This window comes from Gopherus evgoodei, chromosome 14 (assembly GCF_007399415.2).
Source record: "Gopherus evgoodei ecotype Sinaloan lineage chromosome 14, rGopEvg1_v1.p, whole genome shotgun sequence".
Taxonomy (NCBI): Eukaryota; Metazoa; Chordata; order Testudines; family Testudinidae; genus Gopherus; species Gopherus evgoodei.
In genome coordinates, this window is record NC_044335.1 from 2,917,342 (window position 1) to 2,985,765 (window position 68,424).

At 58.6% G+C, this 68,424-nt stretch overlaps 3 protein-coding genes across 4 annotated transcripts; all 3 read right to left on the minus strand.

Moving 5' to 3' along the window:
- Positions 1-367: 367 nt before the first annotated feature.
- LOC115634977 lies at positions 368-10,447 on the minus strand. Its single transcript, XM_030533122.1, has 5 exons — positions 10,268-10,447; positions 8,161-8,257; positions 4,536-4,697; positions 1,876-2,007; positions 368-889 (listed from the first exon to the last, which is right to left on the minus strand). The coding sequence occupies exons 2-5, from the start codon at positions 8,255-8,257 to the stop codon at positions 753-755; spliced, it is 528 nt and encodes a 175-aa protein (XP_030388982.1). The 5' UTR covers positions 10,268-10,447; the 3' UTR covers positions 368-752.
- A 967-nt stretch (positions 10,448-11,414) lies between these two features.
- LOC115634974 (bactericidal permeability-increasing protein-like) lies at positions 11,415-32,349 on the minus strand. Its single transcript, XM_030533118.1, has 16 exons — positions 32,214-32,349; positions 31,795-31,931; positions 25,581-25,695; positions 22,945-23,073; positions 21,584-21,739; positions 20,156-20,219; positions 19,310-19,370; positions 18,847-18,938; positions 17,957-18,133; positions 17,239-17,298; positions 16,636-16,803; positions 16,327-16,394; positions 15,905-15,947; positions 14,181-14,244; positions 13,986-14,062; positions 11,415-11,638 (listed from the first exon to the last, which is right to left on the minus strand). Exons 2-16 carry the CDS (start codon positions 31,895-31,897, stop codon positions 11,597-11,599), a joined length of 1,419 nt encoding a protein of 472 aa, XP_030388978.1. The 5' UTR covers positions 31,898-31,931; positions 32,214-32,349; the 3' UTR covers positions 11,415-11,596.
- Positions 32,350-50,733: 18,384 nt separating this feature from the next.
- ID1 (inhibitor of DNA binding 1, HLH protein) lies at positions 50,734-52,442 on the minus strand. 2 transcript variants are annotated; one of them, XM_030533227.1, is made up of 2 exons: positions 51,879-52,442; positions 50,734-51,239 (listed from the first exon to the last, which is right to left on the minus strand). In XM_030533227.1, the coding sequence occupies exons 1-2, from the start codon at positions 52,275-52,277 to the stop codon at positions 51,198-51,200; spliced, it is 441 nt and encodes a 146-aa protein (XP_030389087.1). In that variant the 5' UTR covers positions 52,278-52,442; the 3' UTR covers positions 50,734-51,197. The 2 variants fall into 2 exon arrangements, with proteins under 2 accessions (XP_030389087.1, XP_030389085.1); XM_030533225.1 differs by having other exon boundaries at positions 50,734-51,242.
- Positions 52,443-68,424: the final 15,982 nt, after the last annotated feature.

Consider the following 68,424-nt stretch of genomic DNA (forward strand, 5'->3'; position numbering starts at 1 on the left):
CTCCCAGAATTCCATTAAAATGCTCCCATGAGCACACCAGCCCCCGGGTTCCTGCAGTGCCCAGGGCTGGGGTGCCACCCTGGCTGGCTCCTCTCCATAGACGAACACAGGCCTAGATCTCTGCCTCCCAGCAGGTAAGAACTGGTGATCAGGGAAGGGAGAAGAACCGAGTGACTGGAGAGGACAGTAGGCCTGGCCAGGTGATGCTTTAAGGAACTGCGCGAGGACGAAGGGTTCCTCGCTGTACCTTGGGGGACAGGAGTGGATTGCGCAGGGGGAGGCTCTGAGGGGGAAGTTACCAGGAACCCCAGAGCTGAGAACAGTGGGTCTCTCCTCCCCTCCCCTTTGTCAGGTACAAGACAGAAGCTGCACATTGCAGATTTACTGTAGTGTTTTATTCCATGGGAGCAGGGAACGACAGTGCCAAATGCTCATTCACCAGAGACAGGCCGGGCCACAGGACGGATCCCCCAGTGGGCCAGGGAGGGGCAGGGCGGAGACTGGAGCCAGCTCACTGCCCAGGACCAGGCTGCACAGCTGAGCTGGCGCAGGAGAGGGAGAGCTGCGGACAAGGCACGAGGGGTCAGGTGGGGGGGCTCGGGCTGGCAGCCCAGCGAAGGATGGGGGTAGGGGAGCCAGGCAAGAGTGGCTTTGCTCCAGCTGCTCTCCCCCAGAGCGCTGGCCTCTTGCTGCCCGGGAATGGCAGTGTGCAGGCGCTGCCCGCTGCAGATGGGGGGTGGAGGGCGTCCCCTCTACTTCTTCCACTCGTTCTTGTCGTAATCCCACTTGGCGGCGAAGCCCTGAATGGGGTTCACGCGCATGTCCAGCATCCTCTTGACCTGCTGAGCCTTCCACTCGTCCGTCAGGGTGTGCGGCTTCGGGGGGAACACTGGGGACACGGCGAGGGGAGAGCTCAGAGCACCTGCCTGCCTGGATCTCCACCCAACGGGCTGTGGCCACGTTATTCCCCATCTCCCCTCCCTCCGGGGTGTGGGATCAGCCCTGGGCATGGGCGGCTCCTCCCCGCCCAGGCTGGGCCGGGAACGTGGCTGGCTCAGTGGCATTGCGTGGGCACCAGGCCAGCCCAGCACCTGGCCCTGCCCGGCACCCCAGCAAGGCGCACAAGCTGGCTGGGCTCAGGCTTGTCCATGCCCGCGGGCAGCGGGGCGGCCCCAGACCTGCCCTAGGATGTGCCGGCTCCGGCGCCCTCTGCTGGGTGAAGGGTGGCTTACACGGGAGGCTGCTTCTCCAGGAGGGGTTGGGAGGAATATTTGCAGCGGTTTATTTGTCCCTGGTGCCGTTTTAAAGAAGGGGCTTAGAAAACCTTCAGGCTCTTGCAGCCTGCGTGTAGCGGGGGTGAGGCCAGCAGGGCCCAGAGGGGGTTTTCAGGGGATCTGAGGACCAATGCCTCAGCAGGATCTAGGTGTCAGCTCTGTAGAGGGCCTGGGTGGGCAGGGTTAAGAGCAGACCCACTCGAGGGCATGCCCAGATGGATAGAAGTGTACAGCCGTGCTCTGAGCTCTGCTTCGCCAGCTCCTCTGTGCCCAGTGCCAGAAGCCAGGGCCTTGCTCCGCAGCCACTTCCATGCACTGCTAGTTCTTGCCCCAGCCCAGGCCAGAGCACGTGGCCAGCTGCAGGTCCAGGCCTGGATGGCAGCACAGCCAGGTTTCGAATGATGTGTCACAAAGCCCATCTCAGGCTGGGGCAGGAAGTTCTGGGCAGTGGAACATGGGGATGCCCCTAGAATAATAATTGGGGAGGGATTTAAAGGGGGAGCCTCTACAGTGGCAGTAGATTGTCACTACAGCCCCCCAGCTGTGTCCCATTTGCCTTCTCACGTGTTGTCCTACAAGCCTACGGTCCATCTCTCCTTACCATAGACGCGCTGCCACCACACGATTAATCCAGTGAAGCCAAAGAATATGAAGACGCCTCCTAGCACCGTCTTCCATTCGCTGGATGGCCTATTCATCTCTGCGAAGGTCTGATTGAACTTCAGGCGATAGACTAGAGAGAGAGTTGCGAGGCTCAGGCAGCCCAGAGAATCCCAGCCCACTCTGACAGCCAGTCCGCTCCCCCACCCTGGCGACTGCTGGAGAGACCGTGTTAGCACTGAGATTGCAGCCTAGAGGGTGCCTGTCTGTAAAGGGAGCTACAGACAGTTTTGGCAAAGGCTTTGTGGTAGCTGCTAACCTCAGAGCCCCCTCTGCCCCCCTCATCCCATCTGCTGCTCCCACAGGCTATTCCTGTGGCCAAGCCCCCATCCCTTGCACGGCCCATCCCACCTTTCCTCCTGGGAGCTGTCTGGTTTGTCAGGCCTGCTCTGGCAGGACTTGGACAGCAGTTAACAGGCACGTTAGAGACACGGTCCAAGCTTTTAGAGCATGAATCCAGATGGGAAGAGCACTGAAACTGCGGGGACTGGGATACTGTCCCAGGATAATGGCTCTTGTTGCTTGGCAAATGCAGCGATGTCTGCTTTCCAAGTCCATCCGTCCGGGTTGGTTTAACAGTAGAGAAGTGCCTGCGTCCAACACGGTAAGCATGAAGCCCCATGCACAGCAACCTGTTCTGGGGAGCTCTCCTGTCCTGTCAGCACTGGTGCAGCTCCCACGGTGGAGCCAGGGCTCAGGGTCTCTTCATCTCGCACTGTTCTGAGCAGGGCTAAGCACCATGGTGGTGACACTAGTGCTACTGCTGAGGGCAGCAAAGATGAAACTGGCCCAGTGCTGAAAACGGGACTGGTTTTTCTACTGGAGACGCACCCTGGAGAGTCTATGATCGTGTTAGAGAGAGAGACAAACCCATCTGCACCTGGACCGGGGAAACGGTGGCAGAACCATGCTGGCAAGAGGGGGCTGGAGTGGTTGGGTCGTGATCTGGGAGCAGAAGATCTGGGCTCTTGCCACCTACAGACTATCGGACGTTAGGTAAGTCATTTCACCCTAACTGCGGCTGCTCTGCAGTGGCGATGATGCTTCCCAGGGCATTTCTAAGGCACTGATACGCTTGAGAGCACCAAGGCCAGAGTTAAGTTATCGATGGTGAAGGGAAATGGCCGAGGGGAGGGAAGACCCTGGAAGTTGCTTTGCTCAGCTGTAAACAGGACACGGACAGAGTCCAGTTCGTGGTTACCACTGTTACCCAGCCGACGTATCAGCCTTTTGTGGCTATGTGCATTGATCTATTTGGTGGATTCTTGGCCCCCACTTGCAGCCCTTCAGCCACGTGCTGGTTCCTGTGTAGCCGAGGATTCAGGGGCAGCCTGCGTATTTCATGCAGTGGAGCTGGGGTTTAGTTTTCCATGCTCTTGTGTTAAGTTTTGTCCCAGCGTAAAAGGCCAGTGTAATAGTTGTTGCCAGCAGGTTGTCATGTGCACAGAGCTTCCTTGGGCTAGCTCAGGTGCAGGCTGGTGCAATATTTGCCCACTCCCCAGTGATTAGATGCATTGACCTGGAACAGATTTAACTGTTCGGCTGCTGCCTGCTCAGGACAAAGCGCTATCGATACATGGCTGGCTGGCTTTGTCTGGCTCCTCTTGTGATGGAGAATTCTGGGGTGACACAGCATCCTCCCTGGCAGACACTCCAGCTGGGGGAGCAGCGTATTTAAGGCATTACACCAGCTGGTTTACCTGGTATGTCAACTAATGATGGAGCAGAGAATGCAAGTTACAGGGGGGTTGGCAGCAGAAGGGGAGGGAGCTGCTTCCTGGCTCTGACTTTTCAGAGGCTTTTGGGCCTCAGCAACTTAAACACTTGGGCTAAAATTTCCACTGGCACTGGGGTTTCATCACCGCCTGGAGGCCTGGCCCTGTGGGAGCTAAGATGACTTGAGCCTGACCCTGCCAGATGCTGGACGTGCTCTGCTCCAGCTGAAGCCAGCAGGGTTGGGGAGGCTGCAGCTTGCAGGATGGGGCTCCGAGCGAGGGATATTGCCGGGGGGCGGGGGTGGGGAAATCCAACGCTGCATGTGCCAATGCTGATCTCGGCCAACACCAGAAGCCCAGGGCTCCAGGTACGGACCACGAGGGAGCCCAGGGCTGTTTCTCAGCAATCGCACACTCAAAGATAATGGAGGATGCAGAGTTCCCTTCCTTTAAATGAAGTGGACCTACAGGAATGCGGGGCTGGGGAGATCTCTAATGCCATGGCCAGGAGAGGGCTGGTTATGGTTTCTCTGTGTGGTTTAGCTGGTTGGAACATCTCTGAATAGCCCAGCACCTCCGTCCCTCAGCCAGAATGGGGCATGGGGCCTGTAGGACTACATCAGGTTCTCCCACCCCTACTCGATCCTGGTCCCTTGCTGGCTTCCATGGCCCTGGCCCCCCTGGTTCCCTGGGTCCAGCAGCATGGCCTGTCCCACCACCCGCTGGGTCCCAGACACAGGCCTGCTCGGTCGCCAAGCAGGAGCTGGATGCTGCACAGAGAAGATGGGGGGGAGGTAACTGACCAGACCCCCCCCCTCTGGTACCATGACCTCCCCCCTCTCCTGTTCCCACCCCAGCAACAGGGCTTCTGCCCCCTCCTGCTTACGGGCCACTTTCTCCTCGTTGCTCAGCTGCTTCCACGATCCCTTTTCCTTCTCCTTCAGGGCCTTCTGCTCCGCGCCCAGGTCCTTGTGGTAGGGGACATCGGGGAGCGGGTAGCTGCGCTTGTCGCAGTACTGGGGCACCGACATGTCCTCTTGAGTCGCCACTGGGGAGCGGAAGGGCAGAGACTGGCCTCAGCAAAGCCCCAGCCCATCCCTACCGCTGCCCCCCATCCCTCAGTGCCGGAGGAAGGCCGGCCAGCCGGGAGCGTCCATCTGCACAGGGGCTGCACGGTGTCACCTGGGCCCCGGCCCAGGGCTGTACGGGGACCCTGACAAGTCTTATTCCCACGCTCCAGGTGAGCAAGGTCCACACAGCAACCAGTTAACAGGGGCAGGAGCTCAGGGGTTAAGGGGGAAAACAAGCAGCAGTTTGTGGGAAACGGGCACTGGTGCCATCTTGTGGATAAACTGGGAACAGCGCTTTAAAGCTGCTGGGGAGAGCAGGTGAGGGGGTGGCTACAAGGAGTTTAACTTTTTGTCTCTCTCTCATTTTTTCGCTGGTGATTTCAGGAGTACCCAAGGATGGGGGGAGGGGGAGGAGACAATAACAAAACGCAGCAATGGCCTAAGTCCTTTTTGTTTGTTTTCACCATGCAAGTTAGCAGCGATCGGACGACTAACCTAGCGAACATCAGGGTAAGCAGGGTGGGATCTGAAGCTAAAATACAAAAAGAACAAGCTAAGAATTACTTAGACAAGTTAGGTGTCTTCAAGTCAGCAGGACCTGATGAAATGCATCCTAGAATACTCAAGGAATTGGCTGAAGAGATCTCTGAGCCATTAGCAGTTATCACTGAGAACTTGTGGAGGACGGAAGAGCACCCAGAGGACTGGAAAAGGGCATAAAAAGAGGAACAAGGACAACCCAGGGAATTATAGACCAGTCAGTTTAACTTCAGTGCCAGAAAGATAATGGAGCAATCAGTCAATCAATCAATTTGTAAGCACCTAGAAGAAAATAAGGTGACAGTCAATACGTTTTTGTCACGAAGAAATCATGTCAAATCAACCTAATAGCCTTCTGCCAGGTAACAGTCCTTGTGAATAGGAGGCGAGCAGCAGATGTGATATAGTTTGACTTTAGTAAGGCTTTTGATACTGTCTCACATGACCGGCTCATAAACTAACTAGAGAAATACATCCCAGATGAACCTGCTCTAAGGTGGGTGCAAAACTGGTTGGAAAATCCTGGGTGGAGAATAGTTATCAGGGGTTTGCATTCAAGCTGGAAGGACCTATCGAGTGGGGTCCCACAGGGATCTGTTCTGGTTCTGTTCAAAATCTTCATAAATGATTTGGACAATGGCATAAAGAGTATACTTCTAAAGTTTGTGGATGATACCAAGCTGGGAGGGGTTGCAAGCGATTTGTAGAACAGGATTAGAATTCACAATGATCTGGGCAAACTGGAGAAATGGTCAGAAATAAATAGGATGAAATTCAACAAGGGCAAATACAACCTATGATGCTTGAGGAATAAGCAATCGCACAAATACAAAATGGGCAATGACTGCCTAGGAAGGAGCACTGCGGAAAGGGATCTGGGGGGGACAGTGGATCACAAGCTAAATTTGAGTTACCAATGTGATGATTGTTGCAAAACCCATTCTGGGATGTGTTAGCACATGTGTTATAAGCGAGACACAAGAAGTAATTCTTCCACTCTATTCAGCACTGATAAGACCTCAACTGGAGAATTGTGTCCAATTCTGGGCACCGCACTTTGGAAAAGATATGGACAAATTGGGGAAAGAGCAACAAAAACAATTAAAGGAAAACATGGCAGAAGAAGGAAGACTGAACAAATTGTGTTTGCTTAGTCCAGAGAGAGAAGATCGAAGGAGCACATAACAGCAAGTTTCAAGAACATAAAAGATTGTTACAAGGAGGAGGGTGATAAATTGTTCTCCTTAACCACTGAGGACAGGACAAGAAGTAAAGGGCTTGAATTGCAGCAAGAGAGACCTAGATTAGACATCATGAAAACCTTCCTAACTGCCAGGGTGGTTAAACATGGGCACAAATTACCCATGGTGGTTGTGAAATCTCCATCATTGGAGGTTTTAAGAGCAGGTTGGACAAACACCTGTCAGGGATGATCTAGCTAGTATTAGTCCTGCCTCAGTGCAGGGGCCTGGAGTAGATGACCTCTGATTTTCCCTGACTTTGTGGCTAGTGTTAAAGGACGTGTTGGGCGAGTGCTCACAACTTAATTAAATCTTTAACAAAGACTTCCATTCTCCCAAGTGTGAGTTACTCACTGAAGTTAAATATGTGCTTATCCTTTGCTGCAGTCTGACTAAAAATCCAAACCCTGCAGCGTTGCTCAACTTCCATGCTTGGAGTGGCCTCATTTCTCCATATAGGACCTTAATTTCTAATGTCAAAAGGTGCAGAGAGGAGAAGAAGAGGAGTAAAGCCCACTGCCTTCTCAAGCCCCCTTATACATCACAGAGGAGGGCCCAGGCCCAGGTTCCCTTGTCTTTGCTGGTTACCAGTCAGGGCCTTCCCCAGCACTCCACACCCAAGTCTGTTCTATTCGCTAGGGCCCACAGGGGCTCAGCAGAACCAGGACGCTGTGAGAGCCCGGAAGTTAGCAAGTAGCCCCATCCCTACGGGAGAAAGACTCACAAGTAGCTGCAATATCAGCACTTTGGAGCAAGCAAATAGCTGCCGTAGGAGAATTCATCAAGAGCTCCAGCCACTGGGCTGAAATTCTGGCCCCATTGGCATCAGTTGCAAAACCCTCATTGCCTTCAATAGGGCCAGGAATTCAGCCAGGTCCGGTGGGCTGAGCCCTGGGGGAGATCAGCCTCAGACCGGAGCAGGACTGGAGAGAGAATTGTGTCATTCTATGAGCAAAATGTTCAGTGATTCAGGCTACGATTCATCCACGTAGTGTTTGTGCGGAGCTCTGAGGCCTAGAAAAGACAGATGCTGGGTAAGTGCTTGGTTAGAGGCCCCGAGTCCCATGCTGCAGGCCGAAGCAGTTTGCAGGCAGGGGTCAGGAAGGAATCCACTCCCTGTTCTCCAGAGTGTAGGGTTGGCCACTCAGGGTATTATTGGGAATAACTGGGTCTACACTGAAGAACACACCCGCGGTGGCCTGGGTCAGCTGACAGGTTTACAGGGCTCGGGCTGCAGGGCCGTACAAGTGCAGTGCAGATGTTTGGGCTCTGGCTGTGCAGGCACCGTTGGGTCTGCGAGCCCCCTCCGGCCTGAGCTCTGCAATGTCACAGTCCTGCAGGCTGAGCACCTGAGCCAGCCGCGGGGGTTTAAGGGCAGGGGAGGCCTGAGGCCAGGCGTTCTTGCCTCCGACAGGCCAGGAGCCCCGGCTGGAGGCAGGCTGCAGAGTGGGGCGGCCTGTGGTGTGGAGCTCCGCTGTTCCCCAGGCACACGCAATGCTGCTTACGCAGCCTTCCGGAGCCACAGCTCCAGTACCAGTCTCCCTCTGCGGCCTGACCTGGACACCAGAGCCAGTGGGGGCCCCCAAGAGAAAGGCAGGAAGGGAGCCAGTGACCCCCAGGGCTGGCTCGCAGGGGCGTTGGGCAAGCGGAGTGCTCTTACCATGTCCGCTATGGCCATGTGCTGCTCTGATGCTGGCAGCGCCCAGGACTCCTCTCCTGGCCAGGGTGCCCACGCGCAGGGCCGGCAGCGAGAGCATCTGGGGGATCAAAGCATTGGCACTGCTGTCACGTGCGGGGCTGTGCTGTGCCGTCCAAGGGGGCAGAGCGCCACCCAGCTGCACCCCAAGGACCTGCACCGGCTGCCCCCCACCCAGGAGAATCCGGCAGTCTTGCTCGAATCCTTGATCTCCTCACCATCCCCTGCCGGCGCAGCCTTTAGCAGCGAGGGGGGTGTCCCCAGCAGGCAGATGTAGGGCAGGTGCCATCTGATTGGCAGCTGGGTGGGAACCTGGCTGGTCAGTGTCCCCCGGCACCACGTCCCTTCCCCAATGGCAGCTTCTGCTCACAGTGAAAGGCCTTGGGCAGCAGAACCCAGCTGGCCTCAAATCTCTTGGTGCCCCTTGGTGGCAAGGAGGGGAGGGATCATCCCTGGTGCTGCCCGGCCCTACCCAGTACGGAATGCTCCAGAGCGAACGGGGGCAGGATCCTGGCTCAGGTAACTGCTCTGGAAAGAGGCAGGACAGTATCCCGAACCCACATCCAGGGGGCAAGGGCATGAGCAGCAGCCCTGGGAGTTGGCACAGGACTGCGCTGGGCACCTGGATTCTGTTCCTGGCTCTGCCACTGACTCCTTGGGTGATATCGGGCTAGGCACACCCCCCTCTCTGTGCCTCAGTTTCCCCAACTGCAAGACCTGAATGGGGTGTGGGGAGCATTGGCATTTGGGAAGAGCCTGTAGAGGTTTGGATGAAGGCTGCCAGAGCATCCCTGCTCCTGGTCCCTGCAGTGCTAGCGCAGCTTGTCCCAGGCCCAGCCAGCGAGTGGATTTCCAAGCTGGGTGGAAGGGCCGGGTGTGCAGAGCGTTTGTTGCCTTCATTGCAAGCCGCTCCAGGCCATGCCTGACAAGACTCATTTTCCTGTGATTTACTAGGCCGCTCTGCCTGCAGCTTTCTTCCCCACTAGCGCCAGCCTCTGCTCCAGCTCCCGGGACCCAGGAGCGCAGCCGGTGTCCTTGCACCCCGGGTGGGCGAGCAGGAGAGCAGGCTCAGCTGACGTGAGGGGTGCCACCTGGCCAGGTTTTCCCAGGCTTGTCCCTGTGTCGAGGTAGCTGTGCCAGGCAGTCTGCCAGCTGGCTCTGCACCCTGCCAGCTGGCCGCTTGTATGGGCACAGGACGATCCTGGATGTCCTGGTTTTTTTCTACTTCAGAGGTGGCAGCCCTACCTGCCATGGCAGCTCACCCCCACGATGCCAGCCTGGTGCTGGCCAGGCCCGTGGCCCCCATGCTGCAGGACTTGGGCACTCGGGGCTCCTGCCCAGCCACGGGGAGGGCTCCGTGCCCTTCAGCTCGGGTTGTCGCAGCTGACTCTGCCGCCACGCGCTAAATAAGGAGACTGGGACTTGGCAGGGCCCTGTCCTGTCTGACCTCTACCAGCAGGACACAGCTAACCCACGCGGGCAAAGGTACAGGGACGGGGCCGCAGGGATGGGCCAAAAGCCCCCAGCCCTTGGCCAGCATCGGGGACAATGGGGCCCGGGGCTGCTCCCACCCTGGGGGTCACCCAAGTGCACTAGATGCTGATGTTAGAGCCGAAGGAATTCCCCCCCGCCCCCGAAATGCCTGGAGTGTAGGGGGAGCCTGGGAAGCTCCTTTATCCTGTGGAGTTACAGATACGGTCCCTCTCATGCCTTAGGGACTGGCTCCTGTCTCCCCCACCCAGAATCAGCCCCAGGGGCGCATAGGAGGCCAGGTAGGTTTGCAGGCAATTTCCAGCTGAGGCAGTGGGGGTGCAAGCTGTCCGTCGCCCTCTGCAGAGGGCTCAGACATGCAGTTGGGGGCCAGCTTGCTCGCCAAAGTGCAGCTAGAACAGAGTCAGCCGCTCAATGTCCCTACCCTAAACCCCTCCGTTTGTGGCTCAGCCCTGGGCCCAAAAGGCTGTGGATCCTGCAGCCCCCAGCCTGATGCGAGAGGGCAGTGCCAGGTAGCTGGGCCTCCGGCTGCCTCCGTTGGCCCCCTGGCACCGGAGCAGGCAGGGCTGTGCGTACTTACTGCAGGACGAGGCAGGGCGGGCTGCAGCCAGCTGGGAAATGGAGGCAACAGGCGTCCCCGAAGTGCAGCTTGTGCTGGGTTCTGGGCACGGGGCCAGCGCACACACGCCGGCCAGGCCAGCAGAGACTCTTATTCTAGCACAACTCAGCTGCACAGACGTGGGATTGTGGGAGAACATACCACCCTGCAGGGCCCCCCCCCTCCTGCCAGCGCACGGCCTCCAAGGGGGCACCCAGAAATCTCACTGCTCAAGCCCCCAAGCCCCCCCTCCCACCCGAGCCCTCAGGCCTGACCACTTCAGAGGCAGGACTGCATGGGCTGGAATGGATCCCTCCAGCAGGCTGGCAGGGGGCCAGTTCCCAGGCAGACCCCCCCCCCCCCCGAGCTGGAGGCGCCATAAGAGTCCCTGACGCAGCCAGGCTCAGGCAGGGGAGGAAGGGTGGGGGGCGGGAGCTGGAGCCACTGGTCTGCAGCCGCTGGCTCCTGAGCCTGACGCAGGCAGAGACGGTGCCTGTGACCCTATGTGAGGCTTGGGCCCCAGCCCTGAGCACAGCTGCAGGCCAATGCTCCCTTTGGGGTCCCACCTTCCTGCAGCCTTGCCGTCGCCCCAGGGTGCGTGAGAGGGGCCTAGGCCCTGCCTGATGCTGCTGTGCTGTGGGGAGCTGTGCCACGCTCCCTGCTAGCCGTACCCATTGTACCCTCGTCTCCAGGGGATGGGCGGGGCCCCAGAAATCCTGCTGCTGAGGTATAGCAGGGGGTCCTCGTGTTCCTCCCCCACCCCAGCCCCCGGCTCAGTGGCTGAGCTCCCGTCCCGCGCAGGCCCTGACGGAAGGGATGTGCAGCGGGTGGGGCTGGGGAGAAGGGGGTACGAACCGAGAGGCACGACGCTAGGCCCTGGCAGCTGTAGCCAGCCCAGCGGGAGTTAGAGCAGCCCGGGGGCTGCCTCTGTAGGGGCCAACGCTAGAACAGGAAGGTGCAAAGGGGGCTTAAAGCTGTCTCTCCCCCTCCCCTCCAGACAGCAAGGGGCTCAGAGATTCGGGTGAAGGGCTAGGGGGACTGAAAGGTCCTGGGGGGGAGGGGCAGATCTGGAGTGAAGCGGGGACTGCTGGAGGGGAAGGGGCAGAGAGGAGGCTTTAACATGACACGATTGAGGGCATAAAAAAATCAGTTTTACTTAAAGTAACACAAAATCCCCCCTCTGGCCCTGGTTTCCAGGCTGGCTCCAGGGTAGGCAGCAGCAGGATGCAGGGGGCGAGGGGAGCCAGGGGCTGTATGTGTTCTCCTGTAGGGCAGCGGCTCTCGCCGAAGGGGCTACCCAGCCATGGCAGCTCAAGCCTTGTACTGCACATCTGTGGCTACCAACACAAATCCCTGTGAAGACAAAACGGCAGGATGAGAGTCCGGCTGTGTTTAATGACAGCAGCTGGGGGGGGCTGTTTCACAGGTGGCGTAGGAGTGCTGGCCAAATGGGGTGCAGAGTCCCCCAGCAGGAGTTGCTGATGGGGTAGGTGTGAGCGAGCTCCCTGCAGGACCCAAGACCAGGGGCACCATTTAGGGGGGGCAGAGGAACTCTACCCCCCCCCCCCCGGAAGTTTCGTACCTGAAGTCTGCTCACAGCACACATTCTAGCCCCAGATGGAGCTCCTAACTGCCATGTGATGAGTCTGGTGCTGCTCCCAGCTTCTGCCTTTGCGGCAGGGAGTTTGTTTATAAACAGAGGCAGATTGATTAAGATAACAAAAGACTTGTCATTACATTAAATTAAGGATCATTAGATGATCCTGAAAGCTTTGCCAGGCACTCAGGATAAAACATAGGGAAAAAAACGGTAGGAATAAATGGTGAGAATGGAGAGAGGGACACCCACAGCTTGACCACTGCCTGCAGATGTGGTCGCCCCATCTCAAAAAAGATATATTGGATTTGGAAAAGGTTCAGAGAAGAGCAACAGAAACCATTAGGGGTATGGAACAGCTTCCGTCTGAGGAGAGATTAATAAACCTGGGACTTCTCAGTTTGGAAAAGAGATGACTAAGGGGGGATATGATAGAGGTCTATAAAATCATGACTGGTGTGGAGAAATTGAATAAGGAAGTGTTATTTACTCCTCATAACACAAGAACTAGGGGTCACCAAATGACATTAATAGGCTGCAGATTTAAAACAAACAAAGTATTTCTTCACAGTCAACTGGTGGAACTCCTTGCCAGAGGATGTTGTGAAGGCCAAGACTATAAAAGGTTCAAAAAAGAACTAGATAAATTTATGGAGGACAGGTCCATCAATGGCTATGAGCCAGGCAGGGCAGGGATGGTGTCCCTGGCCTCTGTTTGCCAGAAGCTGGGAATGGGCGACAAGGGATGGATCACTTGGTGATTCCCTGTTCTGTTCACTCCCTCTGGGGCACCTGGCACTGGCCACTGTCGGCAGACAGGACACACGGCTAGGTGGACCTTTGGTCTGACCCGGTCTGGCCAGTCTGATGTTCTTATATAGACCCCAGATGTATCTTCCCACTGCTGTAACTGACTAGACCCCACATCCCTCCCAGAGCTGAGATGGAACCCAGGAGTCCTGACAGGGTCTCTCGCCCTGCAGAATTAGTAACAGAGTAAGAATATACATTAAAATTTTAAAGCTAACCAGTGCCCATTAAGTGACTCGCCACAAGATGTCAGAACATGTTGGCATTAGAGGTGAGTGGGGCTAATATTTATTTATTTTTCTTTCTTTTATATAAGTGTGATGGAGTGGGGAGTTTCTTGGGGTTTTTTTGTGTTTTCCAGGGGGTTGCATGCAGGGGGTGGGACTCAGTGTCCCCGGGTGTTACGGGTTTAACAAGGTGAGGGGAGAGGGAGTTTGATGTTACAGAGGACCGGAGAGGGAACTTGGGACCCCAGCCAAGGGCCTGGAGGATGGAGACCCCAGCGACTGGTGACTTGGTGACCCGGAAACCCAGCTCAGGAGTCACAGCCGGATCTGGCCAGTGGGGGACAATGGGCTGCAGGGAGAGGACCCCGGTGACCTGACCAGCCGGTTCCAGACAGAGGAGAGCTGAGAGGGGACTCAGGCCTTCCTGTTTATGACCCTGTTTACCTGGAGAGAAGACAATGGACAGGGGGGGGCTTGGGGCCCATGATATCAGATGCCCAGCTAGGAAGCAGGGCGCGTGCTGGGCTGGAGAGGGGGAGCAGGCAGGCCCAGCCTGGGATGTGCGAGGCTGAGGGAGGCCAGGCCTGAGGCCGGGGAGTTTCCTGGGCTGAGAGTCACTCCAGCCTAGAGAACAGGGGGCATCATACCCTTCAGGGGTGGAGGCCTGGGGGGTCCAGAGCGTGTGGACTCTCTGAGGGGGCTCACGGCGAGAGACAGACATGCTAAGACTCAGAGAGGTGTGGCTCCAGGAGGTGGAGGGGCCTGACCCCGAGAGAAAGTGGCCCCCCGAGAAGGGCTGTTGTACTGAAGGGGCACCCCCCACGGACCGCAGGGGGCGAAGAGTGAGCACGACCTGTGAGTCCGTGACAACAGGAATTAGAAACAGTGCTCCGTCAGGTAATTGCTAAGTTGTCTGCCAAAAAATACAAAACTTTTCAGGTAGCCCCTGGAATTATGGTCAAAGATGCCCCCACCTAGTCTGAAAAGGTACCCTGGCCACAGGCTTGGGGGTTCCCAGTGCAGGCACTGGGTAGGACGTGGAGCCAAGACCATGGCTGAGCCCTACCTGGTTGATTTTGACATGGGGATTCACCAGGCTGAGGTTATAGATGCTGGGCAGGGGGAATCCTTTCTTCAGCTTCTCTGGGGAGACAAAAGAAGCCCTGGTTAGGGGGGAGGACCCAGAGCCCGAGGGCAGCTGGGAGGGGCACTGCTACCCCAAGAGCAGGGACACGGGGTGGGGAAATGCAGCAGAACTCACTGTTCGCCATCGGCAATGCAACCATCCGCAGCGCAAGCTTCAGCAGGGTCTCCAGAGTTTTCACCTGCAGAACACAAGCCAGCTGGTGAGAGCTGGCACGGCGCGGGACAGAGCCTGGCTCCCCTGGGGCCGGCGGCTGTGCACAGCACGGGACAGAGCCTGGCTCCCCAGGGCCAGCAGGGCCGTGCATGGCGCGGGGCAGAGCCTGGCTCCCTGGGGCCGGCGGGGCAGTGCACGGTGCGGGGCAGAGCCTAGCTCCCCCATGCTGGTGGGGCCGTGCACAGTGTGGGGCAGAGCCTGGCTCCCCTGGGGCCGGCAGCCGTGCACGGTGCGGGACAGAGCCTGGCTCCCCGGGGCCGGCGGGGCCATGCATGGCGCGGGGCAGAGCCTGGATCCCCTGGGGCCGGCGGGGCCATGCACAGCGCAGGATAGAGCCTGGCTCCCCCGGGGCCGGCGGGGCCGTGCACGGTGCGGGGCAGAGCCTGGCTCCCTGGGGCTGGCGGGGCAGTGCACGGCGTGGGGCAGAGCCTGGCTCCCCGGGGCGGGCGGGGCAGTGCACGGCGCGAGGCAGAGCCTGGCTCCCCCGGGGCCGGCGGGGCAGTGCACGGCGCGGGGCAGAGCCTGGCTCCCCCAGGGCCGGCGGGGCAGTGCATGGCGCGGGGCAGAGCCTGGCTCCCCCGGGGCCGGCGGGGCAGTGCACGGCGCGGGGCAGAGCCTGGCTCCCTGGGGCCGGCGGGGCAGTGCACGGCGCGGGGCAGAGCCTAACTCCCCCGGGGCCGGCGGGGCAGTGCACGGCGCGGGGCAGAGCCTGGCTCCCCCAGGGCCGGCGGGGCAGTGCACGGCGCGGGGCAGAGCCTGGCTCCCCGGGGCCGGCGGGGCAGGGCACGGCGCGGGGCAGAGCCTGGCTCCCCGGGGCCGGCGGGGCCGTGCACGGCGCAGGGCAGAGCCTGGCTTCCCGGGGCCGGCGGGGCCGTGCACAGCGCGGGGCAGAGCCTGGCTCCCCGGGGCCGGCGGGGCAGTGCATGGTGCGGGGCAGAGCCTGGCTCCCCGGGGCTGGCGGGGCAGTGCACGGCGCGGGACAGAGCCTGGCTCCCCGGGGCTGGCGGGGCAGTGCATGGTGCGGGGCAGAGCCTGGCTCCCTGGGGCTGGCGGGGCAGTGCACGGCGCGGGGCAGAGCCTGGCTTCCCGGGGCCGGCGGGGCCGTGCACGGCGCGGGGCAGAGCCTGGCTCCCCGGGGCCGTCGGGGCAGTGCACGGCGCGGGACAGAGCCTGGCTCCCCCGGGGCCGGCGGGGCAGTCATGGCGCGGGGCAGAGCCTGGCTCCCTGGGGCCGGCGGGGCAGTGCACGGTGCGGGGCAGAGCCTAGCTCCCCCATGCTGGTGGGGCCGTGCACAGCGTGGGGCAGAGCCTGGCTCCCCGGGGCCGGTGGGGCCGTGCACGGCGTGGGGCAGAGCCTGGCTCCTCCGGGGCCGGCGGGGCAGTGCATGGCGCGGGGCAGAGCCTGGCTCCCCCATGCTGGTGGGGCCGTGCACAGCGTGGGGCAGAGCCTGGCTCCCCGAAGCCAGTGGGGCCGTGCACGGCGCAGGATGATCCTCAGGCCAATCTCCCCTTGCGGTTCAGTGGCAGCTTTGGCTGAGGAAGGGCTGCGCACAATGTGCCCCTGGAAATCTCCTCGTCCTACCCTTCCCTGCCGCCCGCCCAGCCCCTGCTGCTGTCACGGCTCACCTGCACCGAGCCGACGTGGGACCACACCACGGACAGGCTGAAGCTGTTGGAGACACAGAGACAAAGGTCAGGGCTGAGCGTGGTCCCAGCTCAGCCAGGCCTGGCCGAGGGGGTGGCAGCTCAGGAGACGCAACGCGGACGGGAGGGCTCTGAGTTCAGTTTCTTGCTGGGTTGCTATTGGTCTTGGGATAAGCGGGGGGGAATTGGGGCTCCCAGCTGGGATGGGACCCCAAGGGCTGAGACATAAGCCCCTGGAGTTGTGGGTATCGGGGTGGGATGTAAATCCCAGAGAGGGGGCAGGGCTGGGCTATAAACTCCAGGGGATAGAACCTCTCGTAGGCGTGGGCTCCTGGCTGGGCCATAACCCCTGTGGTTGGGGGAAGGGGAGGGGAGGGGAGGCTCCAGACAAGCCCCAGACTCACTCAGTCAGAGCCACAGAGCCCCCGACTTTGGCTGAGTCGAGATGCAGCTGCCCCGCCAGGCTGGCATCCTGCCAACAAAGCAAGACGTTTCTTGGATTCTTGTTATCAGCAAGAGCAGCTAAAACATGGCCCTGGAGGCCCCACAATACCGCCCCCCCCCATCCCAGCTCCAGAGCACAGGGCCCCAGCCCTCCCCCAACACTCCAGGTCCCTCAAGCCGGAGAGCTGGGGCCACCGGCCCTGCACCAATACGCCTGGGTCCCTGGGAGAGAGGGATCCAGGATGCCCAGGGCTCTGCCCAGCACTTACCAGGTCCAGCAGGAAGGCTGAGGCCAGAGTGGCGTTTGGCAGGACGACGAAGGCCTCGGCTGTGCCGAACAAGGCCAGGGCCAGGCTGTCCGGGTGGCAGGTCAGCAGCGGCTGCTTGCGGGCAGACAGGTGCAGCTCCATGGGCATGTCGGGGTAGAGCTTCCTCAGCTGAGCCAGGGAGAGCAAGAGAACGGCCCGTGAGATGGACAGAAACAGCCAGTGCCCAGCCCCGAGCCAGAGAGACATCCGCCTTCCGGGGCATGGGATACCATCCTCCGCTGGCCAGTGCAACCTCGCCCCGCCCCCATACGTACACAGGGGGACACGCATCCCGTGTGTACATGACCCTGAACCCTAACCCGCACCCCCTGGGACTGCATGACCCCAACTCTCGTCCATGGGCACGTGACCTCCTTCCCCTCTCCCTTCGCGTGTGGGGCTCTGAACTCCCAGAGGGCTGAGGAGGAGCCCGTTATGTGTGACAGCCTGGGAGCCCAGCTCTCCACAGGGTCGGGGTTTAACCCAGATTCAGCCAGAGGGGATGCGTTTGCCCCTGTGCCAGGTGCAGCGGTGAGGGCACACGGGCTGCCCCAGCTGCCTCACCTCTGGGAAGAAGAGCCCCACGCTCCCGGTGTTCAGCCGGATGGGGGAGCGCTTCGGGATCTGCAACACAAACACACGAGACACCGGGTTGCTGGGGGAGCATGTGCCAGTGCCTGAGCACCTGCCACCTGGGACAGGCAGGTGAGGCTGCCAATGGGCGGGGCGGCCTTCTGCCTGGAGCTGCTCTGCCCTCAACTGCCCTTGGGCCACCACCTCTGAGATGCAAAAACCCAGGCCATCCGGGATGATCCTGAGCCCAGAAACCTGCCAGCTGGCAGCCTGCACTGAGGTCCCGTACAGCTCTCCCAGGTTAGCGACCTCAAACGAGGGACGATCCTGGGAAAACCTGGATGGGTGGCAACACTGGGCACAGCTGGGGCATGTTGGCTTTGATCCTGAGCCCGCTCCATAGATAAACAGCCTCCCCTCCAGCGAGCACTGAAATCACGCGGGAAAATCTCCTGCAGCGACTGGATGCAGCTCTCGGGAAAGGTCGGGTCTCCTGGAGGAGCTGGACAGGGCCCATGGGCTCCTGAGTGTCACCTTATTCTGGGGCTGAAAGAGCAGGGGGAGCATTCACCACACAGTCATGGAGGAAGGGGGAGATGCACCGGGAGCTGCTTAGCCCAATCAGGGAGAGGAGGGGACTCCCTGCTGCTCCCGACCAGAAAGCAGAGAGGCCCCTCATCCCACATCGCTGGCTGTCCTGGCGCCATACCATGTCATCCCTGAAGTTTTTCCGCAAGGCCCCCGCCGTGAAGTAGACGAACGCAGCCGAGTTGGCCGAGAACTCGGAGAGGCCGAGAAGCAGCATGTGGTCACCCTCGTCAGGCAGCAAGAAGGGGGCAGGGGAGAAGGGGCTCTCCCTGTGCTTGCCCACGCCATAGAACTCGCCCTGGAGAGACGGAGATAGGACATGTTACGTGTCACTCCCCGGGGATGGGGCGACTGCTGGGTCAGGCCTGGGTGGGCCGCGCAGGAGACAATCACAGCAACTGCTGGGCAGTAACGTGGATTTGCCACATGCGCCTGGCTCTGCCGGCATGTCCGGGGCAGTCTGCAGATCTGCTTTAGCCCAGCACAAGTCATTAGGCTCAATGCAAGGGGACGGGGGCACTCTCTGGCCTGGCTAGACAGGAGGGGAGAGCAGATGATCTAAGGTCCCTCTGGCCTGAGGTGTCACAGGGGGCCTGAGAAAAGCAGGAAACTGCAGGCTCCATCACTCCAGAGACAGGCAATCAGCCCTAATGGGGAGTGACCGAACCTAACTGGGGTCAGGGGTAGGTGTGGGTCCAGGGAGGGGCAAGTCGCACTGGCAGCTCTGCTCCCCCCACACCTAGAGAGAGGCGCAGTGCCCAGCCAGCAGGATTGCACTCTGCATAGGCAGCACATGCCAGCAGAAGAGCCACAGATTTAGATTTTCCCACTTTGCCCCTGAAGAGCTGATTTCCCTTTACAAACGTCTCAGCTGCTCTCAGCCCAGGCAGTTGCTTTCCTGCTTGGCAGGTGTCCTGCTCCCAGCAGATCTGGGCCAGAAGACGTCCACAATGTTCTGGGAAGTCTACTTCCTCCCCGAAGGGTGCCTGGTGCCCAGCTCAGCTGCTTTACCTTCAGGTCCATGTCTCCATGCTCCCTGGCAATCACTGGCTTGTTCACCAAGGAATAGTCAATTGCAGCAAATGGGTCGATCTGGGCTGAGACTGCAGAGAAGCCGGAGACAGAGGAACATCATAGCACAACCCAAAGTGGTGAGTCCTCATATCCCCTCCCAGGTCAATAACGCCCAGACAGCTCGTCTGAGTCAACCCTGATATCCCCTGGAAAAAGCTGGAGGACCAGCCTGTCTTTTTTCATTTCTTCTTAATCACCAGCTGAGTTGAATTCGCATCCTGGATTCAGTCGAGGTTTCGGCCCAGATTCAGCCTGAGCTGCCCATTCCTGTCCTGCTGCCTCATACCCTGAATTCCCACCTAAGAATTCTCTGATATTTGACCCAATTCTCAGGCTTTCGGGCGACTCATCCCATCTGCCCCCCATGTTGCCACAGGTCTCCATGGCTCCTAGTTCCTACCGTGCATGGTCTTCAGGACTCGCTGCAGATCACTGATCCCTTTCCCGAGCTCAGGACAGAGCTGGATGGAAAAAGAGAATGTTACAGATTCAGAAACCCTTTCCCAGAGGAAAGAACAGGCCAGGGGGCTCTTGTGGGGCCATGGAGGAGCTGTTCTGACAGAAAAGCAGGATCAGCCATAAGGTGAATGGGGAGGGTCTGTGGATACGTTATAATCACCTCCTGTTTAATTTCCTTCCTTCCTTTCCTTGTCACTTCCTCAGGTTTAGAACGCTCCTCTGCACAGAATGGCCCTGGGTTTCTCAGCTGGGTTTCAAATAGAAACACGGATACAATCCCCACCCAGGAACTGCTGTCCACTGCCCCAGGACAAAGGGGTCCCCAGCATGACACACAGGGGCAGGGATGGTAGTGGGCCGATATTTCGCCCCATGTGCCAAGTACGTTAAGCAGGAAGCCTGAAGTGACCTGCACTGGTACAATAAGGCTAAGTGTAACACGCTGGCCAACATCTCCCTCTAGTGGCCTGATCCAATAATGGAAACCAGCCCACCATGCTGCCAGCGAGGGGAGTTACTCCTTTAGCTCAAGCGAGAAAGGTCTGTGCCGCTGTGCTGCAGGTGTAGGAGCAAGGCCTGCTGATAACCTGCGTTTGGAGGTCTCACTCCACAAGGACTTTGCACTCAGCAGCTCGTCCAATAGCAATGAGCGAAAGAGTTTAGTGCTTGGTGGGAGAGGCCGGGAAGGAAGACACTTGTTTAGCATTTGCTGATCTCATCCTCCGGCTACCGCCCGAGTCCTGGCGGACAGGGCCGGGGAGCTGCTCTCAGCAGGATGAACACTCACCTGCCTATTGACTTCATACCGCAGGGGTGCCTGGAGAGCCCCCGAGAACAGATTGTAAAGCCAGCTGTGGGGAGAGAGAAGGAGAAGAATCAGTGCTTAGTGCAGAGCTATGGGCGGGGGCTCCCGAAGCACTCAGCACTGGCCCAGCTCCGTAACACTCCCAGGGCTGTGTAGGGCAGCACTCAGAGCATTGGCAAATCCCACTCTGAACAGTCAACCTCTTCAAAGCCTTGGGACGAAGCTCCACTGCCCTCCATTCACTATCAAGGGCAAGCGATTGCAGTGGCCTCTTCCTGAGTCTGCAGACAGCCTGAAACCACAGCTCTAGGGGATGTGACCTGCCCCCATTCATCTCCAGGGGATACTGACATTCACACCTATAGCGCTGGCACACCACGACCCCGATTTTCAGTGATCTAGGTGTGTCACTGTCTGCCTGGTTTGCACAATTTCAGACTGGGTAATTGCATGTGGCAGCGGCCAAGCAAACAGGCAGGCTGCGTGCCGGCCCTGCAGAGACCTGCATCACTTTTCCCAAGGTCTGAGGCTGAAGACAAGAGTGACTTCGCCCGTTTCTGTCTCAGTTAGTGCACAAGGGCCATATTGTAACCTCCCTCGTTGTGCAACTCTGCTATTGGCCAACGGGAGATCTGTGGGGATGGAGGGACTTGCCCCATATGTCATCGGCCTGGCCACAGACCATAAGTAAAAATGTAGGTTGGCCCCGCACTGCAGAGTGATTCTGACACCTCGACCTAGAGGACTAAAACCATGGACATGACCTGGTCCCAGCTGTGAAAGTCACTGGTAGCCCCCCTTAACAGCTTACAAGCAGCCAGTAGGGAGAAGCAGAAGCCTCACGGACACAGTACCCTGAATGTTTGAACTGTCTCCCCTTATCAGTGTTGAGGCTGTTGAAGCTGGTTCTTAGCTGGTTTTTGCTGAGCAGATTGCAGAAGTGCAGGGTTTGCTAACTACCAATCAAATGCTAGCACGACCGAAGCCTGTGTGTGAGTGTGTATAAAAGATTCTTAATTTTTGTGTTAAGTAGAGTCTTTTGTACCAAGGTACAGGCTCTCCTTTCTTCTGCAGAATAAAGCATCTTTTCCTCATCCCTGTCAGGCTGTTATTGGCTCTCAGCTAGGCAGACCCACTATTTCAGTAACACAGCTCCCCCTCTGAAAAGACTGCTCTGAACCTGCCCCCATCTCCCAGCCAGCCCTGCGGTCCAAGCCTCAGCATGGTGCTTTCCACACCGGGGCAGAGAGTGAGCTCTGTGGGATAGAGAGGGTGTGATGAGCAGAGCGCAGCCTGCCCCGCCACACAGAGCGTGCCCCCCTTTAAGGGAGCTGACAGTATACGCAGCCTAGCTGAGCCCAGCTCGGGGGGATAAGGGATGTAGCAGGGCCTCAGGAAGCCAGAACTCACCTGGCTCCATCATGGAACTTCACATCCAGCCTCCCGATGCTGGAGCGGCAGTTGGTGCTCCACACCTGGGGACGGCCACTGTCATCCCTGCTCACCCCCAGCTCGGTGGAGAGGGACAGGTTGCTCACGCTCAGGTCAAAGGAGCCGCTGTCGGGTCTGGGAAGGGAGGAAAGCACGGGGCAGTTTAGCACCTGGTGGCTAGCGGAGCTCGGGCTGCCCTAGCTACGGGCCCGGAGGCAGAGGTGAAAGCCCCAGGGAGTCGGCACTGGAGAGAGGACTCAGAGCTACACCTGCAGAGGGAGAGAGCTTCCCACACTGCCCTGCACTGCAGGGACTTCCTCCAGGGGTTGGGGGAGCAGTGCCCCCATGACCATCCAGGCCTTGGCCTCTCTGCTCAGCTGCCCACAAGGCTGCCAGCTGTGCCCGTGGTTTCTGCGAGGGCAGCTGCCCCCCTAGGAGCTGCACTCAGCACCTCTTGCCCAGAATGTGCCACTACCCCAGCACGGAGTCGTCACCTCCTTTCCCTGCCTTCTGTTCCATCACCCCAGAGCCGTGTCCCCCAATCTTCCCCCTCTCCCTCCCTGTACCTGTGCAGCCACGGAGGGGAGCCAGGGCATGGCAGGGGAGGTTCCCTCTTGCTCTTTTCCCTCCCTTCCAGTTACACTCCTGCACCAAGGTTCAGCTTGCAGGAACACCCCCTAGGCTGGGTCACCGATGGCCCCAGGGAGCAATATGTCCGCAAAGGAGAAGGCATTTGGTGCTCCCTTCCCTTGGTCCCTTTAGCAAAGGGACTCACATCTTTTTAGACCCATGACCGAGCGAGGAAATGAGGGCCCTGCAGCGCTTGGGGCCCCCAACCAATGCCAGGCCCTGTGGGGGGGCTAAGGAGCTGGTAACTGTTGCAGGAGCTCTGCCCTCCAGGCACGGGATCAGAGTTCTCAGCACAAGCAGGAAGGGGGCTCAATGTTATCCTCTTGGGGTTGCACCGCAGAGCGGCACTGGAGACAGCAGCCACAAAGCAGGGCCCCGTCCGACCGCTCCCCAGAGCAAAATTTGCCCCTGGCCAGACCCCGTGTCAGCATCTCTAGTGCCAGTGCTAGCCCCCCTGCCCTTCCCACGAGGCCACAGTCAGGCTGGGCAAGTCACATCTGCAGGTGCACGCCCCAGAGCCCCTGCCCAGTGGAGGTGACCCAGCTCTGGTTATGGTGGAGAGTAGCACATGGCATCTGGGATGGCTCTGGCCCTGGGTGGGAGTTTGGGGAGCTGAGGAGAGTGTGGGGGTGGGGTCCCTGTTGTCCCTGGGGCTATGGAGGGCTCCCAATGGCCTCACATCACAGCACCAGCAGCAGAGTAGCCCTTACACGAACAGGACTTTCACTCGCCAGACACCGTGGAGCTGGACGCGGGCACTGCTGACCACGAGCCTCACGCCTGTCCCCTCAGAGAAGCTTACGACAGACTCATTCAGCTGCAGCTCTTGAATCTGGATCCTGCAAAGCAGCAGAAAGACAGACATCAGCCCGACTGCCCTAAGGCCAAACGCTCCCCCAAACACCCCAGGAACAGCTTATCACAGGGACCTCGGGAACTTCCAGGAACCTCCGTGCCACGTTCCACAGGGTGTGTGGCTGGGGGATGGACTCCTGGGGCTGCTCTCTGCACAGCCCCTCTGGCCATTGGGTTCTAGAGAAACTGACACCACCTGCGAGTGTGCATGTGTGTGTGTGTGTGTGTGTGTGTGTGTGCGCGTGCATACACACATCTGCATATGGATGTGCGTGTGACCGTGTGTGTGCATGTGGGTAGGTGTGCACATGCCGGGGGTAAGGGAGTGTTTGGCCAAAATTTTCAGGAGAACTCAGCACGTTGAGTGCTGAATCCTGGATAATCAGGCCCTGAGCTTATCTAAATGTCCCCCCATTGCGAACATTCGGGGAGCAGCACTGGTTTTAGCACCGTGGTGAAAGGGACATTTATTGCAGCTGCTGCATCCTGGGAGTGTGAGAGAGAGAGAGAGAGAAAGCAGGTCAGATCTATGGGTGTGTGTGTGTGTTTGTGAGTGAGTCAGGGCAGAGCTCTCAAGGTGGGGTGTGAGACAAGGAAGCAGGTTCAGTTGGTATCACCTATGCAGGAGTGATGAGCTTGTGGCTAAGACGAGGTGAGAGACACTCACAGAGGGAACGCGGGGGATCGGCCTGAGTGGACAAGGTGCGAGGGAATGGGAGGTATTGAGAAGATTTGTTAGCAGAGGAAGTTCAAGAAAAACACTCAGGCGCCTAATTTCTAGTGCATCGAGCTCCTGCCCTGGCCACCCTGGTGCAGTTTGGAGTCAGAGCAGTTGAGTGCCAGTGGGCACTACCCAGAGGGCAGAACATGTGACTGATCTTGGAGGCAAAGGTTACAGGCTCTGTAAAGCAGCTCACGGCTCAGAGCCCCAGCACCGTCCTGCAGCCGGAGTCACTGAGCTGGAGGTAAGACTGTTACAGAGATGGCCGGCAGGGACAATCTAGCAGCTAAAACACCCATCACTGCAGCATCTGGGCACCTCACCATCTAACTGTGAGCGGGGGAATGGGCCCACTATTGTGGGAAACTTTCCTGGTTTATACACTATCCTGGTGAAATGGGCTAGCGAAAGGATCTGAGTCCCCGCTCCCACTCCCTTTACACATGGGCCTGCCTGACCTCTAGGGCTCCCCTTCCTCTCTGCCGCATGGCAGAGTCCTTGTAACCCCGACACGGCTGGGTCCAGGATTCCTGGGGAGCTGGGCCCCCAGTCTTGTCGTGGTCACGTAGGACAGGGGCTAGGGTGTCTCCACTCTGGGGCACTGTCTCTGCACCAGACACTTCCCTGCCCCACTGCTCACCACTCTGAGTTCAAGCAAATAAAAATTTTTAAACAGCAACCAATTAAAAAAAAACGGGGCTCCGTGGGCCTGGGGCACCACACCTGGCCGTCTCGGAGCTGCAGGGACATTCCTAGTCTGCTCCTCACAGGGTCCATGCCCCTGCCCAGGCCCTGGCTGCACTGCCATGACACCGGGGCTCGCACCTGCTCTGGCGGTGCCCACACACCTGCAGGCACTAGGGGACAGGGCCCATCCCCCCAGCGTCACTCCCATCAGGATCACGAGCCCCTCCCAGCCCAGCCTGCAAGGCCTCGTGTCTGAGGCCTCCCTGTGCTAGGTCTGGTGCCCAGGGCCGCTGGACTCCCCAGTCGCTCACTCGCTCCAGCCCCATTCACACCCTGCCTCCATCTCAGCTCCCGGGGCTGCTCCTCTGGCCCTGCTCCCAGCCCAGCCAGGCTCCTGCTCTCCCCTTAGCTCTGCCCCTCCGGCTTGGCCGCTCCACCTCACATGGGACCCTGGCCTCCTGACTATCTCATTGGCCTGCCTGCACTGTCAGTCAGCCTGACCTGAAGGAATGGCCTCTGCCCATTAGCTCTGGGGCCTGTCAGTCTCAGGATCCTGATTTCCCATTAGCCCTCCCCCTTTCTTTTGGTAGTGGGAGAGGACCAACCCAAAAACCTGCCCAGAGTTTCAGTGAGGGCCCACAGTCCCCTTCCATAATGCACGTGGCCCAAGGGCACACAGGGAGCCCGGGGTGGAGCAGGGATTGAACCCAGCTGGTGCCTGCACCACTGGGCCACCCGACCTCATACCATGGTGCCAGGCAGCCCCGACCCCGCAGCTGAGAACGGCAGTCCCGTGGCATGGAAGGGAGGGAACACCCCCTCCGATGAGATCCCGCCTGTCTCCCACGGGGTCGGGGCCCCAAGGGAGTGGCAGGCCATGGGGGGAAGGCATTATCTCATTCCAACCAGCTCACGTCACTCATGCCCAGCCCCGAGCGACTCTCATCAAAGGACCCAGGAGGCCCCGTGATGAGCCCGAGGTGTCTGGTTCAGAGGGCCTGGGACCCCACTGACCGTGTGTGTGTGGGGGGCATAGAGTATGTTCCTGGCCCCAGAACCAGGGAGAAGGAGCCGTGCTCTGACCTGGACACGGAATAGCCCACGTCCCCGAGGAGAGGGATGTTGTATGAGCCATTCAGATCCGGGATGTACTTCTTCTTCAGCAGTGACTTCACCGCCTCCAGGCCGAATTGCTGACCTTGAATCAGAGAGCAGGCTGGGGTCACAGCAGAGCCCATGGAGAGCCCCCGGAGCAGTGGCAGGGCACTGCAGAGAGCAGCCAGGGGCCGTGGCAGGGCACTGCAGAGAGCAGGCTGGGATTATGGCAGGGCCCATGGAGAACCCCCGGGGCATGGCAGGGCACTGCAGAGAGCAGCCGGAGGCCATGGCAGGGCACTGCAGAGAGCAGGCTGCGGTCACAGCAGAGCCCATGGAGAACCCCCAGGGCATGGCAGGGCACTGCAGAGAGCAGCCAGGGGCCGTGGCAGGGCACTGCAGAGAGCAGGCTGGGATCATGGCAGGGCCCATGGAGAGCCCCCGGAGCAGTGGTAGGGCACTGCAGAGAGCAGCCAGGGGCCGTGGCAGGGCACTGCAGAGAGCAGCCGGGGGCCATGGCAGGGCACTGCGGGGAGCAGCCAGGGGCTGTGGCAGGACACTGCAGAGAGCAACCGGGGGCCATGGCAGGGCACTGCGGGGAGCAGCCAGGGGCCGGGGCAGGGCACTGCAGAGAGCAGGCTGGGATCATGGCAGGGCCCATGGAGAGCCCCCGGAGCAGTGGCAGGGCACTGCAGACAGCAGCCAGGGGCCGTGGCAGGGCACTGCAGAGAGCAGGCTGGGATCATGGCAGGGCCCATGGAGAGCCCCTTGAGCAGTGGCAGGGCACTGTGGGGAGCTGCTGGGGGCCATGGCAGGGCACTGCAGAGAGCAGCCAGGGGCCGTGGCAGGGCCCATGGAGAGCCCCCGGAGCAGTGGCAGGGCACTGCAGAGAGCAGCCGGGAGCCGTGGCAGGGCACTGCAGAGAGCAGCCGGAGGCCATGGCAGGGCACTGCAGAGAGCAGCCGGAGGCCATGGCAGGGCACTGCAGAGAGCAGGCTGCGGTCACAGCAGAGCCCATGGAGAACCCCCAGGGCATGGCAGGGCACTGCAGAGAGCAGCCAGGGGCCGTGGCAGGGCACTGCAGAGAGCAGGCTGGGATCATGGCAGGGCCCATGGAGAGCCCCCGGAGCAGTGGTAGGGCACTGCAGAGAGCAGCCAGGGGCCGTGGCAGGGCACTGCAGAGAGCAGCCGGGGGCCATGGCAGGGCACTGCGGGGAGCAGCCAGGGGCTGTGGCAGGACACTGCAGAGAGCAACCGGGGGCCATGGCAGGGCACTGCGGGGAGCAGCCAGGGGCCGGGGCAGGGCACTGCAGAGAGCAGGCTGGGATCATGGCAGGGCCCATGGAGAGCCCCCGGAGCAGTGGCAGGGCACTGCAGACAGCAGCCAGGGGCCGTGGCAGGGCACTGCAGAGAGCAGGCTGGGATCATGGCAGGGCCCATGGAGAGCCCCTTGAGCAGTGGCAGGGCACTGTGGGGAGCTGCTGGGGGCTATGGCAGGGCACTGCAGAGAGCAGCCAGGGGCCGTGGCAGGGCCCATGGAGAGCCCCCGGAGCAGTGGCAGGGCACTGCAGAGAGCAGCCGGGAGCCGTGGCAGGGCACTGCAGAGAGCAGCCGGAGGCCATGGCAGGGCACTGCAGAGAGCAGCCGGAGGCCATGGCAGGGCACTGTGGGGAGCAGCCAGGGGCTGTGGCAGGACACTGCAGAGAGCAGCCGGGGGCCATGGCAGGGCACTGCGGGGAGCAGCCAGCGGCCGGGGCAGGGCACTGCGGGGAGCTGCTGGGGGCCGTGCCAGAGCACTGCAGAGAGCAGTTGGGGGCCATGGCAGGGCACTGCAGGGAGCCCCCGGGGGCCGTGGCAGGGCACTGCAGAGAGCAGCCGGGGGCCGTGGCAGGGCACTGCGGGGAGCAGCCAGGGGCCGTGGCAGGGCACTGCAGAGAGCTGCCGGGGGCCATGGCAGGGCACTGCAGAGAGCAGCCGGGAGCCATGGCAGGGCACTGCAGAGAGCAGCCGGGAGCTGTGGCGGGGCACTGCGGGGAGCTGCCGGGGGCCATGGCAGGGCATGGGGAGCAGCCAGGGGCCGTGGCAGGGTACTGTAGAGAGCAGCCAGGGGCCGTGGCAGGGCACTGCGGGGAGCTGCCGGGGGCCGTGGCAGGGCAATGTAGAGAGCTGCCGGGGGCTGTGGCAGGGCAATGTGGAGAGCTGCCGGGGGCTGTGGCAGGCACTGCAGAGAGCTGCCGGGGGCTGTGGCAGGCACTGCAGAGAGCAGCCGGGGGCTGTGGCAGGGCACTGCGGAGAGCTGCCGGGGGCCGTGGCAGGCACTGCAGAGAGCAGGCTGGGATCATGGCAGGGCCCATGGAGAGCCCCTGGAGCAGTGGCAGGGCACTGTGGGGAGCTGCTGGGGGCCATGGCAGGGCACTGCAGAGAGCAGCCAGGGGCCGTGGCAGGGCACTGCAGAGAGCAGGCTGGGATCATGGCAGGGCCCATGGAGAGCCCCCGGAGCAGTGGCAGGGCACTGCAGAGAGCAGCCAGGGGCCGTGGCAGGGCACTGCAGAGAGCAGGCTGGGATCATGGCAGGGCCCATGGAGAGCCCCTGGAGCAGTGGCAGGGCACTGTGGGGAGCTGCTGGGGGCCATGGCAGGGCACTGCAGAGAGCAGCCAGGGGCCGTGGCAGGGCACTGCAGAGAGCAGGCTGGGATCATGGCAGGGCCCATGGAGAGCCCCCGGAGCAGTGGCAGGGCACTGCAGAGAGCAGCCAGGGGCCGTGGCAGGGCACTGCAGAGAGCAGCCGGAGGCCATGGCAGGGCACTGCAGAGAGCAGCCAGGGGCCGTGGCAGGGCACTGCAGAGAGCAGGCTGGGATCATGGCAGGGCCCATGGAGAGCCCCCGGAGCAGTGGCAGGGCACTGCAGAGAGCAGCCAGGGGCCGTGGCAGGGCACTGTAGAGAGCAGGCTGGGATCATGGCAGGGCCCATGGAGAGCCCCCGGAGCAGTGGCAGGGCACTGCAGAGAGCAGCCAGGGGCCGTGGCAGGGCACTGCAGAGAGCAGGCTGGGATCATGGCAGGGCCCATGGAGAGCCCCCGGAGCAGTGGCAGGGCACTGCAGAGAGCAGCCAGGGGCCGTGGCAGGGCACTGCAGAGAGCAGGCTGGGATCATGGCAGGGCCCATGGAGAACCCCCGGGGCATGGCAGGGCACTGCAGAGAGCAGCCGGAGGCCGTGGCAGGCACTGCAGAGAGCAGCCAGGGGCCGTGGCAGGGCACTGCAGAGAGCAGGCTGGGATCATGGCAGGGCCCATGGAGAACCCCCGGGGCATGGCAGGGCACTGCAGAGAGCAGCCGGAGGCCATGGCAGGGCACTGCAGAGAGCAGGCTGGGATCATGGCAGGGCCCATGGAGAGCCCCCGGAGCAGTGGCAGGGCACTGCAGAGAGCAGCCAGGGGCCGTGACAGGGCACAGCAGAGAGCAGGCTGGGATCATGGCAGGGCCCATGGAGAGCTCCTGGAGCAGTGGCAGGGCACTGCAGAGAGCAGCCAGGGGCCGTGACAGGGCACTGCAGAGAGCAGGCTGGGATCATGGCAGGGCCCATGGAGAGCCCCCGGAGCAGTGGCAGGGCACTGCAGAGAGCAGCCTGGGGCCGTGACAGGGCACTGCAGAGAGCAGGCTGGGATCATGGCAGGGCCCATGGAGAGCCCCCGGAGCAGTGGCAGGGCACTGCAGAGAGCAGCCAGGGGCCGTGACAGGGCACTGCAGAGAGCAGGCTGGGATCATGGCAGGGCCCATGGAGAGCCCCCGGAGCAGTGGCAGGGCACTGCAGAGAGCAGCCAGGGGCCGTGGCAGGGCACTGCAGAGAGCAGGCTGGGATCATGGCAGGGCCCATGGAGAGCCCCTGGAGCAGTGGCAGGGCACTGTGGGGAGCTGCTGGGGGCCATGGCAGGGCACTGCAGAGAGCAGCCAGGGGCCGTGGCAGGGCACTGCAGAGAGCAGCCAGGGGCCGTGGCAGGGCACTGCAGAGAGCAGGCTGGGATCATGGCAGGGCCCATGGAGAGCCCCCGGAGCAGTGGCAGGGCACTGCAGAGAGCAGCCAGGGGCCGTGGCAGGGCACTGCAGAGAGCAGGCTGGGATCATGGCAGGGCCCATGGAGAGCCCCTGGAGCAGTGGCAGGGCACTGCAGAGAGCAGCCAGGGGCCGTGACAGGGCACTGCAGAGAGCAGCCAGGGGCCGTGGCAGGGCACTGCAGAGAGCAAGCTGGGATCATGGCAGGGCCCATGGAGAGCCCCCGGAGCAGTGGCAGGGCACTGCAGAGAGCAGCCAGGGGCCGTGGCAGGGCACTGCAGAGAGCAGGCTGGGATCATGGCAGGGCCCATGGAGAGCCCCTGGAGCAGTGGCAGGGCACTGCCGAGAGCAGCCAGGGGCCGTGGCAGGGCACTGCAGAGAGCAGGCTGGGATCATGGCAGGGCCCATGGAGAACCCCCGGGGCATGGCAGGGCACTGCAGAGAGCAGGCTGGGATTATGGCAGGGCCCATGGAGAGCCCCCGGAGCAGTGGCAGGGCACTGCAGAGAGCAGCCGGGGGCCGTGGCAGGGCACTGCAGAGAGCAGGCTGGGATCATGGCAGGGCCCATGGAGAGCCCCTGGAGCAGTGGCAGGGCACTGTGGGGAGCTGCTGGGGGCCATGGCAGGGCACTGCAGAGAGCAGCCAGGGGCCGTGGCAGGGCACTGCAGAGAGCAGCCAGGGGCCGTGGCAGGGCACTGCAGAGAGCAGGCTGGGATCATGGCAGGGCCCATGGAGAGCCCCCGGAGCAGTGGCAGGGCACTGCAGAGAGCAGCCAGGGGCCGTGGCAGGGCACTGCAGAGAGCAGGCTGGGATCATGGCAGGGCCCATGGAGAGCCCCTGGAGCAGTGGCAGGGCACTGCAGAGAGCAGCCAGGGGCCGTGACAGGGCACTGCAGAGAGCAGCCAGGGGCCGTGGCAGGGCACTGCAGAGAGCAAGCTGGGATCATGGCAGGGCCCATGGAGAGCCCCCGGAGCAGTGGCAGGGCACTGCAGAGAGCAGCCCGGGGCCGTGGCAGGGCACTGCAGAGAGCAGGCTGGGATCATGGCAGGGCCCATGGAGAGCCCCCGGAGCAGTGGCAGGGCACTGCAGACAGCAGCCAGGGGCCGTGGCAGGGCACTGCAGAGAGCAGGCTGGGATCATGGCAGGGCCCATGGAGAGCCCCCGGAGCAGTGGCAGGGCACTGCAGAGAGCAGCCAGGGGCCGTGGCAGGGCACTGCAGAGAGCAGGCTGGGATCATGGCAGGGCCCATGGAGAGCCCCCGGAGCAGTGGCAGGGCACTGCAGAGAGCAGCCAGGGGCCGTGGCAGGGCACTGCAGAGAGCAGGCTGGGATCATGGCAGGGCCCATGGAGAGCCCCCGGAGCAGTGGCAGGGCACTGCAGAGAGCAGCCCGGGGCCGTGGCAGGGCACTGCAGAGAGCAGGCTGGGATCATGGCAGGGCCCATGGAGAGCCCCCGGAGCAGTGGCAGGGCACTGCAGACAGCAGCCAGGGGCCGTGGCAGGGCACTGCAGAGAGCAGGCTGGGATCATGGCAGGGCCCATGGAGAGCCCCCGGAGCAGTGGCAGGGCACTGCAGAGAGCAGCCAGGGGCCGTGGCAGGGCACTGCAGAGAGCAGGCTGGGATCATGGCAGGGCCCATGGAGAGCCCCCGGAGCAGTGGCAGGGCACTGCAGAGAGCAGCCAGGGGCCGTGGCAGGGCACTGCAGAGAGCAGGCTGGGATCATGGCAGGGCCCATGGAGAGCCCCCGGAGCAGTGGCAGGGCACTGCAGAGAGCAGCCAGGGGCCGTGACAGGGCACTGCAGAGAGCAGCCAGGGGCCGTGGCAGGGCACTGCAGGGAACAGCTGTGGGCTGTGGGAACAGGAAGGTGGTGACAGTCTCACATCCTCCCTCCACGCTGCCCCACGGCATGCAGGGGAAGGAGCTCTCTGGGAACGTTCCCCAGGCTGGCTGAGCCAGGTCATCCCCCTCTGTTACATAGCACATGCTGCAGTGAGTGCTGGGGCTGCTCCCGGAGCATGGATCCCAGGGGACGGGGCCAGCCCATGTCCGGCTCAGAGGGAGAGCAGGGCCCTGGGGATGTCTCCAGGCTGAGAGAACAGGCGACAGTTCCAGTGAAAAACAAACAGGGTAATAACTATGCAGAGCCACAGACCGTACTCCAGGCCCCTCTGCGTTATTCTGCCTTTCAGGCCGGCATTGGTTCCCTCTGCCCGACAGCTGGAGCCCAGCAGAACAAAGACAAATGTCCAAACCATCCTCTCGGACCGGAGCTGGGATCCTCTTCACCACCTGCGGCAGGGAGACAAAGGCACGCGGCTAGCAGCACGTGACGGCCCAGCCCAGCGCTCCCAGCACCCCTCCCACAGCCTCCCATGGGAAAGCTCCAGGCCTGGCGCTTGCAGCACAGGGCTGGGTCCCCAGCTCAGCTCTACGGCATGACTTTGGGCCAGTCCTTTGCCACAAGAGCCACGTCCATGGGAAACCACTTTCCTCTCTCCCCAAGGAGCTGCTTGGCAAGTCTGGGACAGTGAAGCCAGCCTGGGGACCCGGGACTCCGAACCTAGCCAGTACCTCAGCTCCTGACGAGACCCGTCACTCCAAGTGCACACCCGGGCTAAACCCAAGACACAACCCCACATTTTTATGGCTCGCTGGCTGGAGAGGAGCGGCTGTGATGTAACGGGGCTGGCCTGCGCTGATGAGTCGGCAGGAAAGCTTTATCGCTTGTGCTTCCCACTGCTACGGACACTTGCAACAGAGCCGTTTTTCGCCCCGCCTGTGACACGAAAACGCTGTTCCTGCGGCCTGCCAGCGAAATCCCGTCCTTTCCCCACACAGTGACGCAAAGGGGAAACCAAGAGAAAGGCCCGGCTGATCGATTTGCCCCTGATTGCAAAGGGGTTTTTTCTCACACAAGCTGTTGGGGAAGCAGCTGCTCTTTGCATGATCACAGAATCCACACAGGCTGGGCGGAGAGTTGTGCAGGTGTTGGGGGTTCATTGCTTACTGTTTGCTAGTCATTAATCACTCTCCTGCCTAAAACCAAGCTGACGTCATGTGCCCAGGGTGTGCTCACACTCCAGGAGGGAACAGTCCCGTGACACAATCCCTGGGAGCGGCCAGGCTGGATCAGACCCAGGGCCAGCTTGCACAGTCACTCTAGCGGGGCAGCACCTGATGCTGCAGAGGCAGGTGGCCGATGGGGGGTACTCTGCCCCTCCCTATTAGAATGTATTATCTGTGTTACCATAGCACCTAGGAGCCCAGGCCTGTACCAGAGCCCCCGTGTACCAGGTGCTATACAAACCAGTGACGCCCACATGCATGTTACGGGCAGGCCCCTGGTGGGGGAGCCTGGTACAGGAGTTGGCCCCATGGCGCGGCAAGGCGAAACAGCCCTTGCTGCCCCACTGCCCACTCAGATTTGGCCCTGCAGCCCCTCCCGGACAGGGGCCACCACCCAAACCTGAGCAGTGCTGAGCTCTCCATGCATCAGCTTGTAATGCCACTCACCCAGTTTGGGCCCTCCCGTCCCCTTGGCGTGATGGAGCTGGCGGTGGGTCCACCAGAGCTGCTTCTCAACCCTGTTCGGGGCCTGACTCCTGCATCAGGGCTCCCTGCCAGGGGCCTGCCCAGCTACAGCAGCCCCGTCCGCTCTGCTCCACCTGCAGGTCTCACTCAGCACCGGCTTCAAGTATGGGGAGTTGCACGGAGTGCCCACACGTGGAAGCAGGCAGGAGGGGAGCCCTGGGGGGGAGGGGGCTATGCCGCGGGGTTCATACCATGTGAAACCTTTCTGGGGCACCCCAGGACAAACACAGAACAAAGCGACGGGCCCTGCTCCCAAGAACCTACAGTTTTGGTGGGGCTCATCCTAGTCTCTAAGAGAATCAGCTGAAGCCCTGAAGCAGGAGGTTTAATAGCCCTGCCACCATTCTGTGCTAATCCTGGATATTCTTGTTATCCATGAGACATCCAATCCCTTTGTGATTCTTGCTAAATTCTTGGCCTCAGTGGCTCCCTGTGGCAGTGAGTTCCACAGTCTCCTCTCACACTGTGTGACAGGCATTTCCTTCTATCAGTTCTGAATTTCCTACCTTTTAATGTCATAGGCTGTCCCCTTGTTCATGTGTTACAGGAGAGGGAGAACAGTTGCCTCTGATCCCCCTTCTCTAGGTCATTTGTTATTTTATAGACATTTAAAGGGGACAGTGATCAATTCTTCGGCACGTCCACCGAGGGCAGGAGAAGAAGGAATCACTGTAGGTTGCAGTTTAGGTTCGATAGCAGGAAAAACTTCAAACTCTAAGGAGAGGGATGCACTGGACCACATTATCCAGGGAAGTCGTGGAAGCCCCAGGAAGGTTTTTTTGGAACAGGTTAGACAAACACCTCTCAAAGGTGGTCTAGGTGCATCTAATCCTGCCTCAGTATGAGGCAGAGCTGAGCTGACCTCTGGAGGTTCCTCCAGCCTTACATTTCAATCATTCTACAACCCTTCCCCTCTTACTCGTGTGCTCTCTAAGGCAACGACCTCAGTTGGTTCAATCTCTCCTCAGAGGAGAGTATCCAGACCTTCTCTGGACCTCTCCAGTTCTTCACTCTCCTGTGCGCCATGGGTGGCCATGGGGCTGTGCCACTGCATGGAAAAGACATTAGAATATTCTCCATATTAGTCCTGTCCCGTTCCTTAGGAACCCTGACACCTCAGCCGTGCTTGCGAACACACTTATGCTTTGAGCAGCGTCTCTATCACGCTGTCCACAATGTCCCTCAGGTCCGTCTCCAGCACTTCAAAGGATCATAAAAACGGCCAAACTGGGTCAGACCAAGGGTCCAGCCAGCCCAGAATCCTGTCTCCCAACAGTGGCCAATGCCAGGTGCCCCACAGAGAATGAACAGAACAGGGAATCATCAAGTGAACCATCCCCTGTCGCCCATTCCCAGCTCCTGGCAAACAGAGGCTAGGGACACCATCCCTGCCCAGCCTGGCTAATAGCCACTGACATGGCCCTAAGGGTACATCTACACAGCAACTAAACCACCGCTGCTGGCCCAGGTCAGCTGACTCAGGCTCAGGCTTCAGGGCTGTTCAGGCTTGGGCTGGCGCCCTGGCTTTGGGACCCCCATGACAGGGGAGGGTCCCAGAGCTCAGTTTTTAGTCCTGTGAGCCCAAGTCAGCTGACTTGGGCCAGGCAGGGCCAAGCTGTGCGTCTCTTTGCTCCCATATAGATGTGGCCTAGGTGAGCAACTTAGGACCAGCTGTGGGTTCAATGGAGTCACATCAGCTGCTCAGCCAAGACTTGTGCCTGATAAATGTATCGACACAAATCTGGAGCCGGGGAAAGCGACTCATAGACAGAGCAAAGGGCTAAACTCAAAGCCAGTTAATTCACACCGAACAATTCCAGCCCCGTGAACCCTGGGCCAAAAGATGTGCAAGCCAAAGGAAAGAGGGGGGACTGGGGAAAATCCTGGGGGCGGCCTTCCGTTCTGCTGTGTCAAACACAGAGCATCTCCCCTTCCCAGCTTGCATCAAGCAAACTAGATCCCTACCAAGTGTGCAAGAGGGGATGGGAAGAGCCACTGGACATAGGGGGATCAGGAGCCGTCACCTCTCAGAGCAACGTAATGCCCGCTAATAACAGTGTAGCTGGCCCATGGGATGCAACGGGCTTTGGTCGGATCCTCAAAGGTATTTAGGCTGCTGACTTGCATGGAAATCAGTGTGTTAGGTGCTGAGGAGCTGGGCCATGGTGCCTGTGTATGTGGGAAGAGGAGCACCAGAAATACTTCAGCCAGAGAGCACTACAGCAGGTGATACCAGGAGTAGATACCTACTGGTGTGGTTTCCCACTCTGGTGGGGGACATCCTGCTTGGGGGCACCTCAAGTAGGATTTTAAATGTTTGAAGGAATAGTAACCATGCACATGCAAACCCCGGAGGCGGATGTCCCGGCCCCACTGACATCAGTGTGAGTTTTGCCATTGACTTGGCTCTTGGTTTGACGTCAGTGGGAGCTCTTCCCCAAGATTTGACCCCTAGATTGTGAGTGTCCACTTCCCTCTTGGCAGAAAGCAGCATCAGTCATGCCAAGATTCCTGCAGCCCGCAGCCTTTTCAAACCTGTCACTTGGCAAAGCTCACCTCCTGCCCCACGCAAGGTGTGGCCAAGCTACTGCACACGTCTGATAATATGGACACCAGCACGCGCCCAGTCCTGCCTCGCTAGGAAGAGACCCTCCAGAGTGAAGTCCATGACTCTAGCCAGGACTGGAAAAAACCTAAACTGGAAAACCACGTCCCCTCCAGAATTACTGCCACGTAAGGAACCCTCTGAAGCAGCAGCCCAGTCTTAATAATAATTGTAGCTTGTACTCACAACGCTTCGTAGTGCTTCCAGAGAGAGCGTCTTTCCAACGAGGAGTAGAAAGCCCCCTGCCTGCCAGCAATGTCAGAGGGCTTTGCCTCGTGCCATGCCCTACCAGCCTGACAAACACATGGGACTTTTCCACACCTTGTTTGCAGGCAGGAAGCAAATCAGGATAGAGCTGCCAGACACCCTGTGTTTCCTCGCAGAAAGGACGGAGGGGAGCACAGGCTCTCTGGGACTATCCATCCATATTGCCCCAGAACATTCCCCGGTACGTGTCTATCTCCAGATCTCCCCTTCCCCGGCCCCTGCTGACAATCACTTTGGTCTCCGAGCCCGGAGAGGGCTGCCAGTCACCAGACATGGGCCGTTGGCCCCAGAAGGAAATTCGTTCTTTCTGCTTCTATCCTTGGCTCTACCGGACTCACTGATGACTTGAGCAAATCACGTGGCCTCGCTGGGCCTCATTACCCCAGCTGTAAAGCAGGGTCAGCATCACCTATGCACCTGCTGGCCTCTTGCTGGCTAACGCTGCCTCTTGAAATGTGCAAACCAGTATTATAGCAGTGAACAAGTCCCTGCTGCCCGGCTCTAGTCACTGCTGCAGCCTGGGCAGTTACTGCAGCCCCTGGGAGCCACATGGCTGCTTATCCACTCTTCCTCTCTGTGCCGCGATTCCCTCCTGCTCTGAGTCGCCCATGCAGTGCGTCTTGACCCAATCATTCTGCGCAACTATGGATAGACAATAACCAATAAGACAAGCTCCTAATCTAGCCTTCGGGTCCTGACTGCACAGCACAGCTAGATGAGTGAATTGTCTATGACCCAGCAATATGAGCCCTAAAAGCATGAGTCAGCTGGGCTCCCCAGATCCTGGCTTAAACCTCCACTGAGCCCTCGCCGCAGAAGGAATGATGTTGATACCTGTTCACTCCTTGGCTCCGAAGTCCTTGCAGCATCCAAACAGGTTGATTCCAGTGGGTCTAAGTCCCAGCACCAGGACAGCTCCTGTTCTTATAGCCTGTGTTGACATACAAGGTTGCCCAAATTCTTGACGATCTGGTTGAACCAGAAAGGCGCCAGAGCTCCTTATCTCAACAACACTGTCAGTCCCATGTCTCCAGCTGAGTCACTGCCAGCCAAGCCGGATGAGGAGTGAGCGGAACTGCAGGTCCCCTGCCATTGCGGGCATGGCCTAGCTCGCTGGTGGTTCACACCTAGCGGGCCATGTGGCTCCAACACGCAAAGAAGTGGCCAGTCCCCGCGTTAGGCAAATCCCAGGATGGATCAGCCTGTTAGAATCTGCTCTCCAGTGACCTCTGCTAGCTTGACAGACCCTGGCCAGAGGGCGCTCCAGGGGTGGGGAGAACACAAGCACCTTTGCATGGCATCCCTGCGGCTCCCCACCTGGAACTCCGTTCCCTCAGACATCGCTTCCCTTCAGGCTCTTCCCCGATGCACTGCAGCCAAGGAGCACTAGCTCCGTCCCTCCATGGCTCCTTTCTGTGCATGCCGCCACCCTCAGCGTGTGCTCTTGCTTTGCCTTCCCTTAGGAACTCAGGGCTTGGCTGACTGAGTCTGCTGAAGCCCTGGCATACCAGGTAGATTAGCGATGTCAGACGAGACGCAGAGCAGTTTCGGCAGCCCGCAGCTGGGGGACGGGGGTTGCTGAGCCAAGGGTGTGGGGAGCGGGATACACTGCGGCTGTCCCCAAACAGGGGTCTGCCTTGCAATGGAGCCTGAATGAGCCCAGTACAGACACACCCAAACCTTTAGCTCTGTCTGAGACCTGGATTAAACACAGCTAGGGCTTTCTACCCGACCGGATGGTTATCAGGCCTCATTCAGCTGTGCTTGGCCATACTAATTGCCGTGAAACCCCAGACCAGTTTGTTGGGATCTTAGGCTCCCATCCCTCCCCAGTTCAAGTGACCACTGGGCTCGGCTGCAGTCACCAGCCCATGGACCTTGGCCAGCAGAAGCAGAGGAGCTGCAGAGGCTGAGAACTCATGCAAAATTCCAGCAGATTGTTCTTTATTTCAAATATGACAAGGCCACCTATGTGCAGCCCAAAGGAGCAACAGAGGCCTAAGGAGGGGTCATCCGAGGGGAGGGCTCACAGCCATCAAGAGAGGCACTGGAGGGGGACTGAGTGGGCAACGTGGTGCAGTGTAACCTTAGCCAAGATGCCATGGAAATGCAGCAGTGCTGTTTCTAGACTCTCCAGCTGCACGTTCCCCTCGCTGAGCCTTCAAACACTGCCTCCATCGGGGCTGCACCTCACAAACAAGCTGGGCAGGGAGACTCAAATCCTGAGGCCTGACTGTCCCTTTTGAAGCAAATGAAGAGTGAGCCTGCACCAGGGCAGGGGACTGTGCACACTCCAGTCTTCCAGAGCTGCACTGTGACAGCAGTTAGTGTGGGGAGAGGGGGGCTTTAGAGAGGCCAGACAAAAAATAAATGCATCCAAATGCCCCTGATTCACAGCTCCTGGAGCCCCACTAGCAGCAGCTTGCCCCCTCCTAGAGCAGTGAGTGTTGGCTCACAGACAACAGGGAGGCAGTGCAGTGGCTGCAGCGGAAGCAGGAGGCCGGACTGTCCCGGTGTGGAAGCTGCATGCAGGGTCCGGATGCAGCCCAGAGCCCCTGGGGGGCTGCAGCTCATGTCAAGTGGGGTGAATCGGGAGAGCTGAGGAGACACTCCCCTGACACGGATCAGTGCAGGGGTGCAAACGCCTCTGCGCTGTAGCACGTCGCAGAGAGCTGCACATGCAGCATCAGTCGCACTGCCCAGGTGACTGGCCATGCAGAGCCGAGCTCCATTCAATCTCCAACCTCAGCAAAGCCCTTAAGGAGCAGGGCTCACACCTGGAAACAATTCCAAATCCCAAAGCACACAGGTTCCACTGGCGTCAGTACGGCAGCAAAACGAAACCCACTGTCCTGCTGCCAGGGGTACCAGCCTCCCCCACTGCTCACTGCAGCAAGCCCGAGCACCAGGGCCCCTGGGGAAAGGGTGCATGGCCAAATCGCCCAAGGCAGCTTTGACTCATTCCTTGTCTATGCAGCTGGGTGGGGCGGTGTGTTGAGTTCAGCACACACTGCCACAGTGGAGCCAGTACCCGTTTACAATGGTGCCAGTGAGCCGGCCCCATGCTCAGAAGGGACCTCAGCCTGCTCCACGTGCACTGCGCCCCGAGACCCTGCCAGCCTGGCCGAGGGCTCCTCTCCGCCCCCTGGTCCCACCTGCTGGTTCCTATCTGCCCCCGGCCACACCCCAGTGCACCTCCAGCTCCAGGCAGTCTCTGCTTCCCACCACCTGTGGGGCCTCACCTGTCTCCCCGGAGCTGAGCTGCCTGGGACTGGTGCAGAAGCCTGGCCAGTCTTGGTCAGTTTGGGGGTGGGTGGGGCAACATAGGCGGCTTGACTTGGCCCCTCCAGGCAGGTGCGTCCTGAGGGATCCTGGCTGGGACAGGCCCTGGCCTGGCTGATTGCATCACTCCCAAGGGACCGGAGCAATTCCCCACCCTGGCACCAGCCCTGGGGGTGCTGCCGACTCAGCCTGGCAAACACAGTCGCCTCCCAGAAGGGCCTGTGAGGCCGGAGGTAGGGGGTGGGGGAGTGGGTTTCTGGGGGACCTGGTGGGGTACTGGCCTGTGAGTGGGGTGGGGAAGATGTGTGTCTTGGGGCACTAGGGAGTAGGGGTTCTGGGTGGGGTTCTGGGCAGTTGTGGTGGGGCTGTGGGCAGGGGGGTGCTGGGCAGAGATGGTGTTGTGCAGGGCGCTGTGCATTTGTGGAGGGAGTCTGGGGGGCGCTGGGCATAGCGGGTCCATGTGTGTGTTTGTGTTGGGCAGGGGAGGCTGTGTGGCACAGCATGGGCCTGCTCCCAGAGGAAGGGTCACGCTGGCACCACAGGCCAGGCTTTCTCCTTTGCTTGGTTAATCTAACATACAAGTCATTCCGCTGAATGCTTGGAAAAATGTAAGTAAGGGGAGTGGCCCGTGGGGAGGGTTTGACTTGGCCACACTTCTTTTTAGGAAGGCCACGCCCGCTTTTTCTTACCGCACCCCAGAGAAGGGAATGAGCCCCACAAATCACCTTCCCCATCTGTCTGCAGCAGAAGGAGGCCGGGCAGTAACCCCCCAGCGAGGGCGAGGCGTAGCTGGTGTCGTTTGTGTTGACTGTGCCTCCTGCCCTAGCTGGGGTGAACAGGCCTCGAGTGTCCCAGCAGGCCCCTGGCTCCAGGAATGTCTCGCGAATGCTGAGCACTGATCACATCTCTTACTTTAATGCCAACCAGCGAGGTCACGGCCAGGTCAGGCCCTGGGCAGCACCTGTCATCAACTCAGCTGGCCCTGCCTCCCACATGCCGTCCGTCCGTCTGCAGGGATTTTGCACAGGCAGGAGTGATGCTGAGCTAGCCAGGGGCCTTTTATCCACCTCATCAGGGACCCTGACATCAGAGCCGGGAAAGACGAGCTCTTTGCACCTGGCAGAGCAACAAAAGTGCTTGAGGAGGCACAGAGCAGCAGCGATTGTGTTGGGTTTCAAAGGAGACGGTCGCACTAACCCTCTCCCTTTCATCAGCCTGTTGGAAAGAAATCAAACCCGTCAGGCCCAGCTCCCGGATCATCCCAGGAGCCCTGAGGAAACCGGTCTCTGAGCAGCCTGTCTTACTTGCCCTGAGCCCTCTCTCTCTGCTCAGCCCTTGTTGGGAGCCAGGGGCGCTGGCTCTGCTATTTCAGCCCCCAGCACCTCTTTTGCCCCATCGCAAAAACAGGCTGGCCTCAAACGCCTCACCCCACTCGCCTTGTGCTGGAGGAGGAAGACACCCCCCCTCTGTACTACACTGGGATCACAGTCCCACTCTGGGATCTCTGGCCATCATAGGAACATAAGAGCGGCCAGACTGGGTCAGACCAAAGATCCATCCAGCCCAGTATCCTGTCTTCCAACAGTGGCCAATGCCAGGTGCTCCAGAGGGAGTGAACCTAACAGGCAATGATCAAGTGATCTCTCTCCTGCCATCCAGCTCCGTCCTCTGACAAACAGGCTAGGGACACCATTCTTTACCCTTCCTGGCTAATAGCCGTTAATGGACTTAACCTCCATGAATTTATCCAGTTCTCTTTTAAACGCTGTTATAGTCCCAGCCTTCACAACCTCCTCAGGCAAGGAGTTCCACAGGTTGACTGTGCGCTGTGTGAAGAAGAACTTCCTTTCATTTGTTAAAACCTGCTGCCTATTAATTTCATTTGGTGGCCCCATGTTCTTGTATTATGGGAATAAGTAAGTAACTTTTCCTTATCCACTTTCTCCACATCACTCATGATTTTATATACCTCTATCATATCCCTCCTTAGTCTCCTCTTTTCCAGGTTGAAAAGTCCTAGCCTCTTTAATCTCTCCTCATATGGGACCCGTTCCAAACCCCTAATCATTTGAACCTCTGAACCTTTTCTAATGCCAGTACATCTTTTCTGAGATGAGGAGACCACATCTGTACGCAGTATTCAAGATGTGGGCGTACCATGGATTTATATAAGGGCAATAAGATATACATCCCCACCCATCATGATATTTCTGGCCACGTCCTGGCAGCCTGGGATTCAGAATAAGCAGGTGGGTTGGGTCTGATGGGCAATTTTGATGCCCAGTGTGAGTTTTACCCTTCAGCTTTTCTATGACCTACAGGGTGCAAACTGTGACTCCTTGGAACAGCTCAAGAGCATGATAGCATCTCTGGGGGAAACTGAGTCACCTCTGCTGCATTTGCTGTGTCTTTTGCTCTCTTCAGCATTGCTAATGCTGTCAAGTATCAGAGGGGTAGCCGTGTTAGTCTGGATCTGTAAAACCAGCAAAGAATCCTGTGGCACCTTACAGACTAACAGACATTTTGGAGCACGAGCTTTCGTGGGTGAATACCCACTTCCTCAGATGCATGTAGTGGAAATTTCCAGGGGCACGTATATATATGCAGGCAAGCTAGAGATAATGAGGTAGTTCAATCAGGGAGGATGAGGCCCTGTTCTAGCAGTTGAGGAGTGAAAACCAAGGGAGGAGAAACTGGTTTTGTAATTGGCAAGCCATTCACAGTCTTTGTTTAATCCTGAGCTGATGGTGTCAAATTTGCAGATGAACTGAAGCTCAGCAGTTTCTCTTTGAAGTCTGGTCCTGAAGTTTTTTTGCTGCAGGATGGCCGCCTTAAGGTCTGCTATAGTGTGGCCAGGGAGGTTGAAGTGTTCTCCTACAGGTTTTTGTATATTGCCATTCCTAATATCTGATTTGTGTCCGTTTATCCTTTTCCGTAGCGACTGTCCAGTTTGGCCGATGTACATAGCAGAGGGGCATTGCTGGCATATGATGGCGTATATTACATTGGTGGACGTGCAGGTGAATGAACCGGTGATGGTGTGGCTGATCTGGTTAAGTCCTGTGATGGACCTAACCCTGATTGAACTACCTCATTATCTCTAGCTTGCCTGCATATATATACCTGCCCTGGAAATTTCCACTACCTGCATCTGATGAAGTGGGTATTCACCCACGAAAGCTCATGCTCCAAAACATCTGTTAGTTTATAAGGTGCTACAGGATTCTTTGCTGCTATTGCTAATGCTGTAGCACAAGGGCAGGCAGCAAAGCAAGGGCGATGCTGTTCAGAGGCCAGAGTAGTAAAATAAAGTGACCTGAAGGAAAGGGCTGGAATTGTGTCTTCTCCCAATTCTCCGCAGCCCCATGGCCTGTGGCACCAGCAAGGTTCAAAGCTCTTTGCAAAGGGGGAGGAGGGTGTCAATATTACAGTCCACAGTTGTCATATGGGGAAACTGAGGCACAAAGAGGGGCAGTGACTTGCCCAGGCCCATGGCCAAGACAGGCATGGAAGCTAGCTCTCCTGATGTCCCTCTCCATGTTCAATCCTCTGGACCCCAGCACTCCTGGAGGAGAGGCCTTTTCCTTAGAAATCAACTGTGCTCCCTGGAAGAGGAGAAAAGCCAGCGCACCTGCTGCATGGGTGTCAGGGTGTGGGACTGCATCCAGGCTGAGCACCCTGGAGCTCATTGATGGTCTTCGGCCCGTCATAAATAGAGGATCCACCAGAGGGCACCATTGCACAGAATTTGGCATCCCAGACATAGCCCTGACCAAGGGGCTGGTACCTTTGCTGCTGGGCTCTGGCTTCTCCCTAGCAGCCCCAGGCCTGACCAAAGCCCGGGTCGCAATGGGGCTCAGGCAGGGCCTTGGTGTCTTCCCGCTGCCTTGCTCACAGCCACGCAGGGACGGACACTCACCCAGCAGCCAGAACCCCAGGGAATCAGGGACTCTGGCTTTACAGGGCATTCATTGCTACAATGGTCCCGTTTGCGACAAACCTGGGACCTTTCTGCCGCTTTTTACTCCTGGCGAGCACCCTCCCCTGTTGCTTGGCAGCGATTCCAGACCCAGCCTCTCCCCTTAGGCCCTGCTCTAGACAAGGGTTTGCAAACACTGCCCTGGGGGCGCTCGCAACCTCCCCCAGCAGGAGTCACTGCCATATTCCTCCGCCTGCCGGCTCTGGAGACCTCCCAGCAAGGCAGGGGCTGGCCTCCAGCCTCGGGTGGCACTGTGGGGGGTGGGGAGATGCACACAGCTGGTCCAGCTACAAGCACAGGGATCTGGGCCAACGTGTTCTCTTCGCCTCACCTTCCTCCTGGGCTGCAGACCCTGCAATTGCTGCTTTTGGCAGGATGACTCTGATTGTCTCTCGAGCTCATTTATCCTCATCGCTTCCATTGTTTCCTCTGGCATCTTGTCCCATGTGTTTGTTACTCTGTCCAAGGAAGAGCCCAGCTCAGATTCCCTCGGCTCTAGGGTGGACGATGGATCTGCTGCAGCGGCTTTCTCAAGTGCCTAGAGAATCCCAGAGGCTCTAGAGTTGGCAGGCCTGGCTTCTCCTATGGGAGGTGACCGGTAGATCGTACGCTGCATTCCAGAGAGATGCTAATTGTGCTCCCGCGCAATAGCGGCATCACCCGTCGCATTCCCTCTCCCTGGGATGAAAGCTGCCACCCTGGTCACTTGTGATCATTAGGTAGGAGCAGGAGTTAACCCAGATGAAATTCAACTGATCAGAGTTTTGTCTGTCCACACTGCCAGTTGACACCCTTCTTCACTTCATATCCCAAACTCTGTTAAACAGCTGCCAGGTTCCACCCGAGAGGTGGCTGCATTTCAGTGGCAAATTAAATTAACCCTATACAAAATTTGCCAAGAACTTTGGGGATCCCTTGGGACATAAAGGGGGATAGAAATTGAAGTGTTACTTAGGGTTATTAGTACTTCCAATGATAAGTCATTACAGTGGCCTGTCCCATTCAGCACATAGTCCCGTGCTGGGTTTCTTGATCCCTGACTAATTAGCTCACATTTCTCTTCATTGCCTGCTTGGCACCCGCAGGCCCATCAGATCCAGATAGTGTGAAAACCAGAGTGGCCTGCATAGAACAGCTAAGGGCTCAAAACTGAACCCCTCCCGCCCCACAATCCTCCCTCACCTACTCCTCCCCAACTACCAAGGCATCCCATGACAGCTGCCCTGCCTCTGAGTCCGTGGGCTTGCCTGGAGCCGGGAAATTGGCACAGGGGTGAGCACACTGATGGAGTGACACTGCATCAGTACAAAACAGGGCTGGGCCTGGTGTCACTTACCCTGGCAACTTCCCCCTCACACTCCTGCACCACACCTACAGTTGGCAGTTGCATTGGGGTCGCTCCATTGGTGCAAACTGTATCTCCAACATAGACAGGGCCTTAGCACACTTGAGACATAGGTGTGTTTGCCTTTTCTTTTTTTTTTTTATGTAATTGACCCTTCAGCCTCCTGCAGCCTTCTTAATAAGGAGAGACTAATACCAGCCCAGTGGCAAATCCACCCCCGGAATTCCTAGTACGCCAGCTGGGCCATCGAGCAGCAAGGACAGGAGCTGAGAACTGCACAGATAAAGGGGGCCAGGAGGATCTCGAGGTCCTTACGAGCTTCCCCATTGTCTCTCTCACCCCCCTCCCCGAAGGAGCTAAGGCTGTTCAGTCCACCAGTGCCTATGAGAGGCTGCAGCTGGCCAACAAAGTGGCAACCTGCACAGGATTCCAGGCAAAGGACTCATTGCTCACTACAGCCAAGATCCTGAGCCTGCCCAGCGCATGAGGGGTTAACCAGGGCAGGCTCCACCAGGGAAGTGCTGCTGCTTCCAGGCAGCTAACACTATGTCTGTGAGGGGCTCAGTGGGGAGGCTTTCTGGGGTGGGTGGCTCTGACGGGCCAGGTTAGCAGCCTGGGGCTCAGATTCAGCCCAGTCCTCACTCACAGTTGCTAGCATGGCCACCCTCCCGCCGCAGGATCCATGTAGCGCGGCTGCTCTGGGGAAGCAGTCTGCATGGTGCACCAACCCCCCCAGACCAGCACCCCCTGGAATGCCAGGCGAGGCCCCACATCCCACGGGGTTGTAGCTAACCCAGCTATTCTGACCTAACGTATGCAAGAGCTGGGCGGAACTTCAGGGGCGCCTTGCATTGCACTTTCCCTCCTGACCAGCCACCTCTGGCACGGTACTGCAAATCCAGCACAACCCCCGACTCATGCCATGGCGCTGAATAGCCAGGCAACGGCGCCCTTCTGCCAGGCTAGCTCAGTGCCCAGGGAGGCCGCCTGCAGGTCACGCTGTTCCTGGAAGCTCACAAGAGACACTGACGCTGCTGGGATGTTCTCCCTTCTGTTTGGCTGAGGATAGGAGCCGGGAGAGGGGCGAGGGAGTCCACCCAGCTCTCCAGGACTCTGGTATTAAGCCAACCCCAGAGTGGAGAAAGGGGTCACAGGGCAAACTCCTCCCAGGAATGAATGGGATGGGTGGGGTGTGCTAGGAGGGGCTGGAGCATGCCCTCCTTCACAGACACCAGGGAAAAGGGCAAACGACCTGCAGTCCTGGGACACAATCACAGGAGCCGCCCTGGATCTGGGAACAGCGACTTGCCTGCACGCTGACACCTGGGCACAGGGATCGCTCCATGCACTTGCGCCCAGGGAATAGGGTGTCCGGCATCAAACGGAGTCAAAGGCTCCCTCCTGTACCCGTATGCACCAAGTACAGTATCCTGCACATGGAGGCGATGGGCCGTGGCTCTCTCCTGTGACTGGACGTGCCGAGTACAGTATCCTGCACATGGAGACGATGGGCCGTGGCTCTCTCCTGTGCCCGCACACGCCGAGTACAGTATCCTGCACATGGAGGAGATGGGCCGTGGCTCTCTCCTGTGCCCGTATGTGCCAAGTACAGGATCCTGCACATGGAGGAGATGGGCCGTGGCTCTTTCCTGTGCCCGTATGCACCAAGTACAGGATCCTGCACATGGAGGAGATGGGCCGTGGCTCTTTCCTGTGCCCATAAGCGCCGAGTAGGAGATGGGCCGTGGCTCTCTCCTGTGCCCGTATGCACCAAGTACAGGATCCTGCACATGGAGGAGATGGGCCGTGGCTCTCTCCTGTGCCCGTATGTGCCAAGTACAGGATCCTGCACATGGAGGAAATGGGCCGTGGCTCTCTCCTGTGCCCGTATGTGCCAAGTACAGGATCCTGCACATGGAGGAGATGGGCCGTGGCTCTCTCCTGTGCCTGTATGCGCCAAGTACAGGATCCTGCACATGGAGGAGATGGGCCGTGGCTCTCTCCTGTGCCTGTATGCGCCAAGTACAGGATCCTGCACATGGAGACGATGGGCCGTGGCTCTCTCCTGTGCCCGCACACGCCGAGTACAGTATCCTGCACATGGAGGAGATGGGCCGTGGCTCTCTCCTGTGCCTGTATGCGCCAAGTACAGGATCCTGCACATGGAGACGATGGGCCGTGGCTCTCTCCTGTGCCCGTATGCGCCAAGTACAGGATCCTGCACATGGAGGAGATGGGCCGTGGCTCTCTCCTGTGCCCGTATGCGCCAAGTACAGGATCCTGCACATGGAGGAGATGGGCCGTGGCTCTCTCCTGTGCCCGTATGCGCCAAGTACAGGATCCTGCACATGGAGGAGATGGGCCGTGGCTCTCTCCTGTGCCCGCACGCGCTGAGTAGGCGATGGGCCGTGGCTCTCTCCTGTGACCGGACGTGCCGAGTACAGTATCCTGCACATGGAGGCAATGGGCCGTGGCTCTCTCCTGTGCCCGCACGCACCGAGTACAGTATTCGGCACATGGAGGAGATGGGCCGTGGCTCTCTCCTCTGCCCATAAGTGCTGAGTACAGTATCCTGCACATGGAGGTGATTGGCCGTGGCTGTTTCCTGCACTGAGGCCCTGGGGGTCAGGTTCCCCCTAGACCCAGCTGTCCATTGGGCCTCCTTGGTTGCGCCCCCTTAGTTTGGAATATCACCGAGGGAAAGTCTGTTCCATGCTAACGCTTAGTGAGTAAATCAACCCTGCTGTGGCATCTGGCGCCCCGGAAGGCTTGGGTGGGGTGAGTCAGGCCCACCGGATAGCAGAGGCCAGCTCCAGTCCCGGCTGCGGTGCCCTTTGCCTGTCTATTGCCCTTTGAGGCATCCCTGCAGCTGGGGCTGGAATTACACAACCCCCTCTGATGCAATTTCCTCCTTCTGAGCACTTCTATTTACAACTCTGCTTATGAGGTTTTGCAACAACGTGTGGCGGAAATGCAGGCAGGCCTGGCATTTCCAAAGCGAGCAGCACCCTGCACCCCTCATTCCCTTGCCCCTGCTAAGTCACTGCAGCACTGGCCCTTCACAAGCTCCTCCTGCTTCAGCAGGAGGCCAAGCAACTCCCCCTTCAACTCCAGTGTCACAGCAAAGGCGAGGAGCCTGCCTCCAAACGGTGCTGAACCGCTGACTCAAGGGATGACCTCGAACAAGTCACTTTTAACCGCCTTGCACTTCACTCAACCCAGCTGGAAAATTGGGTAAGGCCTCGACCTTCCTGCAGGCCAGATGCTGCTTCTGAGCTGGGACGATTCGGATTAAAAGAAAACTCACTGCCCTTTTCCAGGCCCCTGGAAGCCAGGGGAGGGGGCTACTGCGCTTCTGTCCCTGGCCCTTGGCTGCACCGTCCCATTCAGCCACCCACCTTCCTCCCGGGAAGCGAGCTATTCTTAGAGCCTTTCAAAGGGGCTGCAGGGCTCAGAACAGAGGGCTTCAGCCCGCAGAGGAAACAACTTGCGTTACACTAGTGCTTCGAGCTGAGTTCAGGGCCTCCTGGTGCTGTGACAGTCCCTGTTCTGAAGAGCGGACTGTGGAAACAGGCAGCCAGAGGATGGGCGAAAGGACGACACTACGCAATCAGCAATGGGAGAACTTGGGCACAGAGGGATTCAGTGACTTGCCCAAAATCACACAGGGAGTTTGCACAAGACCCAGACTCCCCTCCATGCCATTTCCACCACACGAGTAGCCTGCACCTTTCTAATCATACACCCACACTTGCCTAGTGCCCCCCTCCAAGGATCTCAAAGCACTTCACAAAGAGCAAGACATTCTGTCTTGTAACACCAGTGGGTGGCTGCTCAGATCATTGTTCCCACTTTCTAGCTAGAGAAACTGAGGTGGTGATGTGACTTCCCCAGTCACACCAGAAATCAGGGGCAGAACTCACAACAGGACTCAGGTGTCCTGCCTCACAGCCCTGTGCCCTCACCACTTGATCTACCTGTTCACACTCAGCTGCCCGTGCCTCCTTGGTTCTCCTGGCTAGTTACTCTGCCCTATGCCGGAAGACCCTCCTCTTGTTGTCCCGTACATGCCAGTATCGCAGTGCTCATGGGCCTACAGATATAGCATGGGTCCAGGAAGAGAAATCAATGTAGAAAAAAAGCATGAGGTCAGATTGTCTCCTGCTGAAACCCCCAATTCAATGGGTCATGGAAGCATTTCTAACTAACATGCTAAAGCAGGTAAGAACCAGCCCAGGCTAAGGGGAGCTGCTCTGTATGTTCTCAGTTGGAGTGGCTGGAAAGTGGTTAATCTATTTACTTTCCAAGCAGCAGTTGAAAAGAGGGAGTTTTGTGTGTAACGTCTCTCTCTGTGTCTCCCTCCCTGAGTCTCTTGTGCAATGTTTCTATGTTCCCAGGGCTGAGATGCAGCTGTGGGGGTGGGACGTTAGCTTCACAAGGCAGCCGTGTGTGCTAGGGAGGGGGGGCTGAGTGTTTGTCTAATAGATCTGTGCCAAAGGCAGGCCGCCTGCCTGGGAAGGGCCTGCAGCCTCAGACAGAGAGGCGCCTGTGTACACCTGGGGAAGGTCAGGTTAAATAACTGCACATTCCTTAGCACACAGCTGATTGAAACATTAACAAACGGGCAGGCTGAGCCAGGCTCCAGATGGGCTGGGAGGGAGCCAAAAGGGAAAGAACAGAGCAACTCAGGAGAGGGAACAGCCAGCTCCTCCACTGGTGGCTGTGGGGGGGGGTCCTGTTAAACAGCAGAAACCTCAAAGCAAAACTGTTTTACCCCCCACCCTGAGTCCAGCCAGCTCCCCGCTCCCTCCCAGCACCTGCACTGGGCAGAGGGGTTGGCACCTCAGCTTTACTTTTAATTAGGGGGAAACATAGTTTAATGGTTAAAAACCTCTAAGACCAAATAAAAGCAGGGTGGTGGAAGTTTAGAAGACAGTGTGATGGAGGGGAGAGGGAGGATTAGCCTCTGCAGAATACAATGGAGGTGCAGCTGTTAGGGGGATTTAATTTGTGTCTCAGTCCTGGTGCATCCCACACTCATTTAAACACAGCTGACAGTAGAAGGGGGCAAGTTATCAGTTAACACGGACAAGATTGGATACAGAAGAGTACGAAGCTTCAACTAAGCTGCTATTGAGGAAGGACAGTGAATAGATGGACTGAGAGGTCTTCCTCCCTCCCTCCTCAAAATGGGCTGTAACCAGGCTTAGATTTCATTGGTAATGTCACTGCACACAGCATATTTCCATTAATAATCAGAGTTTATAGATGGCAAAGTAATAAAATGTGTGAACTGCTGTTCGATTTAAGGCTATTTACTTCCTAGATGGTGATGTGTTTTTAAAGTGATAAAGCATTGGCTTTTTCAATCTCAACAGCTGTCATTGTAGTTAACACCTCTAGTGTCTCCCCCCCCCCATTCCCAAAACTGGGGGAATTTAAGCTCAGAGGTGGTTAGAATAAACATTTTTATACCTCTGATAGAATATCAAGTTGAGTTCTGTCCACTTGGACCAGTCACCCAAACTGGCTGACCCATCACTTTCTGCCAGTGAGCCAGGACATACTCCAGCAGCAACCAGCCAGGAGGTTGGTACTGGCCCAACAGGTCCTTACAGGAGAGATCAGCACAGTTAGTCAACCTGAACCCTCCCCAGCATACCTATTACATTGCCCATGAGAGGCATCAGTCCTGGGCAACTGCAGAGGATTTACCTCATCTGAGCCTCCCAGGATTTCACTCCACCACAGTGCACTTCCATGACTAGATGAACCCAGGCTGTAGTTGCTCAGGGTTTCAGATTGACTGAAACAGGGCTCATACTAATGCAGGCACATGTGGCCTTTATGAAGTGATTCAGTAAATGAACCAGTTTGTACCCCCTGCCCTAAAATTTACTAGTGCTGGTCACAGAGCCAGGTCCAGCAAAGCACCATTTAAAGCCCTGTTTAGAAGGGCCCCATTGACTGGCAGGGGCAGAGGGGAGCCAGGGCACAGGAACTACAAAAGGAGACAGTTCTCCATAACAATCAGCATTTGTTTAATAACAAAAACTCCAACTATTGTAGAACAATATTCTCGGTAGCATCATTGTAATATACAATACAGGGAATATTCTCAGCAATCTGAGAAGGATACAGGTTTCATTTTTTTAATATAAAGTTAGAGAATCTCCAATACAGAAAAGTCTCAAGAGTCTTTGATGTTGCAGCAGCAGCTGAAGAGCCAGGGCTGTTACAAATAGCCCCAGTCCTGGTTCCTGTTCCTCCTTCTAGGATCCCAGAAGGCTCCACACACAGGTGAACAGGAAGGCTCAGCACAAACTCCCCATCCTCATCTCCTTCCAGAGGCTTGCCACAGCTCTCCCTTCAGACGACCCCTGTGGAGCTAGAGGGGGGGGGGGACACCAGCCAGACCTCCCCCTTATGGGGAATAGAGCTACTGCTCCTCAGCCCTAGGAGTGCTCCATGCTCCCAAGCAGGCACTCAGTGGCAGAGGATCCTGTCGCTGGCACTCACACAGGCAGCCTGCTGGAACAGAGAGGAGGCAAAGGGTAAATCACAAGTCTGGGGCCATGGTCCTGCTCAGCCTCCTCTTGCTGCAGGCTTCCCTCCTCCCCATCTCATGCCTTCAGGAGAAAGGCCACTGCCCATCACCACAATGCCACATAGGGACCTAGCCAGGGTCACTCCAGTTCTCCTGCAACCAGGCCAGACCTCTCACAGTCACAGCCTTAGAGATATAAGTAGAGACTCTTCCCAAGCCGCCTCCCCACCCCTATTAGCCTTGCCTGGGGCAGAAGGCTCCAGGAGCTGGCTACACTGGGCCTCCCCAGGCCTGAGAGCCAGATCCTGGGAACCCATAGCAGCAAAGGCAAGTACAGCCACTCTGTCCCCAGGCACTGCTATGAGGAATCCCACAACAGGCTGGTCAGGTCGTTCTCTTCCTTTGGAGTGGGATTTCCAGACACAGGAGCAGGGGACCTCAAGGGACGGGGGGGAGGAGGCACTGGAGCCCAGCACAGGTGTGGGGGAGCCCAGGAAGCCCAGGTCAGATGGCAGCAGAGGGGAATAGTCAGGGAAGCGGGCAGAGGGGCTCATCAGAGCACGAGGACGGGGAGCAGCCGCCGGCGGGACGGGAAAGGGGCCCCGAAGCAGCCGTCTCACCTCCGCGGCGCCGCCGGGCTCCCCGTCGGGGCCGCCCCCCAGGGGCTGGCCGCGGGCCGGCGGGTGCTGCAGCTCCAGCTGCAGGTCCCAGATGTAGTCGATGACGTGCTGCAGGATCTCCACCTTGGAGACGCGGCGGTGGCGGGGCAGGGTGGGCACCAGCGCCTGCAGCCGCGAGTAGCAGCCCTTCATGTCGTAGAGCAGCGAGGCGGCGGCGGCCGCCTGCTCCGCCTGCTCCAGCAGGGGCAGCGCCCGCGGGGAGCCGCCGCCGGCCCGCGACAGCGACACGCTCTGCTCCGAGAGGCAGCGCACGGCCTCGCCCGCGCCCCCGCCCAGCCGCACCCGCTTCAGGGGGCAGCTGGGCCCGGGGGAGGCGGCGGCGGCGCTGGCGACCTTCATGCTGGACGGAGAGCGGGACGATGATCCGTCGGCGCCAGGACCCTGCGAGGAGCACTAGCCTGCCCGCCGCCGCGCCGGCTACTTATAGAGTGCGGGGCCCTGGGGGCGGGGCCAGCTCCCTGCCCGAGCAGCCAATCCGAGAGGCCCTCCTTGAGGGGGCGTGGTTTCCAGCCCGCCCTCCGCCCTTCTCCCTGCCGCGCGTTCGGAGAGGGTTTTAAAGGGACAGTGACGTGCAGAGACAAATGGGTTTGGGGGCGGGAGGGTTTCACGTGCGTGGGGAGGGGGGTGGCGCGCAGGTGGAGGCCGCTTGAGGGCATCTGGCTGAGAAAGGGGGAGGATTAAAGGAATGTGACAAGCACTTGGAATAGCTTTTTAACGACCGTTCGTTCCGACACCGCCCCCCAACTTGTTGGCAAAGTCTCCTCCCCCCCTCCCCGCAGACAAATCCAGCTGCCCCACAGGATCTACCCCTGCGGGGCAAAGAGACAGAACCCCCCCGCCCTCACCACACACCCCCCCCCCCAGCATGCAACAGGCAGAAAACACTGCGGGGGCGGGCGGGGCATTGCACAGTTCTCCAGCGTAAGAACAGAAAGGGCAGAATGAGTCAGACCCCGGCCCGGCCAGCCCAGGACACTGCCCCCCCGGCAGCACCGGGCTGGGAGCTGGCGACTCTCAGCCCCGGGAGCTGGGTGCGCGCTCCCATGCGGAGGGACTGATCGTTAACGAGTGGTTCATTGATGGGTGCGCGTATTGAGCTCGGACATTCCCAGGGCTGCGCGGCAGCCTCGGCGGGTCTGAACCCCGCTGGGAGGGAACGACGAGGCGCCAGCAGCCGGCACAGGGGCGCTTCTCAGCTCGCGGCAGCCCCCCGCCCCCCGGGTTGTTGGTCCCATGGCGGGGGCGCTTCGCAGCCCGCTCGTTGCAGCTTGTCTCTGCGCCCCCGCAGCCAGCCCGGGCTCCGCAGCCCCCGCCCCCCGCCGCAGCCGGGCTCTGTGTCTAAACAAGCTGCTCAGACCGTTAGACGCCAGGGCTGTGACGTCACCCATTCATAAAACTCTGAGCGCTGTCAGCCTGGCGCCTCGCGGGCGGTGCCCATGGCGACCACAAACAGGGAGCCGCCGCCGCCCTCAATCACCTGCAGCCTGGGCAGAGCCTGAGAACGGCCCCGGCCCCGGCCCGGCGGTCATTTATCACCTTGCGGGCCAGGAAGGGAGATTACCGCCCCCCCGCACCTGCACCGCCCCGTGCACCCCCATACATCAGCTTCGGGGGCTGGCGGGGGGGGCTCCTGCCGTCCCCTCCCCAGGCTTCAACTAGCTAATCAGGCTGCCCCTGGCAGCCCCCCCTCCGGCTTGGATTGGGGGGCGGGGTTGGCTGGGGGGTTGTTTTCTAATACGAGGAAATGAAGATTTCTTTAAATACAAAAAATGTCAGGCGCCGCGTAGCCTGGGGTTGGTTCCTTGCACTTCTGTCACTGGTGTTCACAGCGCTTTCCAGCCCCCATCTGTTCAGTCTGATGACACTCTAGGAAGCAGAGATCATTAGTCCCACTTGACCGATGGGGCAACTGAGGCACAGAACCATTAAGGAACTTGTTCAGAATGGGCAAGGCCAGGAACATGAGTCACATCTCCTGACTTCCAGGCCAGTGCACTATTCAAAGACCACCGTTCTTTTTATCCTGTTATGTGTTAGAGCTGATTTTATTTGCAGCTAATCAATAGTCTAGCTTCTATAGGTTTTTATACTACGTTCATCACCACAGCATCTGAGCGCCTTGCAAGAGTGCATTAATCTGTGTTGTCATGTGCTTGTTCTGTCCTGTGCCCAGGGTCAGAAGTGTGTGCAGTGGGGTGTCATGTTTTGGATTTCTTTTTTTTAATGTCTACACATATATCTGACATGGGCCCAGGGTAGGTGCACATATGGATGTACGTTTATGGTAGAGAAGGCAGGTCAAAAACATGCCTTGTACTTGAGGTAGAAGGGGGTGAGATTTGGGATGGTCTCATAGACTTTAAGGTCAGAAGGAACCATCGTGATCATCTAGTCTGACCTCCTGCACATCACAGACCACAGCACCTCACCCACAGCTCTGGCTGAGTTTCTGAAGGCCTCAAATCTTGATATAAAGATTTCCAAGTTACAGAGAATCCCCCATTTACTCCCTTCCCAACCACAATATGGCGATCAACTAGACCTGGGGTATGTAGTTGAGACCAACCCGCGAGCCACCTGGGACAGGTCCTTCATTCCTGGGCAGTTCGTCCCGCTGTGTTGGGCCAGCCCCCAGGGAATCTCTGTCTGCTGGACAGAAGAGTTTTACCCTTAGTGTAATGAGTCCCACTGCGCTAGAGGAGAAAAACTGGCAAGCACCGTCTCTATCTTGAACCTTTCGGCTCTTTTAGTGACACTGGACCCAGGTCACTGAGTGCCTTGACATAAGGGGTTCTATTCCTGCACAATGGGAAGAGCAAATACGCCAAAAAAAGCCATTGACGTCAGATTTTCATGGGCCTTCAGCCCTGTCTCTACCATTCTCCCCCCCCACACACATTTTTTCATGCATACATCTGGGCTTGCACAAAATCTGGACTGTGCATAAACTGCATGTACGTCCCTATATCGGCTGGTCAGACACCAGGTGCCTGTTCCATCGGCCTGTAAAAACTGCTATAGCAAAACTGAAAAGAGTGGCCAGGGTGGCGGTGTTGCAAGATTTGGTGCTGAGAGTTCACCCTGAAAAAAAGAGGCATTTTGGATTCCCAATTGTTTAGACTGATAGAAGCTGTTCTCGCTGCACATGCCTTCCTGGGGTTGTCTTTAGCAGACACACGCAGCATTGCCAAGGCTGTTCCTCCTACACAGTGCTCTTTCGTGGGTCAAATTTTGATGCTACAAATTTTATCTTTTACATTTTTATGGCCTGACACGGAATGTGACTCAGGAGACCTTGCTCCTGTTTATTTTTTGTAGAAGTGGGATTTTCACGTTATTTATTTATTTTGCAGTTGTAGATGACTCAGTGTTTTCATCTCCCTCGACTCCCCCAGCGACCTCTGTGCTAACTTTTTTCAAGATGAGGAGACAGGAGCCTGCTACTGGAGGCAGAACTAACTTTAGGCACAAGCAGTGCAAACCACTTCATGGGGCCCTGGCTGTGTCAGGGCCCTGGCTGTGTGGAACCCCTGGCCACTTGGTGGTTAGACTGGAAAGGAGTGGCCTGCTTCCCAGCTGGCTTGACCTCTTCCTTGGACAGCAGAGCCAGAGAAGGCTCATGACTCACCCCCTGCTGCAGTAGTTTGGGGCGCTGGAGGGGGTCCCTATCAGGATTACTGCAGCACCTGCTCTGGTTAAGGATCTGCCAACATTTCCATGGTTGCGCCTCGTTTTCAGAGGTTTGTAACTTGGCTGGACTTTGCCTGGATTGAGGCTTGACGTCAGTGGAAGGAGACTTGGACCCAATTACGGTGCCAACCCTGGAGTTAAAGATTATGTCATGTGATGAAATCTCCAGGAATACGGCCAACCAAAATTGGCAACCCAAGACCCAATACAACAATGCTAGGAAAGCTCAGCTCTGATCCTTTCTGTCCATGTCAGTGTGGAAAGCCCATCACCCCGCAGTGATCCCGACGGAGGAGCTGGAACCATCTGTTGGAAAGTCTGCTCCTTTTCCACGGGGTGCAGATGGAAATAGTCACAAGAATAGAATTCACACGAAAGGAAACCGCCCCACCGAAAGACCGGTGAGGCTGTAGCTGAAATGCATGCAGAGGAGGGGCTGCTCCTTCGGGTTTTATCAGCCACACCGTCGGTTCCTGTCCGCCTGTCCCAGAGTAGCTCTTAGCCAGCCAGCAGAGTCCTAGAATGGCAGACAGCCATGGTCCAGCCCACTCTGCCAAGGTGAGACTCTTCACAACTGTGGGGGCCCGATTCTTCCCACCTGGCACCGGGTCTAGGGGCCAGGAACTGTGTGGAACAGGCAGCGTTTCACCATAACGACTCCACACGCCTCAGGCAGGGGGGAGCAGGTCCCATATGTAGCGCTGTGAGTAAGGGGCTGCCAATCAGTACCCGGGGGTGGGGGTGTGCCACTGTGGCTAGAGCTCAGCGCTAGGAGCCTGTTCCTGATGTTAACCCTCAGTTCTGTCTGGCTTGGCTCGCCTACTGACAAATCGTGCCAATGGAAATCAGATTAGAAACCAACCTGGGTAAATCAGGGCACCTGCTGGGTATAGACAAGGCCTGCGTGTCGCCCCAAGCAATTCCTTACTCATTGCACTCCGTGGGTGCTGCACTATGCAGGCCCAACAGCAAAGACGACGGCCCCTCTTGTGCTGCGCACCCAGCCCCGCTGAAACACGTACATCCACTTCCCCACAAAGAGCCCTGCTAGAGCCCAGTGCACGGTACAGCCAGTGCAGCGTCGCTCTGAGAAGAGCCAGGGCAGGCGCGGGAAGTACAGGCTCAGGTGAAGCAGCAGCAAGCAAGGAGCCTGCTCAGCGCCCCCCCCGTCTGTGTAGAACAAATCTAGTCAGTGTCTGTCTCAGCGTCTCCCGACAGGACAGTGACATCAGCCACTCACAGATGATGCCCATGTATGTGGACGCTGACATGCTGGCACATCTGCCCCCCCCCCCCCGCCACCAATACAACAATACAACCATCACTGGGGTGGGAGGGGGCGTCTGCATCCTGCCTCTAACCTTACCCTGTGACAGTTAGATCGCAGCTGGCGGAGCAGGGAGCCGGTGTGGCCACAGACGAAGGGTCCCACTCTGCAGCTCCAGCAAACATCAGGCTGGTTTATGAGGACATCCATCATCCCACGAGAACAGACTCGTGCACCCTCTTGCATTCCCCCTAGACACACGACCAGTCTGAGCAGCACAAACAGAGCAGGGCATCCAGGGTGCAGAAGTTGAGGGTAGCAGAGCCGAATCTGGCCATTTCTCATGATTCCTGTTCTTGGCTACATGGACCATGGGAGCCCCTTGCAGGTTTGCTTGAACCATGAAAGACAACATACCAGGCTTGAAAGGTGCATGGAAGGGTGCGGCAGAGTGGAGCAGGCAGCATGGCCTGGCGGTCAGAGCAGCGGGCTGGGAGTCAAGATGGCTGCGTGCTCGTTCTGCTGCTGCCACTGACTGGCTGCGTGACCTCGGGCAAGTCAGTTCATCTCTCTGCATCTCACTTTCCCCCTCTGCCCAAAGGGGACAGTGATCGCTACCACAGAGCGAGGGGGGAGGGGCGGCATTGCAGGTGCTTTGGGTGCGCCGGGTGGAAGGTGTTATAGGCAAGAAAAACCATGAATCATTGTTTATATTGCAGCAGCCCCGTGTGCACGGCACTGGACAAACACAGATCAAAAGCTAGGCCCTGCCCCAAGAGCTCCCCCTGGAAGCATTCGTTACTATCACAGGATTCCAGCCATGACGGCCTCCCACCTGCCTACGCGCCTGTCCTGCGCACACACTGTACCGACCCCCATAAGCAGTGACAATGGCACAGGGAAGGCTCCCATCCATGGCACCGAACACAGATGACATAGAAGTAGCTGAACCTATACAAGAGCCAAGCAGAGCCCCTGTACACAATCCTGCTCCTGCAGGAGTGAAAGCACAGGAGTCCCCTCTGCAGGAATGGGCAACGGGGATGGATCACTTGGTGATTCCTTGTTCTGTTCATTCCCTCTGGGGCACCTGGCATTGGCCACTGATGGCAGACAGGACACTGGGTTGGATGGACCCTTGGTCTGAACCAGTCTGGCCATTCTTATGAGACAAGGTGATGTCAAGGGAATGGACAGTGAATGCTGGGGACAACCACATGGGCATGGCGGGGGCTTCCTGTCAGCTGGGCCAACACTCCTGGGTGCTGCAAGAATTCCAAAGCCTCTGACACATCAGTGGAGACGGTGATTGCCTTGAAGCGGAAGCAGGGCCAGGCACACGGGCTGCCCCTCCAGAAAGCTGTCAGGCCTGGCCTACACTAACTGCACTGGTGCCACATCTCACCTTTCGTTAATCCGGCGCAACACTGCATGTGGACCAGCCCCAGGGAGGGGGTGCAGTGGGTACAGTCCAGGAGTGGGCATCACAACTCTTAGGGTTGCTGCAGACTTGCTGCATGACCGTGGCAGGGCATTTAACCTTGCTGTGCCTCACTTTCCCCAACTGCAAAATGGGGCTATTGATATATTTACCCACTATACATGAGGTGCACGAGGCTTAAGTCATGCACTAATCAGTAACGTGTGTACCAAGCAGTCAGCGTCTCCCTGCCCTGGGAAGGGGCTCCAGAAACAGAGAGTCCGATCAATATTCTCAGCTCCCCAGCCCAGAGCAAGATTCCATTTCCCAGGCAGCTCGAACCCCCCGAGCTCATACAATCCATCCCCAGCTCCTGCAGAAAGCTCCAGGCTCTTTCACAAGTCTCCGTCTTTCACTCTTTTCAAAAGTGGCTTATATAAGGATCTGCACCCCATCCTGTCCCAAAGACACTCAGTGAAAACGGGAGGGGGCAGTAAAGAAAAAGTCACTCCAAACTGCAGCCTCCCTCCCCCATTGCACAGCACACACACATGCACACATGAGTGCGAATATAATATTTCGGCCTCGCCTCCCCTCCTCCCGCTCCAATTCCCCCTTGAATGTGTGGCCTGTAGAGCAGATGAAGCAGAGCCCAGCTGCGCAGGGGCATTGTTGGCTGCAGCAGGAAGTATTGATAGCCTCTGCAGCTGAACAAAGCCTGAAGAGGTTAGAATAGGGAGCCCCAGACAGAGCGGCTCCAGCCCAGCTCTCTCCCACAATCCCGCACTGATCTCCCATTGTTCTCCCGCTGCCCTCCGCTGGCTAAGTGGTGACCTGGACTGGACAGGCTGCCAAGACAACAGGATGTGAAAGTTAAAGGTGTTATCGCGGGAAGGTAGAGCCCAGGCGCCTTCGCACCCAAATTCCGGGGCTAGGAAATGGCTCCTTTCCTTGGGACTGGGCAGCACGGGGCTCCTTCCCGCTCCGTAGGGGGTGTGATCACACTGCCTGAGCGGGTCAGTGACAGTCCCCCTGGGGTGGCCCCGGCCCTGCCATTCCTTCACTAACCCCCACCCTTGGGCAGCTGGGGATTAGAAAACACTGTGGTGTGTGTGGGACGCTCACTCCCACAAGTCATCCAGCAGGAATCTGCCTTCCTTGCCCCGCGCCTGACAGCAGCTCCAGCTGCCAAACCTCCCGCAATGCAGCCCCCGGGTCAATCCGGCCAGCGAGCGCTGCCTGTTGACGAAGGCGGCTGCGGCTGCTTCCACAGGTGTTGGGGTAGCGAATTCAGTTGTCTCGTGAGATGAGTGGCTTCTCAGCTGGATTGCACCCCCTACTCGCATGCACCCTGTGATACACCCCATGTGCCAACCCCCAGGGCTGGTGGGAGCCTCCCCGAGAGAGAGGCCAGGCTCTCCTCGGAGCATCTCTGATAGCAGGTCTCATCAAACACAATACTGCCCTGAGCAATGGCTCCAGCAGCCAGCAGAGCTTCCCCCAGCCCTCAGTGAGTGGGCACCCCGCAGCACAGCTGGTGCTCGCTGGGGCTCTGGTGTCCATACGGGCTGTAATCAGGGGGTGCCTACCTCCCCAGACACAGCTCAGTATGTGCGCGCCTCTGCACCACCTCCCACGCACGTCACTGTGCCTTATAGCCACACTCCCACCTTTGCACCCCTTGTGCTTCACTCGCACGGTTTTGCACGCGTCCCCGTGACCCACATCAGAGACACGGCCCTCTCAGCCTCCCCGGCACATTTCCTGCACGCCCCCTGCGAGCGCTGAGTCCCCCGGTCCACACACAGGGTTTGCTGGCGAGAGACACTGACGGGATGTGAGCAGCCTGCCCCCAGCCCGCCGCCTCCCTCCAGAAGGGCTCTGCTCACTGAGCCAGAAATGATCTGGTTTAAAATGACTCAACTCTGCAGAGCTCAGTTTGGGAAGGGACAAAAAGGTACTTAAGGGCTAATTACTGAGCACACTAAATCCATCTTCCCTTTCTTCTCCCTGCCGCCCTGTGCAGGGACATCTGGACACAGGAGGTTTTGGATTAATCTGGCTGCTCTTGCAACTAAAAGGTGCGCTGGCTGCCTCCCCGATGGCTTCCTACCGCGGCCACGCTACTAATGCCAGTGACAGCTGTGCGTGCCGCTGCCTCCTCTCATCCCTGGCCCGCTGGCTGAGAGGGATCGGCCAGCCTGGAGCAGGTGTGCGAGAGAAGGACAGCAAAGCAGGCCTTGGGGGGTTGCGCCCTCCCCCCGCCGCAGGGCCTGTGGGAAAACGGGCAGCATGGCCGAGAGCCGGGGGTGTTGGGGGTGAGAAAGTGCAGGCGTTTCCTGTGCAGCCGGGTTAGCCCAGCCCTGCAGAAGGGCTGCCTCCATCCTGGCTTCACTGCAAGGCCAGTCCCAAGCACCTGCTGCAGGGGTGGGGCAGGAGCTGTGAGTCAGCCGCAGGGCACTGCACGGCCAATTGCTGCCTGGCAGAATGGGCTGCCCGCTTGGGAGGCAGGTCAAGGACTCAGACAGGGGAGGAAGGCAGAAAAACATCTGGGCAGGGCAGAGTGTGGGGAGGGGGGAGGGTCCCTGGGGGAGGACGGTTGGGAGAGACAGGCTCCCATTTGGCTTTAATCCGCACCCCTGGCACCTGGGCCCCCGGGCTGTGGGGAGGCCCCTGGCTGGAAGTGGATGTAGTTTTCACAGTCTTGCAGTGGGCAATTGGGCCCTATTGTCTCAGGCCAGCCCTGACTTGGGGCTGGGGTTGGGGACACGCTCAGGGGCATTGGTGGCAGGGAACGCGCATGATTCCACCCATTCATACAACAGCACCATCCCGGTCGGATCCGTCCTGGAGCAGCCGTGCCCAGCCGTATCTCTGCTTGGCTGCAGCAGTGCATTCTGCATCTCCCAGTGCACCTATCCCACAGCGCACAGCTGTCCCTTTGGGTCCCTTCCAAATGCAATGAAGTACTTGGTGCCCGGGCAGGCTCCTGCCACTGAGCTGAGCAAGTCCCTCATTTCAAGCCCAGCCCAACTCCATGGAGCGTCTTGCTAGCTTGTCAGGGGATCTGGATTGGCCAAACTACCCAGGTCCCTATATCCCACCCACCCTCCCGGCTCAGGCCTCTAGGGTGGCCAGGACTGCTACTGTGCACAAGCAGCAAGGGAACAGAAGAAACCTCCTAGGCAGCGCTGCCCAGGCTCCTCGCAAGCAGGGCTGCTCCTGGGCTGGGCTGGCTGTGGGGGATGCAGGGACCCTGGCTATTGTTCTGTTCCAAAGTCTCTTGCTGACCCCTTTCAGCTCGGGCCAGGCCTGCCCGGCACGGCACACCTAACCCATCTGCTGCGGCCTCAGCCGAGCCTGGCTGTGGCTTTTTTCAGCTGTCTGTCTTTTCTCTCTCGCTCACACCCCCGGATTCCCAGGGCGGGTACTGCCGGCAGGGCGGGCCCACCATTCACAGGGCCCAGATGCACGCCTTGTGGGTGCCCTGTTCCCACACAGCCTCTCAAAGCAGCTAATTAGCCCCCATCTGCCAGCAGCAGACGCAGACGCAGCAGCCACCAGCGGTGGCATGTGAGGGGTTATTGAGGAGCAGGGCATTGTGTGCAGGAATGTCTTTCACTGCCTGAGCCGTGGCCTGGGAGCAAGGCGGGCTGTGCAGCCGGGCCAGGAACAATGCCAAAGGGCCTGACTCCTCTCACCGTCCCTCCAGCCCCGCTTAGCTCTGTAGCTGGGCTCATGGCACATATTAGCCTCATGTCAAAGCTCAGGACTCTAGGGCCAAAGGGTCGAGTCGTAGCCCGCTCCCTACTAGGAATGATTGGCCTGGGCCGAACCCAGCTACCCCCAGGATCCCATTTGCTGATGCTCACAAGCGCCTCCAGGGCATGTAGTTTGGTCACAGGACACGAGGAGCTGAAATCCCCCAGGCCAGCTCACACCCCTCCACCCACTGCTCCATAGACCTGAGACACAGGCAGGTGAAGCGAGCCCCAGATGGGGAGCCAGGAACGTCACAGCTCTGATGCACATTCACTTGATGGCCTGGGGACAAGTCACTGTCCCGCCCGAGCCTCAGTTTCCCCATCAGTTACAAGGGGATGATAAAACTGGCTTACCTCCTGGGGTCACCGTGGGGCTCCATTCACTAATGCTTGCACAGCAGAGGGCCAACCTCATCACGGGGGGGCGCCCACTGAAGTCAGTCTCGTTATGTGACAATTCATCTGGCCTCCACAGTACTATCTCATCGTGGTAACTGGAAGGGGATTGCCAATGGGAATCCAGCTGCATTTCCCCTGGCACTGGCATGGCGCAGAGGGGGATCTGAGTTCAGGCGAGGATGCCAAGCTGCGGATTCTTCCATAGAATGAATGGTGGGGCCTAGATGCCACATGAGGAACCCATGCACAGATACCCCAGGGAAAAACACCTATGACTACACCCACCCCTCCGTGACCACGCCTTGTTTCGATGCGAGCTGCTGGCGCTAGGCCCAGAGCTGTGGGAGGGAAGGGAAGAGCAGAAGACGTGGGCTGCAGTGCTGCTGGCTGAGGGGGCACTTCCAATCCTACAGCCAAATTCGCAGCCTCCCTGGGCACGTAACCGGTGCACACAGTCCCCGTGAAACTTGCAACTGCATGTGCCTTCTGCATTGTGCAGCTCTCCACCCAAACTCCGAACAAGCCAAGGGCCTGGGGGAAAGCAGGGCAGCCTGGGACCCAGCCGACCATGAACTGCAGGGAAGTGGCCAGCCCAGAGCTCATCATTGTTCTGAACTTGGAGAGGGTAAAGATCTAAGGAAAGAACGGCCTTTGCTGTGTCGCCCAGGGGCCCGGCCCCTGGCCCAGATACGGTGCTGCCCTGACAACCTCAACCTTTTCCAGGCCACCCCACTAATCAGGGAGCTTGACTTCCCCGCTGTTGGCTGGGGGTCAGTGAATGCTGCTGTGAGTTGCCCTTGGGGGTCTGTGGAGTGAATGACCCTGCTTCATTTCTCACTGGGGATGAAAACCTGCTGGCTCAGTGGGCTGGGACGTGAGCTGGCTGGGCTCAGCTCTGGGGCCTAAGGGAGACGCGGCTGCAGCACAAGCCCAGCCTAGGTGGTTCTCCTTTCCCAGGAGAGAGGCTAAGGGATCAAGGGGGGACACAGGGCACAGTCCTCTTGCCAGGCCGCTGGAAACGTGGCTTCCCTGGCTGCAGCTGCCCTATGGCTGGACGGTCCCTGCGCCCAGGCCAGGGGCCGCAGCCTCTCACCACAGCCACAGTCCCAGGGCTCTGCTCTGTCACCAGCCCCCCCATCCCACTCCTTGGCTGGCTGCTGGGTTGGGGGACAGGGCCCTGGAAGTGCCCGGAGCTCCCTGTGCGTCTTCTCCAGCCTGGCCGCACCCCGTGCGATCCTCCAGGCAGGGCAGTTCCTGCCACACTGTTCTCACCAGAGACTGGAAGCAGCTCATTACGCACCAAAGGCCCCAAGCTGCCACCCGCCTCCATGTCAGGGAATTGGTCTGGGCACCACCGAACTCCCTGGTAAGAGTGACGCAGCCCGGCCCCTCCCTGCCAGGTGAGTGCAGCGAGGGGGGGGTACAGTGGATGCTTCGGGGGCAGCAGAGGGAGAGCGTGAGTGTGCAGGAGGCTGGATAGGAGGAGCTGGGTGAGTGTTGTGAAGCTACTTCCAGGGACAGCCCCAGTCCCAGCCGCACACAAACCTCCTGCCTGGGCAGAGCAGCGGGAGCTCATCGCCTCTTGGCGCCAGGGGAGGGGAGGAACCAGAGAGGGAGGAAAGGGAAGCTCCAGAGGGCTGCTGAACAGACGAGCTAAACAGCAATTGCGACAGACAGCCGGGAAGCCCGGAGACCAGGGAGTGAAGGAATCCAAGGTGGTGCGGAGGAAGAGGAGGTTTCATGAACTGCTTTTCTCTCCATTACGCCTGGTGGTGGGAAAATCAAACAGGTGGTTTGAAGGCCATTGACAATGTGCTCTGGCTGTGGCGTGAAAGGCTCCGGGACGGCAGGGTCCCTGCACAGCATCTTGGACAGCCTCGGACTGTGTCAGAGTGCAAGACGAATAGCTTCATTACCATTTGAATTCTGGGAAACAGGAGAGGAGGCCAGTAACACCATCCCTGTCCATATGGCACTCGCTCAGAGCTAAGCTGAGGATTGCTGGCAGATCCCAGCTTCTTTGAGCAGAGCAAAGGTTGCCCAGCAGCCGCAGATATCAAAGGCGCTGCAGACTATAGGCTATTCACTTGGGCTCTTCAAAACAAGGTTTCTGATGAGACCACACAAGGCAGGGCTGGAGTCTGGTTCGTCGCCAGCCAGCTCCTCATCACTGCACCAGCACAGGGGAGATGATTCGGGCGGTCACACGTGGTACTGCAATTAAAGCGTTAACGGACTTGCCCGCGGCTGCCTTTGAAATGAGTCCATGCGTCCGACGAAGTGGGGATTCACCCACGAAAGCTCATGCTCCAATGCGTCTGTTAGTCTGTAAGGTGCCACAGGACTTTGTTGCTTTTTGAAATTGAGAGACGTGCCCGGGTTAAAACCCAGCACATCCTAACACCCCTTCATTCTAGGGGCTCAGAATCTGCTCCAGAATCTGGGCCCCTGTCTCTACAATGGGCCAAATCAAATCTCTGGATGAGAATCCCCTCGGTCTTGCCACGGTGGAAATCCAGAGCCACACTCTGGCAGCTTGTGGTCCCCCGTGTGCAAGCGCTTTAGTCCCTCTATAACATGGTGGGGGGGAACCTGGCAGCGTTCGCTGAGGCGCCAGGTGGGAACAGTCCACATAAACATTTGTTCCTACTGGACTCTGACCCGCAAAGGCTTGGTGTCCTTGCAGAACCCCGGCTGTCACACACACAGCGCTGCCGCCCCAGCGGATTTGCTCTGATTCACTTGCATTTATCGCATCCCGAGTGGGATCTGCACAGTCCCGGTTCACTGCACCTGCAGTGCAATCAGTTAGCCCTCATTCTCCGCAGGCACTGGATACTCCCGGAGCTCACCCCACGCCTGCGGCTTGTCTCCACTGACAGCGCTGCACCGGAGCTGCCGTGCCCTGGTAGCACTTAGTGAAGACCCTACCTATGCCAACAGGAGAGCTCCTCCCTCCGGCGGAGTTAATCCACCTCCCCCAGAAGCCGTAGCTGCGTCGACAGGAGCAGCTCTCCCACCGACTTAGCACAGTTTACACTGGGAGCTTGGCCAGTACCACTCCATCGCTCAGCTGCACCCCCGAGCCACGGAGTTGGACCAACAGACGTTGACAGGCAGCCCAGGGCTCAGAGGAGTCGCTGCTGGCTCCCTGCAGATTAACTGCCCAGCCACCGTGATCCCTGCAGACGGGGCACCAAAGTGCTGCGGAATGTCCTGTGCAAACAACAGCCATGCAGCCGAGGGCATCTGAGCCATAGCAGTGAAATTGCTGCCATCAGTGGCTTCAGACCCATCAGAGCAATGGACGGGATTCTGGGTGCTGGAGCGAGGGACTCATCAGAGCTGGGATGGAGTTACTGCAAGATCAAAGCAATCAGTCCCTGGTCATTGGAGACTCACTGCCCTTCTGGCCGATTCCTGCTGCCTGGCCCGGGGCACTCAGATGGGTGGCCTGTGGTCAGAGCAGCCAGTCACAGAGCTGGCAGTGCAGCCAGGGGGTACTCCCTGCAGGGAGAGGGCCAAGCACTGCTCATGCCGTTCCTGACACTGGTAACGAACAATTCTCATCGCTGGCTGCCAACAGCAAAGGGGGGCAGTGCCCTGGGGGCTAGGAGGCGAGGGAGGGTGTGGGATCTCCATTCTCCTGGCACTCTGCACATGCTGAATTTCTACCAGCCCTTGCTCTCGGCCCCCCCACTCCCCTTCATGCCCCTTGCTTAGTCAGTGCTGGGAGAAGGTGGGAGCAGGGTGGGGGTGGGGGAGGCGCCCGGTAACCAGCTTTGCTCCAGATGGCACTTTATTTTGCTCAGATGTGCAGCTCCTTCACATGCAGATGGCCACGTTTGTCTCTCTCCACTGGCTCTCTTAGCATGACAAAGCTGGGAAGCCACCCTGCCTTTGTGAGCTCCAGGAGAGGCCAGAGCCTCCCCGCTCCTTTCTCTCGAAGAGATTAGGGCTGGGATCCGGGGGAGGGGAGCCCAGCCGAGGGAAATGCTGTTCATTGCTCCTGCTTCCCCTGCATGGGGCTTACTCCTGATTTACCCTGGCACAGAGGAGAGCAGGGTCGGCATGGGCAGGTTTGAGGAGCACGTGGGCTTAGCCAAAAACCTGTTTGGCTGAGGGCATCTGTGCTGAGTGAATGCACAGAGCGTGTCTGTGTCCAGGGCTTCGTGCTGCTTCCATCTGACGCTCTGTGTGGTTCGTCTGGAGGAGCTGGGGGCGGCCTGAATCGGAAGGCCACATGGCATTGGTTTGGGGGAGAGTTACGCCAACCATCAAAAAATCCCAGGCACGACAGATAGTCCTCCACACACGCACGTGCACACACAGACTTATAGCAAGACAAGTTGTTGTGTGCACTGACGGGCGGTGACACACACACACACACACACAGATACAGACACACACATGCAGGGACACAGTGATATTCACAGCAGACACCTATATGAAAAGAACAAAACTTTGAACTCATAAAACCCGCTGCAGAGAAGTCCCTGGCCATGGCCCCATCTCCAATGCTATGCTAATGACGGTTACATGGCTATACAGTTTTCACCAACACATTCTTCCCCTGTTCTGTATACGCAGCCCTGCTGCCATGCACACAGATCTAGGGTGGAGGATGCAACTGACTAGGGCACCACAGCACAGTGCACAGAAGAGAAGGGGGTAGGGCAGCAAGCTACAAAGACAAAACCCTTGTGTCCTGGGACAGGTCACAGATTTAACACCCAAGCGGGCGGACAGGACCTTGTTTGTAAGTGTTGTCCCAAAGACGCACACCGTGTAAATCAGACAGGACTTGCATTTTCTGCCTGGCCATGGATCCAAACTGTGGTCTCAGGAACTCAAGGTATTTCCAAGCTGAGACCTCCCCTTCGCAGCCAGCCCTCCGCAATACAGGTAACTCAACCACAGACAATTAAAAGCAGCACCAACAAACAAAGGTTTTACCCATCACCTGAAAACATCCTCCCAATTCAAGCCCAGTCCCTCAACTCTCAGAGCCACAGTTGAGACGTTTTTCAGAGTAGCAGCCATGTTAGTCTGCATTCACAAAAAGAACAGGCACCTTAGAGACTAACACCTTTATCTGAGCATGAGCTGATACTCAAGTAAAGGTGTTAGTCTCTAAGCTCAGACAGTGGCAGAGTTAGAGGAAAGCTATTGCACAGGGGAGCATGAAAATGCACAAAACTCTAGCTCTGACAGTGAAAAGATTAAATGAAGGACAGACAGAATAGCTGGCCAGCTGGGACAGCAAAGAACAATCAGGGCTAGAGGCTTCATGAACATCAGCTGAATACGATGGAACAAATCTACCCAAAGCATTAAATAGCACCAAACTTTAGCATGTGTGTGTGTCCTTGACAGGAGCCAATGGGCTGGGATTTAGGCTGTCAGGGTCCGTGTTCCTGCCGCTGGCACCTCGGTGCTGGAGTTAGGAGGCAGCTGACTCCTCGGGACAATGTCAGTAACGGCTCAGAGTCCGAAATCTGCCCTCAACTGCCCAGGGTGTGTGACTGGCCAAGAGATGGCTGTGCTAGAGGACAGGGACAATTCGTGTGGACAGACAGCCTGTGGCAGCATCCAAACAAAACGGCTGGGACCTGATCCTGCTAGGGTGACCAGATGAGAGGGAGAAAATATTGGGACATGTCGGGGAGGAGTCCGCTGGTGGAGCAAAAAAAAAAAAAAAATCCAAGTGCTGCCGGCGGAACGAAATATCGGGACAAATTGCATCCCAACCGAAGATTGGTCAGGACGCGGGACAAACACCTAAATATTGAGATGTCTGGTCACCCTAGAGCCTGCTGTCCGGGAGCCTTTGAGGGGAGCAGGACAATGGGCCCTTAATCAGGGCAAACGGAATTGCTCCATTACACCCTGTCTTATGCACCCCCTTCAGTACTAACCTCCCCCATCCTGAGCTCTTGCACCAGG

Coding starts and splice junctions, on each gene's coding strand:
- LOC115634977 (XM_030533122.1), bottom strand. CDS start 8,257: ATGCTCTCGCTGCCGGCCCTGCGCGTGGGCACCCTGGCCAGGAGAGGA. Junction 4,698..8,160: donor ACATGGCCATAGCGGACATG/GTAAGAGCACTC, acceptor TCCGCTCCCCAG/TGGCGACTCAAGAGGACATG. Junction 890..1,875: donor GTGGTGGCAGCGCGTCTATG/GTAAGGAGAGAT, acceptor CCGTGTCCCCAG/TGTTCCCCCCGAAGCCGCAC.
- LOC115634974 (XM_030533118.1), bottom strand. CDS start 31,897: ATGGTTTGGACATTTGTCTTTGTTCTGCTGGGCTCCAGCTGTCGGGCA. Junction 18,939..19,309: donor AGTCCTGAAGACCATGCACG/GTAGGAACTAGG, acceptor GCTTCTCTGCAG/TCTCAGCCCAGATCGACCCA. Junction 16,395..16,635: donor CAGCCTTCCTGCTGGACCTG/GTAAGTGCTGGG, acceptor CTTTGTTGGCAG/GATGCCAGCCTGGCGGGGCA.
- ID1 (XM_030533225.1), bottom strand. CDS start 52,277: ATGAAGGTCGCCAGCGCCGCCGCCGCCTCCCCCGGGCCCAGCTGCCCC. Junction 51,243..51,878: donor AGCCCGGCGGCGCCGCGGAG/GTGAGACGGCTG, acceptor TCTCTGTTCCAG/CAGGCTGCCTGTGTGAGTGC.